At 36.7% G+C, this 70883-nt stretch overlaps 7 protein-coding genes across 10 annotated transcripts; 3 read left to right on the top strand and 4 right to left on the bottom strand.

Moving 5' to 3' along the window:
* The first annotated feature begins 1281 nt into the window (after window positions 1-1281).
* LOC116142920 (CLAVATA3/ESR (CLE)-related protein 3-like) lies at window positions 1282-1596 on the top strand. Its single transcript, XM_031428338.1, has one exon. It carries the CDS (start codon window positions 1282-1284, stop codon window positions 1594-1596), a length of 315 nt encoding a protein of 104 aa, XP_031284198.1.
* Window positions 1597-21686: 20090 nt separating this feature from the next.
* Window positions 21687-23146, bottom strand: LOC116142919. Its single transcript, XM_031428337.1, is given in 3 exon segments — window positions 21687-21981; window positions 21983-22104; window positions 22106-23146. Coding segments are annotated over 3 exon segments (1458 nt in total).
* Window positions 23147-25316: 2170 nt separating this feature from the next.
* On the top strand, window positions 25317-29204 carry LOC116142906 (transcription factor GTE5, chloroplastic-like). 2 transcript variants are annotated; one of them, XM_031428323.1, is made up of 5 exons: window positions 25317-27403; window positions 27500-27545; window positions 27658-27771; window positions 27879-27955; window positions 28906-29204. In XM_031428323.1, exons 1-4 carry the CDS (start codon window positions 25715-25717, stop codon window positions 27926-27928), a joined length of 1899 nt encoding a protein of 632 aa, XP_031284183.1. In that variant the 5' UTR covers window positions 25317-25714; the 3' UTR covers window positions 27929-27955; window positions 28906-29204. The 2 variants fall into 2 exon arrangements, with proteins under 2 accessions (XP_031284183.1, XP_031284182.1); XM_031428322.1 differs by having other exon boundaries at window positions 27655-27771.
* Window positions 29205-29355: 151 nt separating this feature from the next.
* On the bottom strand, window positions 29356-32697 carry LOC116142899 (malate dehydrogenase, mitochondrial). Its single transcript, XM_031428313.1, has 7 exons — window positions 32342-32697; window positions 31390-31563; window positions 31131-31299; window positions 30742-30803; window positions 30480-30601; window positions 29812-29929; window positions 29356-29715 (listed from the first exon to the last, which is right to left on the bottom strand). The coding sequence occupies exons 1-7, from the start codon at window positions 32582-32584 to the stop codon at window positions 29575-29577; spliced, it is 1029 nt and encodes a 342-aa protein (XP_031284173.1). The 5' UTR covers window positions 32585-32697; the 3' UTR covers window positions 29356-29574.
* LOC116142898 (tRNA dimethylallyltransferase 9) lies at window positions 32627-38694 on the bottom strand. 2 transcript variants are annotated; one of them, XR_004130061.1, is made up of 12 exons: window positions 38306-38694; window positions 37590-37643; window positions 37383-37425; window positions 37136-37244; window positions 36556-36754; window positions 35940-36162; window positions 35759-35853; window positions 35085-35179; window positions 34897-34972; window positions 34069-34208; window positions 33668-33987; window positions 32627-32695 (listed from the first exon to the last, which is right to left on the bottom strand). XR_004130061.1 is itself a non-coding variant. In XM_031428311.1 (11 exons), the coding sequence occupies exons 1-11, from the start codon at window positions 38540-38542 to the stop codon at window positions 33924-33926; spliced, it is 1335 nt and encodes a 444-aa protein (XP_031284171.1). In that variant the 5' UTR covers window positions 38543-38694; the 3' UTR covers window positions 33560-33923. The 2 variants fall into 2 exon arrangements, 1 of the variants encoding a protein (XP_031284171.1); XM_031428311.1 differs by lacking the exon at window positions 32627-32695 and having other exon boundaries at window positions 33560-33987.
* A 236-nt stretch (window positions 38695-38930) lies between these two features.
* On the top strand, window positions 38931-41262 carry LOC116142948 (protein trichome birefringence-like 31). The gene is made up of 5 exons (XM_031428364.1): window positions 38931-39398; window positions 39517-39688; window positions 39816-40015; window positions 40416-40562; window positions 40851-41262. The coding sequence occupies exons 1-5, from the start codon at window positions 39025-39027 to the stop codon at window positions 41203-41205; spliced, it is 1248 nt and encodes a 415-aa protein (XP_031284224.1). The 5' UTR covers window positions 38931-39024; the 3' UTR covers window positions 41206-41262.
* A 63-nt stretch (window positions 41263-41325) lies between these two features.
* LOC116142900 lies at window positions 41326-44757 on the bottom strand. 2 transcript variants are annotated; one of them, XM_031428315.1, is made up of 5 exons: window positions 44587-44757; window positions 43497-44457; window positions 43298-43414; window positions 42723-42877; window positions 41326-41807 (listed from the first exon to the last, which is right to left on the bottom strand). In XM_031428315.1, exons 1-5 carry the CDS (start codon window positions 44680-44682, stop codon window positions 41622-41624), a joined length of 1515 nt encoding a protein of 504 aa, XP_031284175.1. In that variant the 5' UTR covers window positions 44683-44757; the 3' UTR covers window positions 41326-41621. The 2 variants fall into 2 exon arrangements, with proteins under 2 accessions (XP_031284175.1, XP_031284174.1); XM_031428314.1 differs by having other exon boundaries at window positions 44596-44757.
* Between the last annotated feature and the right edge of the window lie 26126 nt (window positions 44758-70883).

Raw genomic sequence — 70883 nt, 5'->3', positions numbered from 1 at the left:
ATCTAATCTAATCTAATAATTGACGTACAGTTGAGTTGGAAAATGTTTTTAGCATGAAAAGACCTTTCTCGACGCTAGTTTGGTGTTGGAATGTCTTTTTTTGCATAACACCGGAGTAAGTCTTACAATACCGAAAGCAAAAATAGACCCAAGAGTTAAAAAAGGGTGAAGTCAAATAATTTTGTTATAATTTTAGAAAAATAAAGTCAAATGATATTATAACTCACCAAAAATATATATAAGGGAAAAGTAAATGAGCGAGATCAAATCTAAAGAATATTAAAACTATTACAACTTAGTCAAAACAAAAACAAATAAATAATTTTTTTAGTGGAGCCCCCACTAGTCACTATGTGGGTTAGGTCGAAAAATTGTTCAACAATAAGTAGCGTCAAGATATACCTTTTCTGTATCATACAAGAATAAGTATTTCAACATTAAAAGTATGTGAACTGTTTAACGACGAGTCTTAAGTAACAGATAGACGAAACTTAAGTTACAATTTTCTTTAAATTTACTATTAAACATCGAAGCTAATATGAAGGGAGAATTGAAGATGAACTTTAAATTGAAAACTTTCCACAGAGTTGGTGTCCTCGGGGATTAAGGATTAAGAGAAAGCATGAAGATGTTAATTAAGAGTTGGATTAAGGGATAGAATGAAGATGTTAATTAAGAGTTGGATTAAGGGATAGAATGAAGATGTTAATTAAGAGTTGGATCAAGGGATATACTTTGCTTCATATTTACGTGAACACAGACAAAACAAAAAGGGAAAATATATTGCGGTCGAAATGGGGCCAGTTTAAATATAATCTTAGCTCATTCAAAATGAGAGAGACAGCAAAGAAATAAACATGTGGCAAAATATACAGTTCAGATTCAGACGCCGCCTCCTTTCGATGGCGACCATCTCATTCTCAGTCTTACCTTCTATTAAATTTCAAAATGCTTTTAATCATGATCATCACAATTTAAACCCCAACTGAGAATAGCATTAATTTCAGCAGAGAAACTTATAATAAAGTCGGTTAATTAATCTTAATGTGGTGTTGTCAATCCTAAGCTGATTTGACTGGCTGCAGAAAGGAATGGGAATCGATTGAGCACTAAAGTTAAAATAAAGGTTCAGTGATCCAATTCAGACACTTATTACATTTAATATCAAAAGTGAGATGGACGTTCGAGCTCTATATAAAGCAACTCACTCTTGCTCTCAAATTATACACTTCACATTTATAAGCCAGCTTCTGACTTCTGAGAGCTAGCTTCAGTGCACAAATGGCCTTTAGCTTCAGGTTTTTGTTGTGCCTTTTCTTGGTTTCGGGTCTCTTCTTAACCTGTCTAACTCGTCCTCTTGATAGCGATACAGCATTTTCAGAGAGCCTGAAAGAAGTTTCCAGGACGAGTTTGCTGAAACAGAAGATCATTGAGAGGCATTTTGAATTCCAACAATATTCAAAAGATGAGGGTCGTGTGTTGATGGAGAACGCCAAGGAAATGCTCAAAGATAGTGTAAAAAGACAAGAAATTCTCGGAAAGTTTTTGGATTCCAAGCGAGTGAGTCCTGGAGGCCCTGATCCCCATCACCATTAATAACGTTTTCAAGAAATTCGGAGCCTGTAATTTATACAAAAAAACTTGTATCAGTTTTGCGTCGTTTGTTTGCAGTATAGAGATCGATCATTCTGTTTCGATTCAGTTATGTAACTTTTCTTTTGGTAAATAAATTATATAAAGCATGTTCCAGTTTCGGTAATCCGTAATAAATTATATTAACGAATAATATTCAATGTTGCTTTGCCTAGAATGAATATAATAATATTGTGTCTGGACTTCAAAAGTTTTAACAAGTTTATCCCATCATTTTAAGTTATCCACAAGAACCCATTAACACTTAAGTGGTGGTCCATATATAATTGAAATATTATTAACGAAAAACCTGGAGGATATATATTAATTATAAAGTCCTATTGTATTCTCTGCTCAATGCTCATCCCATTTCTTTAAGACGATGGGGTTTCTCAAGGGACTTACTTGAATTAACAAAAATAAAGAGCAAGCGACCTATTCTCACCCAAGGTTTGCCTTAATGACACTTTTCCACAAAAAAAGTTTCAAAATACCACTTTCTCACCCAAAGTTTATATTCCGATCAATTATCGGCCGATTTCGGCATCTTTGTGATCCCACGTCACCACCATTCTCTTTCCGGATCACATCTTACCAAAACCTCTCAAACCTTGCTCCTGCCAATCTCACAAATCAAGCGATTTGTGTAACGCGCAACTGTCTCTCCTAAGTCAATTTCCGACCAATCCCAACCACCAAAATCCAACCTGCTACCACCAAAAGGCACATTGGCATCTCTTCTTCAAAAACCCCCACAGGCTAGACCATGTTTTCTCTTCGTTAGTCGTTGAATTAGAAAACATATTCTGGATAGTAAACGAAATATAAACTTTGGGTGGGAAAGTGGTATTTTAAAACTTTTTGGGTGGGAAAGTTATTGGGGCAAACCTTGGGTGGGTTTACTCCAAAATAGATTATCAATATTATCTGCATCGACCCTTCAATTCCCATTTTTACATAAATTATGTTGGTGAGATTGCATTGCTCCATTTTTTTTGTTAATTAATCAAGACACCGATTAGTAACAGCAATTTTGTTGTCAGGTGCTTAGTTTTTCTAATAAATGTTCAAGTCAGTTCGAGGAATTAACTGGGTAAATCATAAAAACATACAGAATTAGGTCATCGAATCATGAGAGAGCGGGATTAATTTATCAATTCAATTTCTTTGTTTACAAGAAGTTTAATGTCAAGAAAAAATACCAAAAAAAAAAAAAGAACTAAACGTTTTGACCTCGTAGTCGTCACCTTAAAAAATTCAATGCACTTTCATCGTCTAAGTATATTAATATAATTGATGTTGGAAGGTCATGAAGTGGTAAATGGGTCCTAGAATATGCAGATGGCGACATATTTGCTATTCATTTTTTTTTTTTAATTTAACTGGCAGTCATTTACGGGTGATAAACAATGAGATAAACTTTGTCGAGTAGCTTATGAAATGACTAATATAAAATGGAAAAAAGGGCATTAGTGTGAGAAGCAGCGATGGAGTTTTGTAATGTAATGGATGACCATCATTGAGCAGAGCTACAGAGAAATTAGATTAATGGTGATGAAAGATTAAAGAAGAAGTGGACCTAATGTGGATCCCATTAAAAAAGTTTAGAATCTGCCGAAGTCGGCGCTTAGTCAACCGACCGAAACCAGTTGCCTCTTGCACTTTTCTCTTTTTCCATATCATTTTTTTAACACACTATAGAAAGAAAGGATATCGAGGTTGTTGCCTCCTTTAATTTAATTGCTACTAATATTTTTCAATATCTTTACACTTTATTTCACCTAATTGCATCCATTTTATGCTAGAGGTTCCTATAAACGATAATTATGAGGGTTCACATTCTATATATTAGTTTTAAAATTTTAGAATTTTTTTTTTCATAAACATTTAATATAATTATTGGTGAAATATATAAATTACAAGACAAACATTTAAGATTGTCACATCAGTTTGTAGGAGAAATTTTATATAAAAGTTTTTAAGTGTAATATTACTTTTATGAAAAATGTATGAAGTAATCTAAAATGTTAATAATGGTTGTACATAGAAAACTGGTGTAAATTAAAGAGTTATTTAATTGTAATTATTGGGTGGAAATAATCCCACCCAATGTAGTTAACAATTATATTAATTTAGGTGGGTTAATATAAAACTAAAAGGAAAAGTTAGGTTAATTTATTAAGTTTTTTGAGCTTGTAAGGTGTTAAATATACTCTATGGATTAGTTAAGGTTTGCATAAATTTTTTTGAATACCTTGGTTACAAAAGAAAAAAAAAGTTAGGCTGAATTATTTATAGGTTTTAGTTCTTTCTACAAAAGCAATTGTCTTTCTATCTATTCGGAGTGAGAGTTCGAATAAGCAAACTCTTAATTCTTCTAAATGTGTGAAAGAGAAGATGTTAATCGTGTAAATGAAGATATGAACCTAATTATAGTTCACATTGGCTCTCAAATCTTGATTATATAAACATATTAATTTTGATGTTCTAGATAATCTAAATTGGAATGTGAAGTAATTTGCAGGACTAGAACGTTTAAATTCAAAGGTGGAGGAGATTTGCAGTGTGAATTCCTTAGCTGACCTTACCTTCCAACTGACCTTCAAAGATTCATTAATAATATAGGATCTTAACTACTTAACTTTCCACCTCTCTAATTACAAATTAATCTAATTAGCACGTGGGATTTTAAGCTTTAAATCATCAACTTAATTAGAGAATTAATCATAAAGTTAACCCTTTTTTTTTGGGGGGAAGATCAAAGATCCGAAATAATGAATGTTCATTAATGCCATCGTCAATTTGTACTTAACACAAAATCTTCATCACTATTATTATTATTATTCTTCTGCCCGATTAATACTTCACTTTTTAATCATCTTATTTTTGTTTGTTTTAATTCTAGAGACATCTTGTCGTATAATATCTATCATTGTCTTGTCATCCCTCCTTTTGCCGCAACTTTAAAGAGAATTCACACTTAAACATTAAGAAACAATAATCGATAAGAATACCACTGTTGTGTTTGATTTTTCCATCAAGCTTGGACAGTTGAGGTAATAGCTCAATCTAGAATCAGTCTAATTTAATTGACTATCTAACCTAGCATAAGCTCGTTGAGTTGTAGCTCGACCTAACACAAGCTAGTCGTGACCAATCCTTACAGTTCCATCAAGCTTGGACAGTTGAGGTAATAGCTCGATCTAGAATCAGTCTAATTTAATTGACTATCTGACCTACCATAAGCTCGTTGAGTTGTAGCTCGACCTAACACAAGCTAGTCGTAACCAATCCTTACAGTCTTTCAACTAATTCATAGATAACTTCAGATCCCAAATATCTCAGGAAAGATCATATCGATAACAATCTTTGCACAATCATAACACTCAATCGCAAGAATATCAGAGTTGTATTTCAAATTTAATTGTAATCGCTTTATTTTCACTATTTCTTTTGTACAAACGCTGTATATAATCCACCTTTAACGATGAGAAAGGGGTTAGAAAACATTTCTAGGATTGTCATTGTAAGCATTGATAGCAAATACAATAACAGTGGACTTAAGCTCAAGAGTTCAACTCGCCGAACCACTTTAAAATTTTCTTTGCCATTTACTTTACTGCAATTATTATTTACTCACTGCTTGTTACCCGTAATCACGCACACTTCAATTCCGATCCCGTCAAGGTTGATCAGATCACTCTAGTTGGTGCAAAATCTTGTATCAACATTTTGGCGCTGGAAGGAGGGCCTTCGCCAAAATCTTGGAAATTCTGGCAAACAACCACAACGATTTAATCACTCCAAGCCCATAATGGTGCATACAAGATCGAAAACCACCATCGAAAACCATGAAAATGTGGAGACCATCCACTAGGAGGTGTAACAAGACGCCGTTGGGCGTTGACCACCACTGCCGCCGACTCAACAAACCACGAATAACTAGGGAGTGGGGATGTCAAACCCTGAGAGTGGTTAACTGGTGGAAATGAATAGAATAATGGTTGCACAGGCAGTGCAACAGAATATGGCTGAGCTGGGAAATCAGCAACCAACCACACAAAACCTTGACTAGCCACGCTTCACTGATATCACCCCAACAGGTCAAAATTCGTTGGTGACCAGTCTGGCTCATCGGCACCAAGGGGCGACTGGCACCCTCGACGTCACAAAGCATACTCCGCTCACGAGTGTGAATCTCGTGGGCAAACAAACCCCGAAAGACGACCAAGGAAACAACCAATGGGGGAAAGCGAAAGTAATGGTCACCCACGAGGCGCTTGACCCGATTGGCGGTATCCTTAGTGTCAGCATGCCAGTTTTAACCCACGCTCAATCCTCGCAAGCTCGCGAGATAAGTCATGTGCACCAATTTGGCAATGATCGACATTTTGATTATAACCAACATCGCAAACAACGCACCAACGAGCATGATAACACCTACCAGCCTAGCCATCATGACTCAACTTCGCGCATCAATGTGCATAATGGAGGGGGCTCACAAGCAACAAATTTAAGAACTCACCTGCTTAAGGTAAGGCTGAACAGAGACAACCAAGGCAATCACAACGAAGACTTAGATCAGGTGCAGAAAATGCTCGATAATCTAAGGGCCCGCAAGAACAATACGGCAAAAGAAGTAGTGAGCTCCCTTTCACAGAGGAGGTTCATCAGGCCTTGCTTCCCCAAGGATTCAAGGCGCTAAAAAGTAAGTTTGACGAGAAAGGAGATCCTAGAGACCGTCTCGACACTTTCAATGACCTGATGGAGTTGCACCAGTTTTGTGACTTGGTAAAGTAGTGTTGCTTTGCGGTCACATTGGTAAGAGATGCTAAAAGGTGGTACAAAAGACTCAAGACGAATTCCATTAGTTCTTGGCAACAAGTCTCCTCACTATACTTGTAGCAATTTTAAACGAGGAGACAGTTCATAATGTTGCTCAGTTACTTGAGCAACATTCGTCAGGAAAGAGACGAAACATTGACCTCATATTTAACGAGGTTTCAGAACGAGCAAGCAAAGGTCGCGGATACACCAGAAGAGTCAATCTAGACTTTGTTAATTGCAAGCATCAGGCCATAAACAGAGTTGCGGAAAAAGCTCTAAAGTGAAGATCACGTAAGCTTGACAAAGTTTTATCAAATGGCTTGCAAAATACCAGCGGGTAGGAAGCTCGCTAGAAGCCCTAGCTAGAAGCTCGCCGCAAAGAGCCCCAGATAGGTGACAACGTCGCCCATCGGACAAGCGAAAGGGTCAAGACCGTAATGATAAAGACCGAAACAGGTCTAAAAAAGACAGAGAACAGATAATCGTTAGGACAGTCAACCTTTCTCGCGATATGCAGAATACACCCCCTCACGCAAGGCATAGCCCACATATACGAAGTCTCCCATGAGGCGAATAGATTGGCCGTTCCAGAAAGAATGAGGGGGCTCCAGGTAGAAGAGATCGGAAAAAATATTGTCAATACCACTGGCACATCGGGCGCAATACAAATGAGTGTTAAGCATTAAAGGATGCCATTGAAGACTTGATACGAAGGGGCTACCTAAAGGAGTTTGTTAAGGAGGCACCAGCTCGTGAAAATGCCGACGAGCAAAATAACCAGGTCTAGCAAGCCCCAACTAATGCCAACAATGAAGTCTTGGTAGACATGATCTATGGGGGGGCTCGACATAGCAAGGAGTTTAAGGCATGCTCACGAGCAATATGCTCAAGAGGCCAGAACAGACTCGGTCACAATCGAAGAATGTGAAGAATCCCTTCGCCATAATTATAATGCAGTTGTAATCATAGTCAGAATTGGCAATGCTAGGGTACTAAGGGTGATGGTCGATAATGGAAGTGCAGCGAACATCGTTTTCTTAGGAGCCTTCCAAGAAATGAGGTTCACGGAGAGAAACTTGAGGGCGTGCCCATTGTTGTTCTATGAGTTTACCAAGAACAGCCTGGTCCCCAAAGAAACGATCGACCTTCCCGTGACCTTAGGAGCAGAACCCAAAAATAAGACGGTGACAATAGAATTCTTAATGGTAGACTGCCCGAACACATATAATGTCATCCTTGAAATATCGATCTTAGACGATTTGAACGTAGTCACTTCAGTGTGTTGCCAAGCAATGAGGTTCCTAATTCTTGGGGGAGTCGCAATGATCAGAAGTGTAGAAATGAATCTTGGGAATGTTACAATCGGGCCATCAATGCTGCACTAAAATAACCACTCCCGAGGACAATGGTCATTACAGAATCTTAGTTGCACCCCAAACCTCTTGAGGATACCATAGATCCTCGCATCTATATAGAAAAGCCCGCAGCAAGGTCGACGAAAGAGCTACGAGAAATATTCATTAGTGAGGAAGATCCAACTCGCATACTGAAGGTTCGCAACAGTCTGAGCAAAGAAATTGCTAATAATCTGATAGGGTTTCTGAAGAAAAACCTCAATGTGTTCGCATGGGGGCATGCGGATATGGTGGGGATCAACCCATTGGTAATGTGCCATAGATTGAACATTGATCCACCAACTCGACCAATAAGACAAAAAAAGAGGTCTATGGATGCAGGATGCTCTAAAGCGCTTAAAGATGAAGTTGACAAACTCCTAAACATCAACTTTATCAGATGAGTGAAGTATCCGGATTGGCTCGCCAACCCAGTTTTGGTTAAGAAGTCGAATGGCAAGTGGCAAACTTGCGTCGACTTCACAGATTTAAATAAGGTCTGTCCCAAAGACAGCTTTTTGCTTCCCTAGGTCGACTAATTAGTAAACGTGACAATTGGAAACGTACTACTCAGCTTTACGGATGCATACTCGATATAACAAGATCTCGATGTATCAGCCCGATGAAGAACATACCTCATTTATTACTGATCAAGGAATTTATTGTTACAGGGTTATGCCGTTTGGCCTGAAGAATGCTGAGGCGACCTACCAGCGCTTAGTGACAAGATGTTCACTGACCAAATTGGCAAAACTATTGAGGTGTACATCGACGACATGCTCGTCAAGTCAAAGGTCATCGAAAGCCAAATTGAGCAATTAGGGGAAATGTTTGACATCCTCAGAAAATATAGAATGAAACTCAACCCTCTAAAGTGTGCTTTTGGAGTAAGTTTGGGAAAGTTCTTGGGGTTCCTTGTAAATGAGCGAGGTGTTGAAGCCAACCCAGAAAAGATTCAAGCTCTTTTAGACATGAAAAATCCGACTAGCATAAGGCAAATATAGAGCTTGACAGGGCGCATGGCCGTATTTAACAGGTTCGTTTCCCAAGTCACAGACATGTGCTTACCATTCTTTTAGACCTTGAAGGGGAAAAAGGGTTTCAAGTGGATAGAGGAATACAAGAGAGCCTTCCAGGAACTGAAGAAACATCTGGGACAACCTTCTTTATTATCAAAGCCCATCAAGGGCAAGTCACTACTGTTACATTTATCGGTATCAAAGTCCACCATCAGCGCAACGTTGGTATGCGAAGAAGGGGGAGTGTAGTGGCCGGTGTATTATGTGAGCAAAAGGCTATTCAACACGGAGACAAGATACCCCGAAATGGAGAAGCTCGCCTATCCCTTTGTCATTGCCGCTAGGAAGCTACGGCCTTATTTTTAGGCACACTCCATTCACGTGCTGATAAACATTTCATTGAGGAAATGCAAAAGCTCAAGGCATCGGTCAAATTGATTCAATAGATGATGAAAATGAGTTAGCATGACATTAAGTACATCTCAAGAATGAAAATCAAAGGTTAGACTTTGGTGGCTTTATATCAGAATTCTCTTATCAGCTAGAAGGGGAAATAGTCCCGCCAGGGGCAAGCACCTCAGGGGAAAGCAAACAGTAGAAACCAAAGCTTGATGACCTATGGTAGTGGACTCTGTATGTAGATGGGTTCTCAAATGAGAAGAGGGCAGGAGCAGAGCTTTTACTCAAAAGTCCCGAAGAAAGCCTGGTCAGAGCTGTAGTAAGGTTCAGGTTCGTCGCCTCCAACAATGAAACTGAGTACAAGGCATTACTCGTGGGGATCCGCCTCCCCAAGGAAATGGGGGCAGAGTCCATCAAGATTTACAATGACTTCTAGCTCGTAGTCCACCAGATTACCGAAGAGTATCAGGTGGAGGAGGACAAAATGACATTCTACCTCCAGTTGGTAAAGTTCGAGCTTGAGCAGTTCAGATCCTTCACAGTTCTTCAGATCCCAAGGGAGAGGAATTCGGTAGCTGATGCTCTAGCTCGCCTAGCCTCTACAATGAGCCAAGAGAAAACTGATTTTATACCAGTGAAGTTCTTCACAAGTCCAAGCATCTCTATTCCATGAGAAGGGAGATACAGTTGGATGGACGTAATTATTGCCTATCTAAGGGATGGAGCATTGCTAAAAAAGAGAAATGAAGCCAGAACACTCTGTGAAAAATCAGCTCTATACACGTTTATCAATGACAAGTTGTATAAGCGTAAGTTCAATTCACCACTATTGTGATGTGTTGACCATGAGGATGCAGACTATGTTCTGAGAGAGATCCATGAGGGCATTTGTAAAAACCATGCAGGAGGCAGATCTCTAGCATACAAAGTGTTTCGTCAGGGTTATTATTGGCTAACAGTTTTTGATGACGTAGCAAACTATGTGTGCAGATGCGACAGATGCCAAAGGTTCGCAGATTTTTCGCAAGCTTCGCCCCAAGAGTTAACTACTTTGACAAGCCCCTAGCAGTTCACAATCTAGGGCATCGACATAATAGGCTCTTTGTCTCAAGGAAAGGGGGGCGTTAAATTCATTGTAGTTGCTATGGACTACTTCACCAAATGGGTAGAAGTCGAGCCTTTAACCACCATCACGTTGAACAAGCTGAAGGATTTCATCTACAAAAACATCATTTGTATGTTCAAAATCCCCCACATTATAATAACTGACAACGAAAAATAGTTTAACAGTGAAAACTTTAGATCTTTTTGCGAATGACTTGGTATTAAGAAGAGCTTCACTGCTATTTATCGGCCTCAAGCAAACAGTCAAGTAGAGGCTGTAAACAAAGTCATCAAGCACATCATTAAGAAGAACCTCGATGCCCTGAAGGGAAGATGGATAGAAGAATTGCTCAAGCCTTATGGTCTTATAGAACGACAGCCAGAAGCTTGATAGGAGAAACCCCGTTCTCTTTATCATACGGGTGTGTAGCAATAACCCTGGTTGAATTAGGGATTAGTTCGTTCCGAAGGGAAATTTTTAATGAAGAAACAAACGAAAACCTTCTCCACCTAAGGCTAGACCTAATCGAAGAGTATCGGGCCAAGTCTCAGTTAAGGCTCGCTTCGTATCAACAGCGAGCCAGGTGATACTTTAACACCAAAGTCAAGAATAGAGACTTTGAAGTGGGTGACCTAGTCCTCAGAAAGGGTGTCCAAGGGACTTAAAACCCGAACTTGGGGGCACTTAGGCCCAAATGAGAAGGTCCATTCAGGATCTCTGAAAAGCTCGCGCTAAAAACCTTTCACCTGGAACGCCTCAATGGCGAAGCAATATTGCGAGCCTGGAACATCGAGCATCTGCAAAGGTATTACCAGTAAACAGCTCAGGTTCCACTCATGTTTTGTTTTCTTTTGTTCATTTTTGTAAGGTCGTTTATAGCCAAAATGTTCTATCAATAATAGAGGTATTATTCATAACTTTTCTTTGTTCGCCATTTTTATTTACTTGTTGTTTAGCATTTATCATTCATTGCATCAAAAATTGTGACCTACATAATCGTATCTAAAAAACTCAAAGTCAAGAGTTCGGAAAAAGGTAGCTTATCTCAAATAAGTCATGCCAAAATCCAACTCATTAAGGGTGAAATACCCTAAATCGACAAAGTTACACTTGGAAAAATTCAAGTAAAACACATTGAGGGAAATCGGCCATAAGCCGACGACCAAAACTCGAGATGGACAATTAATCCAAAGTCAGAGTTGTCACATAAGATTTCCTCATATATATTCGAAAGTTCCTCAAGAAACGAGCTATGCATAACTTAGAGCAAATTTGAATTTTTATGATAAGTCAGATTAGGACGATTGAAATGACTCTGCAGAAAAAAAAATTGCTCGACAGAGACATGCAAAAATATTTTCCAGTCATTATAATTCTGATTACAAACTAAAAAAAAAAACAAAAAGGAAGAAAGATACAAAAAATTCTTCTTAAGCAGGCAGAGGAGCAAGGGCATCATCATCGGCTAGACCATGAAGCTTGTCGCCGACTAGGACAGATGGTTCCTCAATATGAGAGTGACGACAACCTCTTCGGGATTGGGAGCTGGCACATCTTTTGAAGCTTTGCCTGAAGGAAGATCGAAAACAACGGGGGTTAGTGTAGCTAGAGGAGTCGGATCCTTGACCTCTTGCTTAAGGGCAGCCTCCTCCTCGCCTTCCTCGACTTCCTCTTGGTCCTTACCATCAGGCTCGGAATCATTTGAGTACACATAGGCCATTCCTTGAGCTTTGATCCTCATCATGTCGACCTCTTTCTAATATTATTGGCACTTCATTGCTGTGCCAAACCCTTCTTAGCCTCGGTCGCTTTGGCTTCAGCCTTTGCCCACGCGGCCTCGTTCGACTTAATTTTATCAAGGAACTTCATTTGCTTGACCCCAAAGGTCGCCATTTCTTCCTTAAGTCGCTCAAGCTCGACCTGTTTGGCTTCTTTCTCCTTCTCTGCTGGGCCCTAACCAAATCATCCTCCTTCACCGTCTCCACCAACTGTCATCCTTGATGAGTGCCCTCCAACATGGCATAACACTTATTGTAGATAAGCCTTTGGGTGGGAGAAGAATCCTTAACACCTGCAAAGGTTCGCGGGGTGACGCCAGGAATTCCTGGCCACTGCGGCCCTGATGCGTATATGATCAGGGAGTTGATCGATTAATGCATCAATCGCAGCTTGAGCTGCCTCATCCATCTTTTTGCCTTCTTGCCGAGATGGGCTGGATTTACTTTCTAAGATAGCGGTAGCTTCACCCGTGGGAACATACTTATTCTAGGCCAAGTCCTTGGCCACATATTTCTTTGGGCAGCTAGCCTGCTCGACGACTTCCTTGCCTAAGCCAACCTGCTGCTTGACCATCTTCTACTTTCCCAAACCCCCTTAAGACTTGGTCAATTTTTTCTTGCCTGAGCCATTGTATTGCTCGAGTGTTTTCTGTTTTCCCGAGCCTCTAGTTGGCTCGAACGCTTTCTTTGCTAGACCCTTTTGGGGCTTGGGGGCACTTTTCCTGCCAACTACCTTCAAGGCAATCGCAAGTTTCTTAGCACTTGGGCCTTCCCCAAGTTCACCCCCGCTTTGCTTCGTGCCAGCAACATCAGTGGCCTGCTTTATCGCCAAAGTAGTCAGAGGTTTCTTGGCAGCCACGGAAGTTACTACATTTTTCTTAAGGCCCTTCGGTTTCTCAGCCTACATTTCTACAAAAAGAGAAGCAAGCAATAAGCGACATATCTACACAAAATGAAGAAGCGCGAGCAAGCGAACACTTACCTTTCTCGAGAATGGTAAGGAATTTGACATTATCCTCGCAAAAGCCGTATGCCTTCAAGTGAGGAAGCGAGATGATCTCGTTAGCGTTGCACTGCCTGTCAGAAAGGTTACTGAAGCGCTGAAGCCTTTGTAAGCTCGTAGCCGAGAGAAAATTCTGCTCAACATTAACTGCAAAGCAAAGAAGTTTAGTTAGTTTAACCATCGAGCTTGAAAACGGTTTTCACACACACTGGGGGTTGAAGTCTTACTAGCTTCCGAAGCAAAAACGCCGGTCTCCCCAGCCTCATAAAAGAAAAACTGAGATTTCCAGTGCGGGACCTTCTTTGAAACGTTGACCAAGCTGTTGAAACGTATCTTCCTCACCTTGGAAAGGTAGTACGTCTGGTCTTGGCCCTTCTTTAATCTATACAAATGAAGGAGCTTCTTAACAGATGGCTCGCCTAACTCGGTAATGATGTATACTATGTACAAACTTATGATTATGACGTATGAGTTTGTAGAAAGTTGGAGAGGGACGATGTCGAATCACCTCAAAATGATATCGATGAAATGGTGAGGGGGAATAGACACCCCACATCTCAAAAGAGTCTCAGAGATCGCCACCCATCCTATGGGGGGATTCTTCCGAAAAAAATTCTTCAGAACCCTCAAGTTGAGTTGAGGCGCACAAGTCTCTTTTATGCACCTAAGATCCTCGACACTAATCGAAGATTGTGGTTCCTTCTGTATCCTATGAACTAGAGACTGCCTTAACTGAGCCAACTCCATAGAAACATGATCGGATGAGCTCGTCACGTCAGGATCAAAGCTCTGTACGATGACCTCTTTGAAAACCTTGAGGATTATGCCCCTAAGGATTGCCGACCCCGTAGGGCAATCGAACATGCGATCAATTGTGTGGCTACTGGACGAAGACATGATGATGCGTTGTTACTACAACATGCAAATATAGCAAGTGCACTAGTCGCATAAAGTAATAAAGTGATGAGTGAGTATCGTTCCCACGAGAATTGGTTGCTAAGCACTAAATTTCCTATTTGTTTTCAAGTTGGAGAAACCGAAAATTGTTTGGATTTATGGGAGAATATAAAACTAAATTGAAAGCAAAAGTACTAAGTGTAAAAACAACTAAATTATGAAAGCAAGATTTAACACAAGAGTAATATCAATGTAAGCAAACGGTTAGGGTTTGACTTCATTCGGACTCTATGGATTAATTCTGTGGATTATGCTACTTTTTCACTCACATGCACGGATTGTAAACCGAATTCCCTAAGTTGTAAAACATACCTTCTCAAGCTATGAATTCCTACTTTTTCCTATTAATCTTCCGCACCCAAGAAATTGAAGATTAACAAATCCAAGTTCATTAGGCTAATGGAATCCTAGATTGATCTCATTATTTCTCAAATCTATCTCTAGCATTCAAAATAACAATGGTGATTATCCAAGAAGCTCAACATAATTCATTTCTCAATCTCATCATGTTCAACAAGTAAAATCAATAAACAATCGAAATAATCACACAATCTATGCAATAGAATATAAAAGTAACAATAATCAATTAATTAATCCATAGAAATCTGAATTACATCAAAACCCTAACCCAAAATGGGTTAGTTCATAACTAAATTAACACAAACAGCAAGAAAAATAGTAAACACAGTAGTCAACATATTGAAATAAAGAGAAAAGAGTAGAGATCTCCCCTAGTTGAAGAATCCACAAGATTAAAGCTCAAATGTTCTCTCCAAATGTAAAAGCTACTCTAAACCAAACGAAAACAAGACGACCCTAGACGAACCTCGACCAAAATGGCAAGGTTTTTCTTATATAGTTCCCCAAAAAACCTAAAACTTTTTCTAAAATAAAATTGTGCGTTTTGGAGAAAACAACACTTCGTAGACTTTGCCGCGGCGAAGAAAGAATTTCGCCGTGGCAACGAACTAAAGTAAATCTCGTGCCTAGCTTCTTTCGCCGTAGCGAAGAATGAACTTCGCTGCGATAAACCTTCCTGGAAAATTCTGAATTTACAGCATTGCCCTCCGCTTGCTTCCTTGCTTGAATCTTCGATCTTCGATGCTTTCCCATGGGAACAAACTTCATAGTGCTTCAACTATGCTTCAGAACTTTCCCAAATTCTGAGATTCACTTGCTTCTGGGTCTAGAAACTCCAATTCGCTCATTATTTGCTAAAAATGCATGTTTCGATCTGAAACATAAAATATATAGAATTAAGTAGCAATTTAGGCATAAACGAACTAAGAAGTATCTAAAATCCGACCAAAAAGCATAAATAAAATAGCATAATCCTCGGATTATCACATGACTACAGCTCGCCTCTAGGTACCTGAAACAAAAGCAAACATGTGTTAGAGCTCGAAAAACTTGACGACTTATCCACACTTTGCTTTCAGTTTAGGCACCATAGATAGCTCACGCCAGATAACAAACGCACGCGACTTACCAAGGATTCCGACGGCTACCATGATAAACCCTTCTTAAACCCGGGACCGTTGGAGACATATTTAAAAACCCTAGTAATGCCCTAAAAGAATCAATGTGGCCACGACAATGGCCATCCCCAGCCGCGAAAATCAAGAAAACAAGTAAAGAAGGGGCAAAGAAACCTTATCTGAACAAGAGAAGAGGATGAACTTGCTAGAAAAGCACCGTGAAGATGAGGAAGCAACGACAAAATGAACAAGAATGTCTGAGAGTTTTTACAATATAAGTAAGCTTTCTGACAAGTTCACCCGCTTTTATAGTGGTTTGCATGGGAGATAAAAGGTTGGGCCGGGGCTTGATCATAGTCGTCGATCTACAATGAATCTTGACTCTTCATTCGTCGAGCAACCTCGACCATTGGACATGGCCATGTGTCAACCATCCGAGAGGGACGATGAACTGTTAGACTGCCACAATCATAATCGACGCCTCAACTCTGCAAATGGATGGCTATAGTTGCCCACGCGTGATGAAAAGTAACTACCAAAGGCTGCCGCATTTAATGCGACATAACTGGGTGAAATTTACACAACTATCATTTCTTTTCAAATTTTGAATTTGTCAAGACTGTCATAGAAGAGAAAAGGTCCAAGTGTGGAGTACGTCGACTGAGCATGAGTCCGACTCTCGAAGCTCGACCAATTCTTCATCCAATGCCCTACCGATAATGTCGAGCTTGATATCAAATCGAGCAATAGTCTTCGAAGCTAAAAAAGGAGCATCAAACATTGGGGGGCAGATGTTGTGTGTGATTTTTCCATCAAGCTCGGAGAGTTGCGAGGTAATAGCTCGATCTAGAATCAGTCCAACTCAATTAACTGTCCAACCCAGCATAAGCTCGTCGAGTTGTAGCTCGACCTAGCACAAGTTAGTCGCGACCAATGCTTGCAGTCTTTCAACCAATTCGCAGATAACTTCAGATCCCGGATATCTCAGGAAGGATTAGATCGACAACACTCTTTACACAATCACAACGCCCAATCGCGAGAATATCAGAGTTGCATTTCAAACTTAATTGTAATCCCTTTATTTTCGCTCTTTCCTTTGTACAAACACTGTATATAAACCCCCTTTAATGATGAGAAAATGGTTAGAAAACATTTCTAGGATTGTGATTGTAAGCTCTCACAGCGAATAAAATAACAGTGGACGTAGGCTCAAGAGTTCAACTCGCCGAACCACTTTAAAAATCTCTTTGCTATTTACTTTACTGCAATTATTATTTACTCACTGCTGGTTACCCGTAATCACGTACACATCAGTTTCGATCCCGTCAAGGTCGATCAGATCACTCTAGTTGATGCAAAATCTTGTATCAACAATCACTATTAATTTTTCTTGTTTTCGAGATTTAAGAAATGAATTTTGAAAATAATATAGGCCGTGTTTGGTTCATTATTCCTGCCCATATTCCCAATCCTATTCTCCAAATAATCTTTGGCACATTAGTCCAGAAATATTACCCAATTTTTTTAATTACTTTTAGACCCCATAAGGTTATTAATTTCATTAAATACCCCCTGAAAAAAAGTTTAAAAAATAACAAAAACACCCTCGTGACCCATACTTGCCAGATTCCGGCAACCACTATCAGTGGTAGCCGGAATCTGCCACAACGGTGAATTACCGATTGGAGTTGGCCAGTAATTCACTGATCTGGCCTTCTCCAACCAGATCCACAGTGGATCTGGTCGGAAAAGGCTAGATCTGACGACCAAAGAAATGGCCGCCATTGACGGTCAACGATGGCTAAGATGACGGTCAAAGATGGCGGTCGTTTTGGCCTTTTTTGGCCGTTGACTGCCATAGCAAGCCATAGATCTGGCCTTTTCCGACTAGATCCGTGGTGGATCTGATCGGAAAAGGCTATAACGACACGTTACAACACAGATCTGATCGATCTGTGTTGTAACGCAATTTTCTGACCAGACTGCAGTTGGTAGGGGTATTTTTGTCATTTTATATGTTGGGGTATTTAATTAAATTAGTAAACCTAGGGGCTTTTTTTTATAAATTTATAAATTTTATCTCGTAATACTACCCTATTCAACTACCCAATATTATTCCAAAAATCCTATCCAAAATAATGAACCAAACGCACCGATAGAGGTTTGCATATAAAAATTATTCATATATTTTATCAAACTATATTCATTGGAAAAATCTTATACGTAGACGCTGGAAAATGTTGTCGTCGTATGTGCACAATACGACAACATCACAATAACATTGTCGTAAATTTCATATCTCGACATACAAGGTGTTGGTATATTGTCGTTCCTTGGGTGCAAGCAAAATGCATAGGAGGAATACTGTTTGTCGTTAGAATTTTGATTTCAATCCAACGTTAGTGTAGTGATTTAATGTCTCGACGTCGCCGGTGTCAGGGCACAGGTATTCCTCTGGCGCATCCATATGTTGGGTACTTCCCAGGCCATTTCGACGTCTGCATAGAGATTAATTTTAATCGTGAACGTTTGCATATCATAAATTCATGCATTACGTTAACCAAACACTTAATCATTGAGTTAGAAATATATAATAATTTTTTTTTTACTAAAAAAAATAAAATAATAGTTGATATGATGATCATTAATCAGAATTCTTTCCCTTTCAAGTTTCATCAGATGGATGTAGTAAAATTGTAAGTATATACAAATCTAATTGCTTAAGTAAAATTATAATTTTTGCTAATACATGGGGCATTTTGTGTGAAGGTCTAGTTTCGGGTTGGTAGTTACAATCTAGCAAGCAACTGGACATGTTTGATAAATTTATTTGAAAAGTCATTTTATAAAGGTTTTAATTAAAAAATAGAATAGGATGATTTTTAAAAATATCAAAAGCTAATTATGTATTTATATAAAAATAATGTTATGCTTACAACTGAGTCATATAACCAGACAAAAAATATAGGATATAATAGTCATTTTACATGAATTTTATAAAAATTTTGTGAGATTGTATGTCTGATTGTATGATTCAATTGTGAACATAGTATTTATCAATTATAAAAAGTACTTTCACAATTAACCTAACTTTTAAAATTGAAAACTAATCGAGGATAGTTATTGTCAACAATGACTGTCAAAAATGATAATTATCATAATATATCCGATGATATTATTAATGAATAATATTATACTGATAGATAGATTTCACAAACCCAACATAAAAATTGATAATTGATTTTTGATAAATTTTTCAGTTTACATTTGAAAAACATTGGTTGAATCTTTTGTCAGTTTATTGCATTTTTTTTTTAAACGGTTATCATACCGACAAAGACACACCGTTGGATAGATCCTCGCGGCGATTAGAAAACTAATTAGAAAACAAGGATACGTGGAGAAGTTTAAAGGGGTGTACCCTCATTTTTGATACGACGGTGATGCTGATGCATATGTAAAAAGGAAGTGTGGGGCAGGACACCACACCATTGATTGTCGGTCGATCTGTCGATGAGAGGTTTGTACACGACTGCATTATGCAAATTTCTTCCATTTAAAGAGCATGTCAACGATATTTAAACCTAACTATTTACATCAGTCAACGATAAGGCTGAGAAACACGTCAGAAAATTGAATCACCTTCAACCCACATGCAAAGATTTATCCAGAAACTGAAGTGGGAATGCCGAATGCATGAATCTGGACCAAATAAATAAATAAATAAATTTATGCATGTTGAAGGCTTTGCTTTTCCGCTGCTAATTATTTTCATCTTGATCATCATTTTCTGCGCAGATTTCATCATCAAATCAAACCAAATCCAATACAGTACTCTATGAACATTTTAGAGCACTCGATCAGAATTTAAATCCCATTTGAGTGCAAGAATTAATGTCATGCAATGATTAATTTATTGACTTATAAAAAAAAAAAAAAAATCGAAGGCGCTCGATTATCCCATAATGTCCTGTGACTTATCTCATTTGAATGTCAATTGTCAATGGATAAGATATGATCATCATGATTTAGAAATTATTAATTTACACATTCAACAATAATTCTTATAAATTTCAACGAAATGATAGATTGTTTGACCACTTTCTTCCCATAAAATCAATCTCTATCATGTTCACATGTGGTTTCTACTATTACTCTATATAAAAAAATGTATACAATTTTTGGTTGTTGAGAGTGTGAAACAAACAGAAGTGTCCACCACAAAAGGCCAAAAATCAGCCAAAGGGAGTAAAGCATTAATTAACATAAAATTTTAAACTTTCCAAAATCCAAGCTATACAGGACAATTCTCAAAATCACGTATGAATTGGAAATATATACATCAGATATCCAATAGCTGAAAAAACTCCTTTGGCTTATGTGAGATTATGTCTTTATGTGTGGTTTTAAATTTTAATTGTATGATGGACACTAGAGAACAAAGGGTGACCAGATTTCAAAACTTAAAAAACACTCCTTTGGCTGTTAGCGCAGACAAAGAGAGGATGGAAATTGTATAACTCTCTCTGAAATGGATGTAGTGCCAAGTGCGATGTGATTTTAAGGTTTTAATGGAGATTGACCCATTAAAGCAGATTCGTTTTGTTTCTAATCAGAGAAGACAAGTATCAAAGTTTATCTGCTTATGCGACGATCCAATATTTCTTGTCCTACATTCATCGCCTCCTACAAAACAACGTCATTTCGATGCTGTTATTCTAGCTATATAAGGAGGTTTCTTCATCTTCTTTATGCTACTACTTTGCGAAATTACTAAGCTTTTTAAGTCTTTTAAGGTACCATCTATGGCGAATTTATCAAAAACTAAAGTGTTTTCAGTTTCCTTAGTTATGTTTCTGGTGCTTGTAGTGATCTCAGAGGCACAAGTTTCTGCTGTTATCCCAGCGGCCTTAGCAGAAAAGATTGATAGCAAACTTATTCTTAGAAAATTAGGATATGATGTATCGAAACTCGAACGGCACGGGAGGAAATTGATGCTTGGTTCTGGAACTCAAAGAGTATCTCCAGGAGGTCCAGATTCACAACATCACTCTCTACCGCCAGCATTGTCCTAGAATACCCAATTCTTTTGTGGATGTTAATTTCAACATAAAATTACCCACATCCCCACACACCCCCACCCCCCACCAAAAAAAAAAAAAAAAAAAATATTCAACATAGAATAAACCAAACACTTAATCATTTGGGTATGCAGAGTTGAGAGAATTACTATATTTTTGTTATCCTACAAGCTAGCTAGCAGTATGATCAAGGCTCATTGATCTTACTTTGTTTTTCCCATCTTGTTTAAATTCTGTTTTGTTTTTCTCCTTTCCTCTCTTTTTTGTTGTATATGTTGTTATTGAGAATAAATGCAGGTCTTGCTAATTTGAATCTGCAATTTCTATCAACTCTGCATACCCAAATGATTAAGTGTTTGGTTAATTTTATGTTGAAATTAACATCCACAAAAGAATTACTATATATTTGTTATCCTACAAGCTAGCTAGCTAGCAGTATCATCTTGGTTCATTGATCTTACTTTGTTTTTCCTATCTTGTTTAAATTCTGTTTTGTTCTTCCTTTCCTCTCTTTTTTGTTGTATATGTTGTTATTAAGAATATATGCAGGTCTTGCTAATTTAAATCTGCAGTGTTTCAATGAAAGATTATCTTTTTGGCCGCTGCTGCTATTTTTCATGTGTTGTTGCATCATAAGAAATATGGCTTCAAAATATTTTAACACTTTAATAGAATAGTACAAGATCACCAATTAATATATATATATGACTAAACTATTTGCATGAACTTCCAGTTGGTTCATTAATTAATATTCACCGTCATATTATATCTTTTTCTGTTGCTTCTGTCTCTCTCACTTATCAGTTTCAGTCTCCAAGCCATAGAGTTACTGTAATTGTCCTCCTCTGACTGATTAAATAAGATCTCATATTAATTATTGATGGCATTTGTAAAATGATAATGTTTCAAGCCAATAGAAAATAGTAATGAGACATTGATCAAGATTGAATATGAAGGACTAACTTTCAGTAGTATATAAAATTTCATACAGTATTCAAGATATAAAAATATTTCTAACAATCTGTGTGAAGAGGGTAGTGACAGTATTTAGTGTTCTTCATGCATGGGAAGAATCTCTCATAAGCTGATGCCATTTTGTTTGCAGTAAACATCGAAAGCGCATGTTCCTTGCAGGCCATGCCTTTCCTCTGCAAAACTTGAGGTCCATCTCTAATTACCATCTCCAATGCCTCAATAAATGACTTCACATTTGATGAAAATGTGTACCCAAGTTGTTCATTCACAACTACTGTCCCAACTATACTCGGATAATTGGGCGTCAAAACAGTTTTGCCGCAATGCATCGCTCATCAAAGTAAGATCAAGCCCTTGAGGCCTAAATGTTGGATTTACAAACACATAAATTGCATTATAAAATTCAGATAGCTCTTGAGGTTCCAATGCACCTAAAACCTTCACATTTTGGCCTAGTTTCTGCATACCTTTTTCCCCATTGACCTGATCCTGCAACAAGTAGATATACACCGGGATTTCGCATGGTTATCAAAGAAAAGTCTTCATAGAGAAGGCGATGTCCTTTGTCCCTAACTAAACGGCCTGCAACTCCCATCACAAGGCTCACATTTTCAGGACCACCATGCTTTTCTCGAAACCTTGCGCCGGGTCAAGGACAAATTCCTTGTCATGAACTCAATTCAGTATATATGGCGTGTACATTACTTGGTGGGAGCTGATATATGGAAACTAGTGCCCTACCTGCGCTATTGCTTGGGCAAATATGTTGTGCATAGCTCGAAAATAATCTAATCTCCTCGATAAGCCTCGGCATTGCTTCTTGAAGCTCTGTCATAGGGCCAGGCAAAATCCCATTTCTGTTTGAGAAAAGTTCTTCCAATAACTTTGAGTGCATAATTTCATACCAAATACCATGCCAAGTGACAGCCACGTTCGGCACCGTTTTTGCACGCTAATGGGGCAGGGAAACACTCTCTGTGTGGACATAATCAAAAGCGCCATTGTTATTAAGCTTGTGGAATATCTCAAACGCCAAAGAACAATTGACAGAACCATGATCGTTTGCCGCAAAGTAGACATGAAGGTTTCCGTCGTGAATGTCATGGTGAAACTTTCTATCTGAAGGCACAGTGAAGACAAGAACTTCTTGTCCCCTGGCAGCAAGAGCATGGTATAAAGTTGAGGCATGGCGGTCCATGCCACCAGGGGCAGCACCAATCGGCCATGTCTTGGAGAAAACCGCAAGCTTCAGCTTTTCAAATGATGGCCCAAAATAAAGTTTGTTCCATGGAAATTTAGCATATCTAAGGTCCCCACTAAAAGGGTTTTCCTCTGTCAAAGAAAACGGTTCCGGGAGATTCCTAAAAGGCGAAATGAAGAGATAAAAGGAGGTAAAGAAGAGGGCTAAAGTGAGAATTGTTGAATATCTGACAGGGAGGAAGTTAGAACAAGAAGAAGAAGAAGAAGAGTTTCTGCAAGATTGATGTTTCACGCCCATTGCTGATTGCTAGTAGTAATCTGAATAGGAAGTGGTTCATTTTTTGATAAGTTATTGAATCTTTGTTTGTGTTAATTTATAAAGACCAAAAAAAAAAAAAAAATGATAATACAGAGGAAGCTTTTATAGAAGATGAAGACAAGACTTGATCCCCTCATACACCAGAAACTTCACTTCGACCAATAAAAGTCCTTTCCGGATCGTTATTAAACGGATTTTAATGATAAACAACAATAATTTATTATTGTAAGAGAAATTCCCCTCAATAACTACACCATTAGTTTTAGTTTCTAAAATAATAATAATAATAATAGTTATTATTATAATAACAACAACAACCAAGGGCGGCGCTAGAATTTTACTTCCGGGGTAAAATAAAATCTAACTTATTTTGAGAAGTAACATATGATCTCTTACATTTGTGAGTAAAATACAATTAGATTTAAGTTTAATATAAATAATATATATTTTAATTAAGTTTAGAAAAAAAATTTAAGTTTACAAGATACACATCTAAACTTTTATATTTATAAAAAAGGTGCATATAAAAAAAATGTAATATGCTATTGTGTTCTTTAAAACTAAAATGAAATTAAGATATAATTTTTAAATATTAGGGAAAGCAAGTATATTTGGAGAAATTAATAAAGCAAGTATGATTTTTTGAGAAAATAACAGATTTTATTGTAATGCAACAAAATACAAAAATTGAGAGATATAAGATGAACTAAATAAATTAAGCTTTGACATTTTACTAATTAAATGAAAATAACATAAACTAGCATTAAACTATGACAATAACTTCTAAATAAATCCAATGAAAATTATATTGGGGTGGCCATGCTGTAACAATAATATTTTTCTTATGACCACATATATCAAATCAACCTTGTAACTTGTAAGAGGGAGCCACTTTGCCACTGATAATAGAGTAAACATACTTTTTCCCTCCTAAATAATGGCTTAATGACACTCTTTCACCCATAGACTTTTAAATTATCATTTTATTATTGAAATTTATATTCTGTTTTTTATTCCAGTATCACCACTGTTCTCTTCCTTGATCATCACTCATCAAAACCTCTCAAACCCTACTTTCGTCGACCTTACCAATCGCTAGCAATCGAGCGCTTAGGGTTTGTGCAACTGTCACTTCCAAGTAATTCCAATTAATCACAACCACCAAAATCCAACCTTCTACCACCAGAAAACTCATCGGCCTCTCTTCTTCAAAAGCCCCAGTAGTCTACATCGAGTTTACTCTCTGTTTGCCATCGAAATATAAATTTAGATAGTAAAATGATATTTTAAAAATCTGGAAGTGGAAAAGTATCATTGAACCATTATTTGGGTGAGAAAAAGTCGTTAACTTGTGACAATAACTAAAACAATCAAAATACGTTAGACTATCGAGTTCACATAATCTAGCATGGTTTGCCATTTTTTAATCAGACCTTTAAATCAAACCGTTTAATATTAGATTATCATGTTTAGTATGATTTAGCATAATTTAAGGCTGTAGGTTAAAAAATCTATTATTTATTGTTTCCTTAAGAATAAAATTTGTAAGTTACTTGATTTTATCATTATATTTATTTGTTAAATAAAATATTTATAATTAAAAATTAAGATTGTTGACTTAATTATATATGTCCAAATCTCTAAAATATAATTAAGAGTCCTTTTGGAAATTTTCTTATAATATTCTAATTAGGGTCATAACTTAAATTTTCGGAAATTCTTTACATAAAAGAGTTAAAAAATAGTTTTTTATTTATTTTTGTTTTGTTTTCCACTCAATAACTTACTACTTTTTATAATTAAAAATTTTATATTTAAAATATATTATAATTAACACAATTGAGCTCTCTATATTATAAAATCATGTTAAATTTTAAAAGTAAACAAAACAAGTTTAACATTAAAAAAAAAAAAAATTAACGGACACTTAACGGCAGTGGGTTTTTCCGTAGACCAATAGACGTTTAGTCGTCCTCCACTAGCCATCCGATGTGACCACTGTCTGTGCCTTTCTTTTTGTATCATTCGCTCTCCAGCGCGTGGCTTCACCTCACTCATTCTCTCCCTCCCTCCTCTCCACTCTACTCGCCGCACTGAACCCTCCCATTCTCTCAGACCCATAACAAAACACCTTTTTTTTTTTTTTTTTTTTTTTGGTTTTTTTTAAAGAAACCCTAAACCCTGATTTTTTTAATTCCATCAAAAAGCCTTACCTTTTCTCTTAAATTCTTCGCTAAAACTTCTTAAACCCTGAAAAAAGCCATTTTCTTTTTCGCCCACTCTTCAAATTAGCTTCTTTCTTCTGTTTTTAGTTCTGTTTTATGAAGGAAACAAACCCTTTATAAAGTTAACATACCCTTTTAGGGTTTTCTTTGGGTCAATCTGTTTTCTTTTTCTACTAAAAAAAGAATTAGGGTTTTTTGTTTGATGATCACATGAATGGCAGATTGGGGTTTTTCTGAAATTTGGTTTTTTGCTCCCTTCACAAGTTGAAAGCTTTTTCTTGGGTTTGTGTAAAGTTAGGGTTTTTGTTTGATAATTACATGAATGGCTTCAGGTCCATTACTTGGTGATGCTGGAGAGAAGCACAAGAAGAAATTATATGGAAGAAAGAACCAAAACAATTCCGACAATCCCAACAATGTCCGTCAATACTATCACCACAACAAGCGCCAGAAATCTTCACAACACCACCTAGCCACTACTGATGACAACTCCTCTCAGCCTCAGACTATTCCTGCAGTATCAGATGATTCCTCAAGCCACAACCTTGAGCAACTGGGTGCTGCTCATAACAGCCGAGAACCCACCAATGCGATTGGAATACCAGGTTATGTTAAGTTTGATAATCTTGTAAAGATTAGTTTGAATTTAAGAAATAGGGATGAGGTTAGGGCACTCAAACGAAAGCTTGCGAGCGAGCTTGATCAAGTGTTGAGTCTAGTGAAGAGGCTTGAAGCTACACAGAGCCAGTTAACTAAAAATGTGAATAGAAATGCAAAGAAAATGAGTTCTGAGATGGGTTCTGTGGAGCCTACAAATCCACGGTCTTTCCGGGGATCAACTGTATCTGTGAGTGAGAATGAGAACAATCTTGGAGTTAATGGTGAAATGGTGGGCAAAGTGAAGAGGGCACCAAAAGTTAATCAGCATAAGAAGAAGTTTGATGCTCTTGTGGGAAGGGAAAAGTCAACCCCAATGGAGAATAAGAAGAAGTCCGATGCTCTTATGAGAAGGGAAAAGTCAACTCCAATGGAGAGTAAGAAGAAGTCGAAATCCAGTGAAATGGGAGGTGGGTTTGTGTTAGATAAGGATTTGAGTAGATTGTTCAAAAATTGTAGTAATTTGTTGGAGAAGTTAATGAAGCATAAGTTTGGTTGGGTGTTTAATAAGCCAGTGGATGTGAAGGGGCTTGGATTACATGATTATTATACGATAATTAAGCATCCTATGGATTTGGGCACGGTGAAGGTTAGGTTGACTAACAAGTTGTACAAGTCACCTAAAGAGTTTGCTGAGGACGTGAGGCTTACCTTTAATAATGCCATCTTGTATAACCCAAAAGGTCAGGATGTGCATGTAATGGCTGAGCAATTGTTGAAGATATTTGAAGAGAAGTGGACAAAAATGGAGTCTGAGTATAATTTCAGTAGGAGGTTGGAAATCGGTAATGATTCAGGTTTGCCAACATCCACTTTAGGGATAACTCCAGTTCCTCTTGCACCAGCTCGTACACCAGCTGCTGCTCCTACTATGCCAGTTCATATTCCTGTTCCTGCTCCTTCTACACCAGTTCATATTCCTGTTCCTTCTCCGTCTCCACAGCCTGCAGAAGCACGTAATTTTGAGAGAGTCGAGTCGATGACAATGCATGTGGATCCAAAGACTATGGTTTCTGCTCATCAAGTTAAGACACCAGTTTCAAATAAGCCTAAAGCTAAGGATCCTGAGATGAGGGATATGACTTATGAGGAGAAGCAGAGACTAAGTTTGAACCTTCAGGATTTGCCTTCAGATAAACTGGACCATGTTGTCCAGATAATTAAGAAGAGGAATCCTGTGCTTTCTCAACAAGATGATGAGATTGAGTTTGACATTGACAGTTTTGATCCTGAAACTCTTTGGGAACTTGATAGATTTGTGAATAATTACAAGAAGAGTTTGAGTGAGAACAAGAGGAAAGCTGAATTTGCTCTTCAGGAAACTGCAGAATCTGACCATAATATTCTGGATACTGTGAGAAATTGAACTATTGATGACTGAATGTTTACCTGTTTTTCTTGCATGACATTTCTTTTTGCTAATCTTCCAGTTTTCTGATTGTATATGCAGAATATGGAACCAATCATTTTAGAGTCACCGAAAGGAACTGAAGCAGGTAAAGTGAACTTACAAGGAATTCTAATGCTTACTTTAGGTACTCTTATTTGATATTGACAAGAACTTGTTCATTATGCACTGACTTACTGAACTGGTTGGATTTTAAGTAGTCAAAAAGATTGTTTCCACATCTCTGCCTGTTCAAGGAGAAAAGCAAGGTGATAATGTGAGTGAATCAAGTAGTTCAGGTGGTTCTAGCAGTGACTCTGGATCGTCCTCAAGTGGTAAATGCTAAATCTTTTGCTTTGCCTACTACAGTATTGATGCATGCAACACTCTTCAAGAGATCGAATTGCCAGTTGATAATTTGTTGTGATGCTTTTATATGTAGACTCTGGCAGTAGTAGTTCGCCTGGACATCGATCAGATGCAGATCATTAAACTAGGAGGTGAATTGATTGAATTAAGGTAGGGGCCATAATCTTTGGTTTTAGTATGCTTTTTATTGGGTTTTTTTCTTTTTTTTTGGTAATGGCAGGTCATGTATAGTATGAGCCACACGACTTTGAATTATTCTTCATTTCATTCCCGAATTACAATCTCTATTTATAGGAAGTTTTCCTGGGTGGCGCTAGAAACCCGCTATACTTTCACTATTCTTCCTATAGTCACTGGCAACTGACATTATCATAATGATTTCTGTGGTCAAAGTTTGTTTCCAATGTAATATTTCGTTAGTATAATATACTGATATCATTTCAATTTAGAGACGATTTTGCCTTTCCTTTAGAAGGTTAATATTTCCCTTTGTTAAAGACGATTAACTTATATAATTCCTCATCTAGAATGAAATTTTTTGTTATTCTGTTTGAGATAGAACATTAGAGAGAACTCCTTGTATGTTTTGAGTAAATTAGTCGCTGCAGTTTCATGCATGTCAGTGCCACTGATTTCAAACCAGCTATCTTCTCCATCACACCACTTCTGCCATGACTCTATTTCCTGCAGGTATACTTTGTTTGGCCAATAGAAATATCTAATATGGAGAATTTTAACTTTCAGAGTTTGTATCAACTCTTTTAATCTGAGAAATAATGACTCAAAGTTTGTAATCGCCCTCATGTAGAAAGAGTTTTAGATCTGAAAATGTAATTCTGTTGTAAGCGTGGTGTGGTCTAAGTACTGTTTCCAGTTCCTAATCAATATTTGCAATTATTTTGTATGAAACAGTATACTAGACTGTCTTAAATGCGGGTTCCCTGTCTTTATATAAGCAATATACATTGTTAATATTAGATTTTCATGTTGGTTTATCCGAGTCGAGTGATAACCTGTTGAGACTTGCCAGTATATTATACCTGTAATATATTAGAGGTACAATGTTTTATATGCTATGCTGATGAGGTTGCATTTTGCAGGTGATAGGAAGATGTTAGATCAAAGTTTGACCTGTGTTAGTGAGATGGTTGTTCTTTTTGGTATATAATGTGGTGTGGAGGAACCACCCCCAAGGTAATCTTCCAGTAGTTGAACAAGTTATTGGAAGTTGAAACTTACCAACATCATTTTTGCTATTATCAGAATTAACTGACACCTGTGGTTCTTTCTGCTACTAGTTTGTAGCATACTGTAATTAAACTTACCCAAATTGCAAGTTACAACTGATGTGAAATTGTTGTGTCAAATTAATGACCTGTTTCCCTTTTTGTTGAGTCAACTCCTATCTGTGGACGGTTTCCTGGTTAATTGACAAATTTTTTTTCCTGCAAGCCACTTCACTGACCTAACCACTAGAGAGAAATGACTGAAACAATCTTGCCACTGTGTATGAAAATAATGATAATCCCACTTAAATTGAGAGAAATGAGTGAAAAAAATATGCGACTTTATAAATGATAATACAACCCACTTAAGTTGTCATAAAATTCACTTTTCAGTAATCTGACATTGGGCATTATTAATGAAATTCTCTGGTTTATGTAAAGCCTACTCCAATTGAAACAGCATAGCCGGTGCCATTGGCAAAAAATACAACACTAATAAATAAGGCAAAATTTGTAATGATCGACATGGGAAGGAAAGACTGATCAGTTGTCATTGGCAAACTTTATTCCCTTCTCAATAGATGATTTGAGTTCGGGCTTCAGTTTCTCCAAGCCCTCCTTTTCAAAGTCGGAGAGGGGACCCAATCCCAGAACTTCTTCGACACCATTCTTGCCAAGCCTCACCTGCAAATAGGAGGGATTTATTAACACAATTATCAACAATATGAAGTTCAGTAGCTAACACTTAATTAACATCGTGGCTAAGCTAAGTTAAAGCACCTTAGAAGCAAAGAATGGGAGCTCAGTGACAGTTGATTGCACAAATGAACATTCCACTACATCTGGAACACCATTAAGTCCTTTCAGGCAAGCATCAGCAAAGAGGGCTCCTGCATAACTGCAAGAAACAAGGGGAAGATTCATCATAAATTGGATTTTAAAGGGAAAAAATCATAAGAACACCACCAAAGCAATAATGTAAAAAAGAAATGAGAAAGTCATCACATACACAACGAACAAGACAACCAGTCACATTTACCAGAAGGTAATACAGGAGAGTTGACAATTGCCATAAAATTCATTTCACAAAGTTTTCCATCCCAAAAATGGTATCTATATTGATTGACCTCTATTAAGGACAAAGACCAATATCTGTGCAAGCATGATTCTGCAGCAGATATGCATTGTCCAAACAAGCATGTATTAGACGTAACCCTAACAGAACAGTTGGAAACACAACTACAAACAGTATAATCCTAGCTTAGTAAAATTAAATACATTATGTAAATGGAAAAATATCCCCTTCCCATTGGTATTAATATTTTATATGGGGCAGCAGAATTTCACCTTGAGAAAAGTAAATCCATATCATTGCAATTATAAAATAGTTAAATAGTGCAAGATAATGTTTGGACAACATGTATATGACAATAACAACCCAGACTTACGCCATTGACAATGTTGCCGAACCCTTTCCAGCTTTGGCTTCCACAACTTCGGTTCCTCCATCTTGTGTTCTCTTAGTAAGGGCCTTAATATCTTCATCTGGCAAATTTGCTTTTGGTGTGGCCTACAATTTTCAAACAAACAATTCAAGATTAGCATAATCTTCAACAAAAGGGGCTATAAGGAAGCAACTTTAACTAGACATCCTCAGACAACACATAAAATTCAATACAACAGAGGATAAGGGCAGGGAGTACGAGGTACCTGAGAAAATAGTGGGAGAATTGTGATGCCAGCATGGCCACCAACAACTGGGACATTAACCTCTGAAAAAAAAATACAAAGACTCAAGTGAATAGAATGATCCGTAACATAAAACAAAATTTCCTACACTGTGAACCTCTCAATCGCTGAGAAGAGGTAGGTCAAATAAATTCAATCAAAGATACAACTTTTAGATTAAAGAACTATAGTAATGATAGATTGAGTATGTTGTGAGCATTTTGATAACATTCCCCTTAAAACCCCAGTAAGAGAAAATATTTTCTTAATAAGAAAAGAGCAAATATACCTTTCATTTGATAATTTAGACAATAAAAAGAGAAAAGAGCATTAAACACTAAGCATTAGCTTCTATTGTAGTTGAGCATAACCTGCAACGTTTACATTAGCCTTTCCAGCATAGAAAGTCTTAGCTCTAACCACATCAAGGGTTGTCACACCGAACAACTTCTTTTCATCATATGTCCCTGCTTTCTTGAAAACCTCAGCTGCAATAGGAACTGTTGAGTTCACAGGGTTGCTAATCATGTTAACGATTGCCTGTAGTCAAATTGCAAACCAAGAATACTAAATACCGGGAAAAATATGCACTTAAAACATAATTAGAGTTGCTGTTAGTGATATACTCACATGAGGACAATACTTGGCAATTGCAGAGCACAGGGACTTGACTATTCCAGCATTAATGTTAAAAAGATCATCACGTGTCATGCCGGGCTTCCTGGGAACACCAGCAGGAATGATGACAACATCTGATCCCTCCAAAGCTTGTCCAAGCTGATCATCACCGACATAACCGGAAACCTAGAGCAAATGCAAAAAACATAGGTTACATTAATAAGGAGAAACACAAAAGAAGCTCACAGTGGGATAAGAAAGAAAAATAAATATATATCAAATACTAATCATTGACTAAATAACTCAAAATATAATTAAAGCATAAAAATTTAATAAGAGACAAACAGCAAATGAGCAGTTTAGGATCTCAAGCTAGTCTTCTTTTGTTCAAACCAGATAGACCAAAAAAAAAAAAAAAAAAAAAAATAGTAAGGAAAATAAAAAGAACTAATAGTTTCAACTCAAAGTAAGAAAGGAGATGGAGGCGACAGATCAGACAGAAGATTTACAAACACTAACAAGTACATGAGCCCAATGGCAAGTAGATTAGTTAAAATGGAGAGTAAGTAGAAACATAAAAACCAAAAATCAATTAGAATAAAACATACACATGAACACATAGAAATATACTTGCAGAAGGAAATGAAAGATAGAATGTTACTAAGAAATATCAAAATACAAACATGCAAGCGTATTAGCCCTAAAAAGGCACCAAGAAAAAGCCCATCAAAACCAAAACAAAACCAACTAGGCTGAACCATAACTAGATTTATCAAAAACATTGAAATTAAACAAAAGCTAAACAATTTGAAGCAAAAACACAATCCATATTAAATCCCCGACCAATTAACCTTTTTCACCACAATTGTAAATGAAACAAAATAAAACCATTCTAGTAGTCAATAAAAAGCATTCCTTTAACACAATACGATCCATTTTCAAAAAAGAGGATATTAAGAAAGACCTCAGATCTGGTGTTGATGTGGCTGACATCAGCAGCAACACCGGGGGTGTTAGCTATATCATAGAGAGCGAGCCTGCAGACAAGAGGGTTGAGCTTCATGAGAAGAGCAAGGGGTTGGCCTATCCCTCCCGCGGCTCCGAGGACGGCAACCTTGCGGTCCGGTACAGATTCGGAGGCGAAGCCACGGGCGGCGGAGGACCTCGCCGCTAGGGTTTTGACCGATCGGAAAAGGGAATATCTCATTTTCGCCTGGGTTTAGTGAAGAGAGTTTTCAGAGGTTTAACGAGGGCTCGTCACTCTCGAGATGTCTGCTGTTGAATTTATAGAGAGTGTCTAAGATTTTGCAACGTATTCCTAGTATGTAAATCAAAAAGATAAAATTAAAAATTCTGATAAAATAGAAAATAATATATAAAAAAGAAATATATTTTTACCAAAATACAATAGAATGATGCTATATAAAGATATTCATGTTACCAAATTTTACTTCAATTTAAGGTTATCGTTTAGAAATTTTCTACAGATTTGTAATGATATGGTTGGTATAATTAAAGAGTCAAATTTTTTTTATTTATATTATAAACTAGACCGAATTTAGAATATAGATTCACAATTTATCTATTTTATAAGAAATATAATTATAAAAAACTGATTTAATTGAAATGTTAGGGTACAATCCTAGATTCTCCCGGCTGATATTAGGGTCTCCAAAATCAGTTGAGGTGCAGTAACTGTCGAACACCGCCGATCATTAAAAAAAAAAAAATACTAAATTCTTAATTTTAGCCTAAGTTATGAAATGAGATTGAGACGCGAAACGATTGCTTTGTTAAAAAGTAAAATTCATATTTTCAAACAATAAAATGTAGCCAAATTCTCTGGAATCTCCATTGACATATTGAGCACATGGAGATGGTTTACTTTCTGGTAATATTCTGCTTCTGCTTCAACCAAAGGCATCTTCACTGTAATTGTTATGGTGCTTTGAGGTAAGTTTACCACTTAAACCATGATCAAAGGATCTGATGAAGCAATGTTATCGGTACTGTAAGACTTAACCCTAGATTTTACATATTTTACTTGTACAAACATAACTTTCCCTCATTTGGGTACTAGTCGTCAGGGAACTGCTTCAAAGTTCTGTTTTCGGATTGACTTGAAATTGAGAGATACAAATTTCACATTACAGATAGAATGTGTACCGGTACGCGTGACCAAAACAATGTCGCTATATGCAATGCAAAACTTTTGAAAGAAAAAGAAAAATGTTTGCAAAATTGAATATGAAAATGGAAGAATAAAAATCTGCTTTTGCAGATTAAATACCTTTACATGTTCAAATTTAACAGCTTTTCTTAGTCCAAGATCAATGGCTTCTAACTCTAAACATAAATGCTCAAATCATGTGGCTGCTGGAGTCCGCAACTTCACTGCATATTGCATCATCAAGGCCCTTGTTATGAACTCAATGATGTTTTAAATATACAAGAGAATACAAAAGCTCAAGTGATCTTCAAAGATATACTTGAATTCGCAATGTCAATATGGATCAGAGTCTAAGTGAAAGAAGAAGTTCATTGGCTTACCCTTGAGTTTTCATTATCCAGTCTAGGACATCAGAACAGTCTTCGCGGCTAATGAAATGCCTTTTATCGAAAAAAAAAAAAAAAAAATTAGCATTTTCACTGCATATACTATGACAAACTCTTCAATAACTTGTACTGTACCTGTTTCTCGGGCGGTAAACCTTCAGTTCAGAAATTTCTCGGCGGCTTGACATGTCTTTTCTCATTTGTAGAGATTCAGGCACAGCCAAAGTTCCAGTTTGATCATGGTATGCATCAATAACGAAGTCAAGCACACTTTCCTGCAAAATTTGTTTCCACATGAATTAGCTGAGGGGCAAAATAATACTTCTAGCAATAGAATCAAAATGGTCATAATATTCCTTATGGGCAAGCTAAATTAACAAACTGATGAAAGCTTTTGGCAACAGTACCCACAGAAAAAACTAATACCAATGAATAAGTAATGCACAAAAAAATTGGCTATGCTCATGCGACAGCAGCAAAGAATGCATAACGATCAAACATAATATGACAACATACTATATCTCTTCATTGCTTACCAGAACGTGTCAATTGCCTCAAATGTGAAATGTGTTACCAGCACTCTAGCAGCTGAGGATGGAACAAATAACATAAAAATGAAAGAATGTCTTGCATGCATGTGTATATGGGTTACATATCATTGAAATGGGAATACATTGAGTTTAACTCTGGAATATGGAGAGATATAATATCCGTCTCAGATTCTACGTGCAGAACAACGTAATTTCATTCTTGAATTGTTTGCATGATGCAGATATGCACACAGTCCTCAAAATGAATGTCAAAGTGCACATATCCATCCCAAAATCTCTACAGATGCTATGGAATTTCATTAAACATATACAGAATAATGTAAAAATGGGTTATGCAGCATTTCAGCACTCAAAGATGAAATGGTCCAGCTAGACGTTGGTTATCAACCTATAAAAGTTTTGAGTCACACACCAGGGGTCTAGAAGCATTAAGCCATTGATATATATGCTCATTACGGAACCATGTCATTTGCCTTTTTGCAAAATTTCTGCAGAACAAATCAATGATTGCTGGAGTCAAATCTATTGGATGAGAACATCATAGACTCCAAAGTAGAAAGATTAAAGAACAAACATTTTCAAAAAGAAGAAATGAGGTACCTTGATGCTTTCTGAAATTCTGATAGAAAAGAATAAAATTCTCCAGTGGAACTTCTACCCCCTTTTCCCCTACATCTTAAAAGATACTCCATTGCCTGAAATTAGTATCAGATAATATATGAATATTAACTTCTTCGGCTGAAAGTTGTAAAGCAAAAAAAAGCGCTGTATAAAACTGAAACTTGGTTACGTCAACTTTATAAAAAAAATTACTAAGAGACAGCTAGCAGAAATTTTTTCGTTAATATATAATCCATAAAAGGAAAGAAAGAGAGACTAAAAATCAGCAATGCAACATAAAATTTAATTTTTAAACTTTTGCTAATATTTAAGTGTATATACAAAATAATCAACATCTATAATTTTTAATATATCAGAAATTCACAAAGAAGTCGGTAGGGATAATGGTCAAAGATATTTAGGACTTAGTTTTCACAAACACATTAAGACAGACCAAAAAAAAAAAAAGGATTTTTTTATTTTATTTTTATGAAAAGGAAGTAACATTGTCTGTGTATTCAATGTTAATACAGTAATGCAATTGGATATATGAGTGGAAAAAATAATTAAATACAACTCTCGTTTTTTACCATAAGGAAAGAAATGGAACAACATCATTTTCTCTTACTATCAGTAGATAAGAACAATACAAGCATTATAAATTAGAGGTATACTTGTCTATAACCAATTGCTCGCGTCGGAGAGTTTGAATTTGGAAGAAGACCCATATCAAGAAGCCATCTGGCCTCAGACAGAATCCCACCCTTTCCTACAATCCAGATAAAACATTATGAATTTGGTTCTTTATTCATGTAACGTTTATTTGAATATCTGATCGTTTTTAGAATGGTATACCTGAAAGCATATCTTCACAACGTAAATCAATTGATCTGTAAAGATCAAGTCTCTGGCTTGAGAGGAAAAAGCAACTGAAGTCATAATCCAGTTCCTTTGGACTTTGTTCGCGCACACCAGCAGAAGAGTTCCTTTCATGAGACTGGACTGTTTCACTAGAATCAGATTGTTCCCTGAAAGAATCGTATGGTATCTGGAAAGCAGATGGAGGAGATCCAGTAGACTGTCATGTCAAAAAAAAAAAAAAAATCAGTAAGTGGCGGCTTCATGAGCTCAGATATGCTTTTACAGTTACCATATTTTGAAGGTAAACAAACTTTCACAGTTCAAAATACAAGCGTTCTATTGTGGAATTCAAATTACTGAACTCCAAGCCAGAAGTAAGGGGAGAAAAAGGATTTTGAGTATAATTGTATACAGTCAATTAATGCTCATGAAAAAGGCCATTCCCTATTCAAATTCACATCCATGATGTAGCTTGTGTTTCCATGCTTGTGTAGCAAATAATTCTCACGAAAAATATTGTCTACTAATCCATTTGACATTCATGATGTTGCTTGTGTTTACAAAAAGAGAATAAGGGGGCATTCTCACAAATATGGCTAAGAACAGCTACCTTGATTATCTCAAGGCTGCGCCGTAAACGATACCAATCATTGGCAGGCAAAGACCGTGCTTTTGGATCTCCTGCTTTGACAACCAACTCCACAGCAGCATCCCAGTCCTCATCTCTTTGTAGATCTGCAAGTTCAGAATACACTTCAGCTGCAATCTCTGGGGAGGCTTTTGGAACATCTGGCTTCCCATATATGAACCTAATATTATCCATGAAAAGATGACAGTGAACATGTTTTTGATTTGTTGCTTTCAGCAAATCAACAAGAAAATACAATCATACCATCCGATACTTTTTGACAGATAAAATCACCCGCACAAAAAAACCCACCACTACATTGACCATTCCCACTTAAATAATATATACATCATTTCCAATTTCCTTTAGGAAAGTCATTTAAACAGTGCCAAGCTCAAGAAAGAACATGCAAACGCCCTTCCTGGTGGCATTAGCTTATAGGAGTCAGGATGTTGCATTCAAGAGAAATCTTGTGCATATAAGCACTCAATTTCACTAAATAAGTGAAAAGACAAAGGAAACAAATTTCAACAATGCTCTAAAAGGATATAAGTAAACATACCATCGCAAATACAGTCCGGTCCCACCCGTAACAATAGGAACACGACCTTTATTGAGAATATCTTTTGTTGTTTGCCTTGCATCTTCAAAGAATTGCCCAACAGAATAGTCTGAAAGGAGATAAAATGATAAACTTTTATATAGAAGAACAGATGTTTCAAATTGCTCCAGCAGAAAAAGCACTAGATCATATTACAAGGCGCTTATAAGATGATTTATTAATCTAAGCTGCTGCAAAGACAACATACCTTCAGATGGGTGCAATATGTCGATAAGATGATGTGGCACTTCCTGCAAGAGATTAAAATGTAATTACAGCTACATACACCAAAAAAACAAAATAAGTTTATCAAGCTTCACTTCCCATATAACAGAATATGGAAACTCATATATACTTCAGCAGATATTTTTATGGTAAAAGTAGGCATTAAACATGAAGTATCTAAGTTAGGCACCTTTCTGTCACTCAAAGATGGCTTTGCAGACCCAACATCAAGGCCTTTATATACCTGCAAACAAGCAAAATTTACTCAACTTACTTAGATAGATGTCAATACTCATTATAACCAATGAGAGAAGGTCCAAGCAATACATGATACCATATGAACCAAACCCATTCAGCACAAAACAACCCATTTTAACATTCCATGTTGATGCTTCACGAAATCTGTAAAACCATGGCTTAGGCCTATGAAAGCAGAAATATTCCCTTCTTCAGAGTTAGAAGTAATGAATTAGATTCAACTAACTGAAAAAAGAATTTGCTTTCAAATATCTTATATACTGGCAAAACCTCTCCATTTGAAAATTTTCAATCTTCTCCTTTTCCATTATAAACTCACTGAAGGCCAGAAAACTCAAAATTACCTACTCAATTAAAATCAAATAGACAAAAATTTACCCACTTTGTATATTGTTAAACTCTTGCCAGCAAAACCTCTAACGAATAAAACGAAGAACTCCATCACCTTTGGTAAGAACTATCATAACAGGGAACACAGAAAAATGAAAGCCAAAAATTTCAACTTCCTTTTTCATTTAGTCTCGTTTTCTTCCCTTACAGCTTCTCATCAATAAAAAAAAGCTTTACCCACTTCATAATTACATAATCATTCTCCATTTTAAACCTCAAAAGACCAAAAAAAAAAAAAAGTGCTACCAACGGGCTGACCTGAACAGAGTCAGCACTGATGATTTCACCATTCAAGCGCTTGGCCAGCTCAAGAGCAAGCCGGCTCTTTCCGGACCCAGTGGGCCCAGATATTACTATGATCTTCTCTTTATTTCTTGAAACGGAGCATGACGTCGCAAAGAGTCGCCGGCGCCTAGTGAATGAACGGAGAAAGGGCTTCTCAGTCAACCGCAAGCCGGATGTACGGATGCCACCACACGCTCCACTCATCAGCATTTCTTGCTTTCTCGTCCTTTGTTTGATTTTTCTTCAGATAAATTGTGGGTAAGGCACCGAGGTTTAAGGTGTATGGTATGGTTTAAGTTTTTAGATAACTTTTGCTATATGTTTTTGGCAAAAGGGGGTCACAGTTATTTGTCACATGGTGAAAAATATCACTGAACATTAGCCCACCAGATTTTTTATTCTCATCCCCACCAGGAATAAACTTTGAAGCCACCAGTTCACAGAGTGATGTGTCACCTCTCTTCAGTTCAAGAAAACAAATTGAACTTGCTTGATAATGAGAGTTTTGAACTGGGTATTTAGATTATAATTTTTATAGTCTACCTAAACTTGAACCCACCAACTGGTTGTTGTTGCATTGAGTACTTTTCAAAAGACTTGAAACTCAAGTTACTCCAATTAGTAACATCTCTTAATGTCTTTGAAATGAGTAACATTCAAACACTTTGATTTTTATTCAACAATTTCAGATAATGACACAGCCATGGCTTGATCGCCGGATTCAATCCCTCTTCCCGGTTGCATTGGTTTCTATTTTAGTAGTTGGAAGTGTGAGATTAGTCCTGGATAACTTGAAGAGCAACCAGAGTCATATTTTTCAGTCATATGGTAAACCGGATCAGGGTTACAAGCAAAGAAAACTTGTGTTTGTTTCTTCTGAAGATCGGTTTGAGAATGGCTGTAATGTTTTTGAAGGTAACTGGGTTTGGGATAATGTGACATATCCTCTTTATACAGAAGAGAGCTGCCCTTACTTGGTTAAACAAACCACTTGCTTAAGAAATGGAAGACCTGATTCATTCTATCAAAATTGGAGGTGGCAGCCCAATGCCTGCAAGCTACCAAGGTAATATTCTTTTAAATCTGTTGCACTCGATGAAATTTACTTTCATTTGCTTTCAAGACAATATTCAAGTTTTATACGTTGTTAAACTCTTATGAATTTGAAATGTTTGTGTTGTCAGGTTTGATCCATTGAAGCTATTGGACATTTTGAGGGGCAAAAGATTGATGTTTATTGGAGATTCAGTGCAGAGAGGGCAGTTTGAATCAATCGTCTGCATGTTACAATCTGTGATTCCTGATGGAAAGAAATCTTTTCTTAGAATTCCTCCTATGAAGATCTTTAAAGCTGAGGTATCTGTATCTTTATAGTTCTCAAAACATTTCAGTTTAATACCATGCATAGGAGGTTATCTTTTTTTAGGAGACAGACTTGCTAATTTACGCAGTTAGTATTCCTCTGAAAATTTTATGTTTTCAGGAGTACAATGCATCAATTGAATATTACTGGGCACCCTTTATTGTGGAGTCCATTTCAGATCATGCGACAAACCATACAGTATCAAAGAGGCTGGTTAGTCTTGACTCTATAGCTAGACATGGGAAGAGCTGGGAAGGAGTTGATGTGTTAGTATTTGAAAGCTATGTGTGGTGGATGTACAAACCAACAATCAATGCTACGTAAGTACCCAGTTCCCTGCATTACCGTCTTAAGAGCTCAAATTCTAGTCAATTTGGTTTGCATGCCTGCAATAGCCAGTTCAGTAGAGCAGCAATATAGCAATGATGATGCAACACTGTTGAATGTCGAATCATTAGCTCAAATTAGGTTTGTACAAGGGAGGTGTCAAAGGGATTATTCATTAACTCTACTTATGAGAGTAAAGTTCAGTTCAGTTGAATCAGATCATTTTCCACCATTGTGATCTGATTATAAACCTGATTTGAATCAAATCTTGCTACTATGTGGGATATTTAAACACCTATTGTGTTCGAACTTTTCCATTTTTGCAAGTTGAGGCTGTCTTTTCGAATCTAACACAAGGTTGTGTCTTCTTTTATATGGTTTTAATATTTCCAGATATGGATCTCCAGATGATATTCAAGAATATAATGTCACCAAGGCGTACAGATTGGCATTAGAAACTTGGGCAAATTGGCTAGATTCCAACATCAACCCTCTCACTCAAAAGGTCTTCTTCATGAGTATGTCTCCAACACATTTGTGGTAAGTGACATAAAAGTTTTCTACAAATATAGGAGATTAGGAAAAATAATGGCACAATATCATTTTGGTAAAAGGAAGCGCATTTTCTATATTCAACCACCATGCGCTGTAACATGAATACAAACTTTTGAAGATGCTTAAATCGCTAAATTTTGAGGATAATTAGAATTCAAAAAGCTTCCAAATCCTTTAAAGAAATGTACAATTACTTTCTTTTGGGCCACATGACCTACGAAAGCCAACTTAAAGTGCTCTCAAATTATAAATGACCTGCATTTTCTGTTGCAGGAGCTGGGAATGGAAGCCTGGAAGTAATGAAAACTGCTTCAACCAGTCGTATCCCATCCAAGGTTCATACTGGGGGACTGGTTCTAGTCTCGCTATCATGGACATAATTCACGATATTTTGCAACAGCTAAAAACCAATGTGACATTTTTGAACACCACTCAGTTGTCCGAGTACCGTAAGGATGCTCATACAACAGTTTATGGAGAACGGAAGGGAAAACTATTGACAAAGGAACAAAGAGCTGATCCAAAAAATTTTGCTGATTGCGTTCACTGGTGTTTACCAGGAGTCCCTGATACATGGAATGAGATCCTGTATGCATATTTGTTGCAGAATCATCAAACCTTTTTGTAACCTTCAGGACCACAACAAATGTGAGCTTCTATAAATCGCAAAAATATACATTTATATGTTGATCCCAAATATTAGAAATAATTTTTTTTTTTTTCATAATAAGAAAAGAAAGCTCTCCAGATTAAATACAACAAAAAAATGACTATAATCAATGTTGGCTGTAGCAAAACCATAAAGACGTGGCATTATATTGCAACTAATCAGGGAAGTGTCATTCCATCTACAAAAAAACAGATAAAATTTGCATAGGTGTCTCATCTTAGAATACCTTTATTGTTTCTTATTTCTATACAGAGGGAACTTGGACCTGCTTATTGACTTTATTCACACTGTGATAAGACAACACACTGATCTGCACGAGCAAGAGGTGACATGAACAGTCTGGTCGCAGCCATCCAGTGAGAAACTTGAATTGTTTACAGGAGTTCCCATTCAGAATCAGATATACCCTTTGAGTCCAAGGTTGGGGTGACCGTCGATGGCAAGAGAGCTTGCAATGTGTCTTGACTAGGTCCAATGTAACTATCTCCAAACCAAATTGCTAGCTGCTCATACTCCTTAGTTAACCTCTTTTTTGAAGCAAAAGCATCCTTGATTCTTTTCTGATAAGATAAATGAAGCAAAAAAGAAAAAAAAAAGATCTATTTAGGCTCAAGTATCTGGATGATAAAATAATTATAAGGAGGGGCAGAAAATTATAAGGTGTTTCATTTATTCTGAGGCATGCTTGCAAAGAATAACTAAGAAATCATTTCATCTGTGAATATTAAAAGGGCGGAAAAAAGAGAGAAAAGGTTTCTCCAGACTTTGTTGAGTTCCAAATTGTTAGAATTTTAGGTGGGCCTAACTCTTCACCCAATAAGGCCTTGTTGAATGGGAGGATTACCCCCTCTTATAACCCAATAGGCTTGAGTGTGCCTAGTCGATGTGGGACTCCAACACTCCCCCTCACGGTCAAGCCCATATATTGGGTCATGCCTGTTATTGGAGGTAGTTGCCTGCTCTAACTCCTCACCCGCTGGTCAAACGCTCAGCTCAACTGAACCTGGACTCTGATACCATGTTAGAATTTTAGGTGGACCTGACTCCTCACTCAATAAGGCCTTGTTAAATGGGAGGATTACCCCCTCTTATAACCCAATAGGCTTGAGCGTGCCTAATCGATGTGGGACTCCAACACAAATGATATTCTTGGTTTCCTTGTAAAAGCGCCATCTCAACATTGAGAAAATAGACCCATGATCTAGATTATGATAATCGCATATTAAATTAACATGCTTAGCTTTTACTTTTGTTTTTTCCAAACGAAATTTTAGCCAAGGATATGGATAGTGGAAAACTATTTTGATACAATGAGAAGAGGATGTTAATATTGCTATTTCTTTGCCAGCCATTGAAATCAAATGATTAAAACTAACAAATCAAGGAATTTTATTTGACTTTTTTCCTGCTGAGATAGGGGGGGACCCCTAACATGTTTTCTCATGCTAAAATTGAGTGAGAGCTAGAGAGAGAACCTTGAACGATCCAAGTTTTTGGGTTCTTTGGGAGACAGCATAAAGTGCGCTACTGTCAACCATGACGCAGCTTTCCTCTAGCTTCACGTTGTCAGACAATTCAACTGTTTCCATCCCAGAATAATCAAAATCATCACTGCAATAATGTGAATATCCTGTAGATGAAGAGAAAAGATTTTTCAAAGAACAACATAACAAGGCCTGAGCAAAAAGTGTAATTTCAGCTTCTTACAATCACAGAAATTTTATTCCATTAGAATCATTACAGTTTAAAGCAACCATGGCTATAATTCTCAAAAAAGGATTTCACCTATAACAATGCCTTAAAGAAAAAAAGATGAAGAAAAGAAAGATGAGTCAGCTCCAGTGAAGAGAACATATATTCAAATGTTCACCACACACAAACACAGATGCCCAGGAAAATAAGAAAGAAAGAAAGGAAGAAAGGACTTCCAAAGTTGAACACACTCTTCATCGTTACCACGAGGATAATCGTCACCACATATGAGAATGAATGCAGAAAAAGACAGACGTATAAAGAAGGGGAGGAAAACAAGAATAGAACTTTGACATACCACTATCTGAAGAGAATGTATGAGCATCAAATTGAGCAGAACCACATAACTCAGCATTACTATTTTGAGATGTCCCGCTAAGTGACAATGTATAATTTGTTCCGGAGACATCTTCCCCTGCCAAAAGACAAGCAAAATGAGAAGTCACGGTAAAAGGAGGGAAAAATACTTCTCTTATAAAAGATTTGAAAATACCAACCGCCTGATTCCAATGACAGGACACTGCAGGATTTGATGAGTCCTGCCTCTGCTGCATTGTCTTTGAGAGATGCAATTAGAGCCAATGTAGAAGATGGGGGGGCCTCAGAACAATCAGACACAGACCAAACCCCATCAACAGGATCATTAAAACACACTGATTGTGTAGCAAAGTTTGCACTTAAATTTTCATAAGAACTGTTAGATCCCGATAATTGTGAATTGGTAGAGGACATCAATCCCGGTTCTGATACTTTTTCGACACAGGATACAACTGAGAAAGCCACCTCAGAAGCAGATGAAGTATTTGAAGCATCAGAAACACTCACCGAGTTATCAGCGAAGTTATCACAAACTGTATCCTTTTCTTGGGCAGATTGGCACTCCACAACACAAACTGAAGTTACAGATGAAACCTCTGTCACAAAGCTGCATTCATTTTTCTCATTGCAATCAGCAAACTCGCAGATCAACGATGCCTTAGAAGAGTCTTTCCCACCAAGAGATATTGACTCCAATACCCTAGATGTAGATGACTTCTCCTTTATAGAATCCTCTTCTTCATTCACATCAAAGATCTCATGTGCTAAAACATCATCAGTTGGTCCGGAATCCAAATCAGACTCTGGCCTTACAGAGGAATCCTCAGAAATTGGAGTAATAAGTTGGTTTCCAAGGTGAAGTCCATTCAATTCATTTCCCATCTGGTTTGTCACTGGATCAACTGCATTGGGCTCCACAGTTGATTGGTTAATGAACACATCTTCCTGATTTTCTTGAATACCTATTATTGACTTCAGATATGTACCAATAGCAGCATTTTTTTTCAGAGCCACTTCTTGAGCTTCATGTTTTACAGTATCCACTAAAGGAGGAAGAAAATCTTGGACGACATCAGAGCAAAACTTTTTCATGCTGTCCCCCACTGTCTGCATTTGGTTTTCAACATATCTAACAGTGTCCTGGCGAAGCAAAGCACTTTAAATTCATGAGTGGAATTGCCAAAGAAAAAAAAATTACATAATACACAAAAGAGAAAAAAAAAAAAAAAAAAAAAACCATCTTAAAAAGGAAAATAATCCTTAAAATACCTGACTCACAATGTTATCCACCTCCTGGCACATTGTTTCAAACTTCTGGGAGATGTTCTTCCCAACCCAGGTTATACTTTTTAGTTTTAAATCCATTACGGGTTTGGGCTTGTACTAGATTTCTGAATCCAATGTCTCAAACAGCATCACTTGTTACCCTAGGATCAGGAAATTGCCTGCCAACAATGAGATGGAATCATATCAAGACTCGCATGAGTTACTATATTAGAAACAGCAATTCTGTGAACCTCAATACCTCAACTTAAATAAGCTGCATAGAGTTGATGAATAATAAAATACACAAAAAAAATTTAACATCTTATATGTGAATGTAATATCAACACATAAAAGCATAAACTCTTAGTACAAAGCAAATTCATAGTTAAAATAGCAAATCCCTTAGTCTAATTTCCTTCTCTCTCCCATATCCTTCATGATCATCTTCCAAAACTGATTAAACCATTTCAATTATGCTTCCTATGACCATGAAACCCTTTAAACTTTCTTTCTTAAGAAGAAACAACCATAATTATTGAGGCGTCTTAAGTTTCACCACAATCCAACAGCACAAAGAGCCACCAACGCAGATGGTAACACAAACCCATCATTGAAAAAACAACGAACCCACATTTAAAAAGAAAAAAAAAAAATATGTAAACCGGTAAACGCATGATCAAGTCATTATTTTTAGAATTCACACTCATAAAAGTTGGAAATTTTTTATTTAAAAAAACTGGCAGTGACTTATAAACCCCACAAACAGAGAAAATAAAACCCAAATTGCATTCAAAAAAGAGAAAGTAGAAGATGAAAGGGTTACCGGAGACCTGGAGCTGCCTCTGAGCGGTGGCGATAATCGGCGTTAAGTTGGCTTAAGTTTTACGATAGAGGGTTGTTCTGGGAAAACGAGGTTTATCAAACAACTGTACAACATACTTTATATTCAAGGGTTTTAGTAATATTTAACCGCAGTTCTGGTATTTTTGGTAATCGTTTTTAAACGACCCCGTTAAATTGATTCGAATAAGTTAATCGACAGATATAAGAGGCACTATTATGGATACAAGATTTTGATAACCTAAATATATAGAATAACTTTTTTAACATCTAATTTTTAGAGATAATAACAATTTCGTCCCTCAGATTTGATCTCAACACCTTTTAATCAGTAGAATTTAATTCCTCTGGTTTGCCAATGACGGGATCAAAACGTTGTTGATAAGGACTAAAACATAAAATTCATTTTCCCCATCTTTTATCATTATGCAATTATTTGGGGTTTTGTTGTTATAGTATGTTTTAAAGCCATATATTAATAGAGTAAACACATATTCCCACATGAGGTTTAGTAAAATCTCAAGTTGATACCTCTGATTGTGTTTATTCAAGTTCTCACATTTAAACTAACACCGTTAGTGGTTATTGAAATTGATCAGAAACGGCGAATGAGGTTGATGAGTGAAGGCATAAGTTTTGTAAAGGAGATTGTGGAGAGTTCAACGGTAGTCTCGAAAGTGATTTTAGACTTCGGAATTGATCGAAAAAAGTCAAAAACCATCGACTTTAACACTATTAACATGAACCTTTCTTTGACCAAATAAAGCATCGACGTACTTTAACGTGCTAACATGCGTTGTACTATACTGAGAAATTAAAAATCTATTAAAATAAAAATAAAAGATGTTACTTTAAGAATCAGAATTTGATATAAATACAACCAGAAATATTAACTTAAACCTGGGTTGGACTATGTCGTTTGCTCTATATTAATATTACCAGGTAAATCAATGAAAATTATGGGGACAGCATTAAAAATTAGAAAGAGGAATTGATTATGAGTGAGACTATTTCAACTTGATTGGCACGTGGTTTAATGTCATCCTGACTCTATACCTTTTCTTATCAATGAGATTTTTTATTTCGGTTTTACCCTTTTATTTTAATAATTGCCTACTTTGCTTTACAGGGCTTACAAGATTTAACCCTTGCGTTGCAGAGAATTACTTGTTAGCACTTTGTGAAAGCAAACGGAATAGTGAATTTTTGCAACTTTTGGAGACTCTGGACATAACAAAGGTTTCCTCACTGGAATATGTGATGAGTATTTTTAAATTCTTGGGGAGCCTAGTGTTGGAGTCCTTTGCAAAGAAGTATCTTTTGGCATTAAAAATATCTGGTATGTACATGTTTTTTTTCATTTTCCATGACCTGGAAACTTCTTATTAAAGCATTTACTAAAGTCTTGTTTGCACAACCTGTAGATATGTTTGGGGAATTCATATCAGAGTGCAGGTACAATTTTGTTGCTAGTGTAAGTGACAAAGTTTCAGGGCAAAAACTAATTGCAGTTGCAAAATAGAAGCGGAATCAGAATCAAGGAGCCTTAAAATAGGGATACTAGATTATCTACGAAAGTTTTACAATACGATCGGTAGAGAACAAGCTATACTTTTCATCATCTATTCATATGCAAATACTAGTGACAACCTTGATTTCTTAAGCAAAGAAGTTATTTGTTTGTTGTACTTTTACACACATTATTTATATTTAATATCACGATCTTCTAAAATTGTTTTATAACTGTATGTATTCTTTTAACATTATGCAATTGTGTAAAACTTTAGTGAGATTCTGGACGATTAACTTTGGGTAATTCATTATGCTATTATTTGTGCTGATGCACCTATGTTGTATCTTTCATATGTATCCTAAACAATTAAGCTATCGGTGCTCGGCAAAATTATAGATTATGGAACAAAGAATGTTTCAAATGTCATCTTTAACTACACCTCTGATATTCCAAATTTAGTGGTGAGCAGCTTCTCATGAATCCTCATGGTAATTTTCGAGAGACTATGATTCTATGAGACACCTTTAAGTTCACATTTAGTTTGTTATTTCATTTTAGAAACTTCATTTTACTTTTACTTCATATAAAACTTAGGAAACTCATGAGCTGATTGGTTCTCTAGAGGGAAGATTAAGTAAAACCCCTTTGGTGTGCTAAATCAAGTAATCTCTAAGTTCTCAAAAGAAATCATATAGCCACGTCTAATTATGGCTTAACTGATTGAAGTTTTATTTTTCATATCTTATCTTATTAAGAACTTCTAATTTGTTTCAGTTTTATCTTATCTTTAAGAATGACTTTGAGCTCCTTTGAACTGTACTAGAACAAAATTAAGTATTTGATTTATCTGATTTCATATTAAAATGCGAAAAAGATTCAAGCTCTAATAGCATGTTGAAGAGAATGAATATAGTGCAAAGGAAGAATTCCGAAAAAATTTGTACTACTTTTTTATTCATGTCTCACTATTATATACATCACAATTTACTCAAGTTACAACTAAGTACACTAATTAGCTGACTAACTAACCGTACAAATGTAATGTAAACTGAACAATAAACTGAACATTATACACTGCTAATAGTTAATGTTACAGGTGTCGGGGTCCTCATGATTAATCCTTCTAGAAATTTAACCAATGTTAACGTTACAGGTGCTGGTGAAGGAGCCTTCTACAAAATTTGACTAAAGTCAATATTCTCTGATTGATTTGGTTTTGGACACAGACTACAAAGTGTAGCAGACCTAGAGAGTGTAATCCGTAAGTGTGCGGCAAGGGCTGATCTTGATTCTCGAGAGTGCCTGAGTGTAGCTGCTTGTTCAGGAATTAGGGATTATGAACAAGAAAGACGGGATAATAACAATAGATCTGGTATAAATAATACTTTGGTTATATAAAATTTTTAAACAATGATTTGATCTTTATCAAAAATAGTTTGGTCTCTTACAAATTTCACTAAATACCCCAATATATAAAAGTTTTATAAAATAACAAAAAAACCCCCCACCGGCAAGTGCCAGATTCCGGCCACCACCGCCGGAATCTGGCCGGAAAGTTGCGTTACGACACAGACCCGTCGGATCGGTGTCGTAACGCGTCGATCTGGCCTTTTCCGGCCAGACCCGTGGCTGATCTGGCCAAAAAAGGCCAGATCTACGGCTAGATCTAGCCGTCGACGCCGCAAAACTCCATCTGCGGCGTCGAAGGCCAGATCTGGCAGTAGATCTGGCCTTTTCCGGCCAGATCAACCACGGATCTGGCCGGAAAAGGCCAGATCTGGCTGCTGTTTCGAAGGCCAGATCTGGCTGCTCTTTCGACGGCCAGATCTTGCCTTTTCCGGCAAGATCAGTGGCGGATCTTGCCGGAAAAGGCAAGATCGGCACGTTACGACACAGATCCGACGGATCTGTGTCGTAATACAGTTTTCCGGCCTGATTCCGGCGATGGTGGCCGGAATCTGGCACTGGTGGTGGTGGGGGTGTTTTTGTCATTTAACAAACATTTTATATATGGGGGTGTTTAATTAAATTAGCAAACCTAGGGAGTTTTTTAGAAATTTTTAAATTTATAAAAAACAAAAATTGAAACTTTGAAGGGCATTTTAGTCTTTTCACTATTAATAAACAAAAATCACTAACAGAATATGACGGAAGGTATCTATTTGTCGTTTCAAAACCTTTTGGGTACCAACTTGTTATTATAGTAAACTTTGGGTATGTACAAGTCGTTCGCCCCTTTTATTTTAATAATTGCCTACTTTGCTTTACAGGGCTTACAAAATTTAGCCCTTGCATTGCAGAGAATTACTTGTTAGCACTTTGTGAAAGCAAACGGAATAAGAATCAAGGAGCCTTAAAATAAGTTGGTAAGTTAGTATGAATCTAGGCATTAAATCCTGAGCTCTTTTTTTACACATTAATGTATTGAATAGGAGAGAGGCATGCCTTGGGTCTTCCGGTTTGGGGCAAGTCATTGGTGTTAATTTTTCTATGGGGCTATTGTCCGTGCCAAAATCTTTACTTTGCTACGGACTCTTGCTTTCCAAATCAGAATTGAGGAATATAAAATAGGGATACTAGATTATCTACTAAAGTTTTACAATACAAACTATAATTCATATGCAAAAACTAGTGACAACCTTGATTTCTTTAAGCAAATAAGTTATTTGTTTATTTGTTTGTTGTACTTTTACACACATTATTGATATTTAATATCACAATCTTCTAAAATTGTTTCATAACTGTATGTATTCTTTTAATATTATGCAATTGTGTAAAGCTTTAATGATATTCTGGATGACTGACTTTCGATAATTCATTATATAATTATTTGTGCTGATGCACCTATGTTGTATCTTTCATATGTATTATAAACAATTAAGCTATTCATGCTTAGCAAAATTACAAATTATGGAACAAAGAATGTCTCAAATGTCATCCTTAGCTACACCTTTGACATTCCAAATTTAATGGTGGGCAACTTCTCATGAATCCTCCTGGTAATTTTCGAGAGACTATGATTCTATGAGACACCGTTAAGTTCATATATAGTTTGTTATTTCATTTTAGAAACTTCATTTTACTTTTACTTCATATAAAACTTAGGAAACTCATGAGCTGATTGGTTTTCTGGAGGGAAGTTAAAGTATAACCCCTTTGATGTGCTAAATCAAGTAATCCCTAAGTTCTCAAAAGAAATCATATCATCATGTCTAATTATGGCTTAACTGATTGAAGTTTTATTTTTCATATCTTATCTTATTAAGAAATTCTAATTTGTTTCAGTTTTATCTTATCGCTAAGTATGATTTTGAGACCTTTGAACTTTACTAGAACAAAATTAAGTGTTTGATTGATCTGATTTCAAATTGAAATGCAGAAAAAATTCAAGCTCTAACACCATGAAAATAGTGCAAGGGAAGAATTGGGAGAAAATTGGTACTACTTTATTCATTTCTTACTATTATATATTACAGTAGTTAACTTATAATTTACTCAAACTAACAACTAACTCTAGTTACAACTAAGCAAACTAATTAACAGACTAACTAACCGTACAAATGTAATGTAAACTGAACGATTAACTGAATATTATATACTGCTAATAGTTAATGTTACAGGTGTCGGGGTCCTCCTCATGATGTATCCTTCTAGAAATTTAACCAATGTTAACGTTACAGGTGCTGGTGAAGAATCCTTCTACAATATTCTCTGATTGGTTTGGTTTTGGACACAGACTACAAAGTGTAGCAGACCTAGAGAGTGTAACCCGTAAGTGTGCGGCAAGGGCTGATCTTGATTCTCGAGAGTGCCTGAGTGTAGCTGCTTGTTCAGGAATTAGGGATTATGAACAAGAAAGACGGGATAATAACAATAGATCTGGTATAAATAATACTTTGGTTATATAAAATTTTTAAACAATGATTTGATCTTTATCAAAAATAGTTTGGTCTCTAAGATTTTATAACGATGAAGATCAAAATGTTATTGACATAAACTAAAATGTTACTAACAAATTTTATAAAATTAAAGTGCTTCTAAAACTAAACTTTTAGGAGATGTTTGATTGGGGGTTATCCTCTTACTAAAATAGTGTCATTTTATATTACTGAGATCACAATATTTAATTGTCTAAGTAATATAAGATTTTAGTAATCTTCTAAAACCAATCGTAATTATTGCTAGTTTAGGTATTTTAAGATTACTTAAAAATCTTAATTTTGATACAATTTTATCCATTATTAATAAAATTTTAAGACATTTATTTTGAAATTAATTTACATGAATATACTATTACAATTTTACCCCTAATTAATTAAGTTTTTTTGAACAATAATACTCTTGTATTTAAAACAAATTGTAGGCCATCCAAACCACTGCCGCCCACCAACCACCATCGACGGTTATCGGCAACCACCACCAACTAACGTCACCAGAATGACGCATGACTGACCGAGTTGGAAACAGCCAGATCTACGCCCATCTGGCCAAAAATGATTAGATCAATGCACGACCGGTCAGATCTGATCGATCGTGCGCTGTTCTGTCAGCTTGGGGTGGGTGGGGGTGATTTTGTTAGAAATTAAATTTTTATGTGATTAAGGTGTTTTAGCAAAATCTAAAATATAGGGGGTTAAAAAAGATGATTATATATATATATATATATATATTTTAATATTTGAAAAGAAGGACAATTTAGTAATTTATATAACATACCTATCAATTCATTCCCCTCAACCAAACATCAATATAACATACCACCAATTTATTCTAACCTAATCAAACACATTTCACTAAACATTCATAGTAATCTTCAAGGTCAATAATGTTTTGCTTACAACTAAGTCATACAACCAGACAAAATTATACAAATTTTATGTAAAATGATTACTCTGTCCTTTGTTTTTTACCTGGTTATATGACTCAGTTGTAAATATACCATTGCTCCTTCAAGGTAATCTATTTTTCCACATTCCTAATAATACAACATTCATTGAACCAAATACACCTGTAAAAACAAAATTATTATTTTCTCAGTTATAATCCATGGAATACTGAATCATATGACACATATATTATCATTTAAATAAGGGATAATTATCGAAATCCCTGTATGTTGGTTGAAAATTATAGAAAGCATAGATGGGGAAAAAAAAAAAAAAAAACATATTACACATAACTCCATTCCATTAGTTTTAACCGTTAACTTTAACCATTAATCAGACATTTGAATTTTTTCTTCCTTCTTCTCTTTTCTCTCTATCTTCGCTTCCTCTGTTTTATTCTTCTTTCCTCTTTTCCTTTCTCCTTATCCCCCGCCTCTGTTTCTCTTTCGTTGGGAGTATTGGTGATTTATTATTGATAGTGTTGGTGATGAAGATCGTCTAGATTGAATGAAAATTTAAAAGAAATTAATTGACTTTATGTAGAAAAGAGTGTGGGGATGAAAAAGAAACTTTTATACATTTAATCAGTTTAGGGTAATTTATCATATTTTGGTAAAGGGTAAAAAGTCATTTTGATAGTTAATAAATTTTTATCAATGGTTATTAACGGAGTGGGGGTTATGTATAATATGTTTCTTTTTCTTTGTGCTATCGGAATTTCGGCAAACATATGAGGGTGCGTTTTGTTCAAGGAATTTTTTTATTGCCGAAAAGGTAGAATTACCAATGAGATAGATTACCTTAAAGATTATGAGAGAATGTTATATCAATATGTTTGGTTAGATTAGTGGGTATAAATAATTAAGATGTTTGATTGGAAAGAATAAAATATTACTGAAACAAGCTTTTACTGAATTGCCCTTTCTTTTTAATATCATTATAATAATAATAGTAATAATATTTTTTAAATTACTTTTAACCCCCTATATTTGAGAATTTAGCTAAAACACCCAACAACAAAGTTTAAATTTTAACAAAATACCCCCAGCCACCCAAGATCACATCCCACCACTACCGGCTGCTAGTGGCAGTCACCAAAATGGCGCACGACCGACAAGATTTAGCCGGCTGTGCTCTGTTTTGGTTGTTTCCGACCATGTCGAAGGTCGAAAATAGCTAGATCGTTGTGGAAATGGCTAGATCCATGACGATCTAGCTGTTTCCAGCCAGATCCAGGCCAATCTGGCTGTTTCCAACTAGATTGAAGGCCAAAAACAGCCAAATTGTCATGGATTTGGCCGGAAATGGCCAAAAAATGGCCAAATCTATTTTGGCCATTTTCGGCCAGATCTAAGACAATTTGGCTATTTTAAGCCTTCGATATGGCCAAAAATAGTCAGATCTGCACACGGCTAGCCAAATCCCGCCAGTCGTGCATTGATCTGGCGACTATTGCAGGTGGCTGGAGTATTTTGTTAACTTTTAAAATTTTTGCGGTTGGGGTGTTTTAGCTAAATTCTCAAATGTGGGCGGTCTAGGGCATTGTTATTTGGTAGACATTGGAGGGCAATTCAGTTGAAAATAGCTCTTATTTAAGGGCAAATTTGGTAAAAAAAAATAAAAGACAACCCTAGTAAAAAAAGATTAACACCCCTGGATAAGGTAATCTAATAACCATCAAAATGACCAATAATATTCATAATTGGGAATGAAACATTCACGTAATCTTATATTATTGTCAAACCAAACAAAAGGATGTTTAGAATCAAAGATAGAATCTGCCCACAACCCTAACCAAACACAGCCTAAGGGTTTTCATAATTATCCCTTTAAATATTCCTAAACTTTACTTCCATTTATTTATTACGATAAGAGAGGTATTGGGTGAGATATTCCTCTATTTTAAAATTTTCAAAAATATTATAAAGATTGGTTAAATTGAGGAATATTCGAAAAATGAAAATTTGAAACAATTTTTTTTTTTTTTTTTAAATACGTAAAATGAAAAGACGTTTGATATACTATATAGAATATAAACTTTATTCCTTTTCTTGTCTTTTCTTTCTAAATTAAACAATCTCGGACAGCTACTTGCCTCGTTCTGTCATATCTTGGGGTTTAAAAACTTGAAATTGTGAAGGAATATTTACCACACAGTCACCTTCCCCTTCACTGCAACTACAAAATTCCTCCGCAACCAGCCGACGCCGAACCCCATCTGCCCACCGAACAGTCCACCACCGCATTTTCCCACCTATCCCACTGCATCTCCCAATTTATTATGTTTTAAGATTCAACACTCATCTTTTATAAATACATTGTTTGTTGCCAATTCTTGGAGCTTGGGAGTTGGGACCGCTTATCCTAAGTAGGCATAAATCTTTTTTTTTTTTCTTATAATTTAATATTAGTATTATTTATTATAAAAATTAATAATATCTTAGCTATAATATTTTCTTAAATATTAAATATATATATATTTTAAAATTATATTATTAAAATATTTAAACTAACTTTGTATACTAATTTAATTTTATATTTAAAATTATAAATATTATATTGAATAATTGTTTATAATATAAAAACAATTACTTATTGAACCAAGATACTGTGAGTTAGGCTCCGTTTGGTTCATTATTGGGTAATTTTTAGAATAATCTTATGAAAAAAGTTAAATTGGGTGGGTATTACGATGTAGAATTTGAAAATTAATAAAAATACCCCCTATATTTGTTTATTTACTAAACACCTCTATAATAAAATATTAAAAGTTAACAAAAACACCTCCAATCCACCATTAAATACAGACAGCTGGCCACCACCGCCAGAGGGTAGCCAGAGTTGCCGTATCGATGTATTGGTAGTGTGCCATTACACCAGATTCTGGCCAGCTTCCAGTAGTAGTGGCCAGAATCTGGTAAATTTGGGTTGTTTGGGTGTTTTTGTCAACTTTTAAATTTTTTTTTGAGAGTTGTTTAGTTAAATTAACAAATTTAGGGGATTAAAGGAAATTAATAAATTTTAGAAAACATTTTAAAAAATAGGTAAAGACAACAACAAAACAAATTTTATGTTAACTTTTTTGAAAAACTAGATAGTTTTCCCTGAACCCAATGAGCCTAATTTTTTGACACGTTTATGAACCATTTATTTTATGTGTCTAATGATGATAAAAGTGTTGAGTTGACATTAAATATAACTACTTTTAACTCTACCGTCACCGTGGGATTAAAAAGATGAATTATCACAAGGAGATTAAAAAAAAAAAAAAAGGTTCATAGTATTTAACCCTTAAAAAAAATTAATATATCTCCCATTCAGTTTCTATATATATTATTATAATTATAATATAAATAATTAAATAATTATTGTAAAATTAAGATGATGAAAATGTTGGGCTTGGGTTTCCTCATGTGGGAGGCCCAAAATCCTAAAGCCCAAAAATAAAGAAAAAAATGAAAATGAAAATGAAAAAAAGGGCAGTAGCTTTGTTCCTTTTTTTTTTTTTTTTTTTTTTTTTTTGAGTGGGTGAATAGGTGAGAAAGAGGGTATGCTCTAGAAACAAATTGTAGAAGAGAGAAAGGTAGCCACACCAGGTTATTCCGGCGATTGATCCAACGTAATCTGTAACAACTCTTTCTACTATCGTATTCATAAAATATATCAATAAAAGAACAAATATTTATCAAATAGTTGGGCCCAAAATTTTCTTTACTTAATAAATACATTCTTTACATAGTAAACATCATTTGTACAAAAGCTCTAAAAAACATGGACATGCAGCTAAGTCTCCCCGCTTGCCGACGTCCATACCGACCTGTCCTCACCTATGTCCTTTACACAAAGAAACAACGGTAAGCACAAAGATGCTCCAGTAAGTAAAACTTCTACTCTATAATCCCTGTGCATTCCTCATCAATTCTTTTCGTACTCTTGTCACTTTCTCTAATTCTAGTTCTCACTATTCTTTTCTTTTTTCTATTCTCATCACCCATGGAGAATATCATAACCATGCAGGCACAGACATTAAAGCATAACAATGCATTTTCTTTCTTTTCTTTTCTTTCTATTTCTTTTCTTATCTTATTCTCTGCCGTCTTGGTCGATGCATGGATTCAGAACCCTTGTCATGTGAGTGTACTTTCTTTCCGTGTACATCTCTCATCTGCATGTATTCTCATGGCTATACAAATTCTTTTTTCTCATTGTCATTCCGCTCTCTCATGGCGGAGACCCCGCTCTCTCTGGCGGTTCACATGCGGTAACTCTACACTCACGGGTTCCCCCACGCACAACCTATTTTATTTCTTTTCTGTAGCACTTAATATTCATTTAATTTTCTAGTGCCAATTCTTTCTTTCTCTTTATTCTAAGAGATTGATTCTTTTCTTACCTCTATTCTTAGAGGGTTCTTCTCATTTCTCATATTTCTTTCTCATGTGATTACTCAATTAAACATATGCATAAGGATGGCTCATGCCTAAAAATCTTTCTTATATGCATTCATGAAATGCAAATATGCTATGTTTGCATAAAGTAAGGTTCTCTACTTCTACTTATATGCTTTCTTTTAGCATTTCATCAAAAAATATGTGTGCAAACATAAACTCTATTTCTTATCATACTCTTTCTTACCCCTCCAAAATTGGAGTTCAACTCTTTAAATCATCACACATCCTGCAAAGAAAACACACTTCAAATATTCCTCTCAATTCTTCTCATTCTCTCCATTCTTCTAACACCAAAATTATCAACACATCCACCCTACTCATGGTGGGAATTCCTTCATATACAAACATTGAACTCATTCATGAATTCATCACTCCATTTCAACATAAAAAATTCAACATTAATCATATATAAATTTCTACACATCATTCAATCATGCAAATCACAACTTAGGTGGGTTACTTACCTAGGCTCAAGGAGAAACCTTAAGCTCTCTACTCTTGATGGCTTGATATTTCTCTTAAACTTCATACAAACTCAATAAGGATCCTACCTTTCACAATAAAACTTCACATCTACAGTAAGGATTCTTACCTTTAAGGGTTTAGGATCAACTTGTATCAATTTCTAGTCAAAAGCTCTTCAAAGATCCTTGGAAAATTGGATGAAAATTTGAGAGAAGTGAAGGATGAAAGAGGCGGTGGAGAAGGAATCAATGAAAGGGTTTCTAAGCTAACCCTTAATATCTCATATTTTCTCACCTTCCCACTATACCCTTGCTCCTCTCTTTGAAATTCCACCTAAGACCTTTCATTCTTTGCAAAAAACATCCCACATTCAAACTATTCTCCATGTAATTTCCTTGCATTTCACTCTCCACTTTTCCTGCTAATTAGGGGTAGCAATGGTCATTGAGTCTCAAAAGGAAAAATTCTCTAACTCTCAAGGGAAAATTTCAGCCGATCTCTGCGCCGCGGTGAAGCTATTTCTTCCGCCCCGGTGAAAACCCACAGCACTACACAGGGGTTGTAAGCACTTCATCGCCGCGGCGAAGATTCTTCTTCACACCCGGCGAAGGCTGTAACATCAAGATTTCGCCAAGTCTTACAATTTTTCAGGGCAACCACTCAACCAAACCAATACACCCTTCAACCAAGGGTAAACCAACAATTTACAACATACGACCCAAATGAGATATCAATAAACATTCAAGCCATTTTCAAATCTTAACTACGTACCTCAAGTGGGGCGTTACAAAAATCTTGCACCGTTTTTGCTCAAATTTCAAAGCGGTTTGTTGACCGACACATCTTCACATTCAACAATCAGTTTTTGTGATAAGCCTTTTTTTTTTTTTTTTTAATGGAGGTTGCCCTCTAGAAACACAATCAAATCAATGAGTTGAGTTGCAGAATTTTTCAGTCCATCTATCCTTCTTCAACTTGACAATCGGAAGGTCATCTCTAGTCTGATCAACCTAATTTTTGGTCAAAACGTAAAGGATGTGTGGCTCTTCAATCTGGATAGTTGGTTTTTGATTTTAACGGTTGAGTTTGGAGTTATACATCCTAAATTTTGGGTGCTTTGCTGACATATTTGCTCAAGGTTTTGCTCCTCACAGATTCATTCAAGTAGGAAATATTTTGTTAATACATTATTTCTTTTCAAAGTGGTATCAGAGCGAGGTTGTAGATTGTTTGAATGATGGAGGCAAATTTGAGTAAAATAGTTTGTTTGAAAGGAACAAATTATCATAAGTGGAGAGGGAAAATGAAAGATCTTCTATTTTTGAAAAGACTACACTTGCCGATATTTGCTTTGGAAAAACCTAATTCTAAAAGTGACAAAGAACGGGAGTTTGAGCACGAAGAAGTGTGTGGGTACATTAGGCAATGGGTAGAGGACAATGTTGTGAATCATATTGCTAATGAGACTCGTGCTAGGACTTTGTGGTACAAACTTGAGACCTTGTATGCTTAAAAAACAGGAAATAACAAATTGTTTTTGCTTAAACAAGCTATGAATTTGAGATACAAGGAAGGGAGTTCTATTTTGGATCACTTGAATGAATTCCAAAGCTGCTTTGATCAATTGTCTAGTATGGGTGTAAAGTTTGATGAGGATATTCGAGTCAGTTATGGGGGAACATGGTTATAAGAAGACTACTTCTGATCATTGTGTATTTGTGCAAAAATTTTCTAATGACAATTTTATTATTTCATTGCTCTATGTTGATGACATGTTGATAGTTGGCAAGAATTCTTTTAAGATTGATGATTTGAAGAAGCAATTGAGTAAGTCATTTGCTATGAAGGATTTAGGGCCAACAAAGCAAATTCTTGGCATTCGAATTTGTTGAGATTGAAAGGAGAAGAAATTGTATATGTCATAGGAGCAGTATATTGAAAAAGTGCTTGAAAGGTTCAACATGGGTAAGGCCAAAGCAGTGAGTTCTCATTTAGCTACTCATTTCAAGCTAAGTGCAAAGCAAAGTCCATCTACAGATATTCAGAAACAGGAAATGGAAAGAGCCCCTTATGCTTCAGCTGTAGGAAGCTTGATGTATGCAATGATGTGTACGAGACCAGATATAGCTTATGCAGCTGGGGCTGTTAGCAGATTTCTGTCAAATTTAGGGAAAGAGCATTAGGATGCAGTGAAGTGGATTATGAGGTATCTAGAGGCACTTCCAAGTTAAAACTTTGTTTTGGAAGTGATAAACTAGTTTTGGTTGGCTCCACAGATACTGACATGGTCAAAGACATGGATTCTTGTAAGTCTACTTCTGGTTACCTAATTACTTCTGCTGGTGGAGTTGTTTCTTAGTAGTTGAGATTGCAAAAGTGTGTTGCACTTTCTATGACAGAAGCAAAATTTATTGCTATAACAGAAGCTTGTAAGGAGTTGCTATGGATGAAGAAGTTCATGAGAGAGATTGGTTTTAAAGAACAACGGTATGTTTTGTTTTGTGACAACCAAAGTGCTATTCATCTTGTGAAGAATTCTACATTTCATTCGAGATCTAAGCATATTGATATAAGGTATCATTGGATAAGGGATACTCTTCACGATGACCTATTTGAACTTGAGAAGATCCATATAGATGACAATGGCTCGAATACGTTGACAAAGGCTTTAGAAAGGGAGAAGCTTGAAGTTTGTCAAGCTATTGTCGGTATGGTCCATTTCCCCACATAGTTGGGAAAGGGGGGAGATTTGTTAGGCTTGGGTTTCCCTCATGTGGAGGATGACCCAAAATCCTAAAGCCCAAAACTAAAAGAAAAAAAAAAATGAAAATGAAAAAAAAGGGCAGCAGGTTTGTTTGTTTTTTGAGTGGGTGAATAGTGTGAGAAAGAGGGTATGCTTATAGAAACAAAATCTGAAGAAGTGAGAAAGAGGCAGCCACACCAGGTTATTCCGGTGACGATCCAACGGTGAATCTTGCTCCATTTTTGCTCAAATTTCATAGCGTTGTTTTTTACAGCAAGATCTTCACATCCAACAGTCAGCTTCATGATAGCCATTTTTTTGTGGAGTTTTGCCGCTAGAAAGACAGCTAAATCAAAGAGTTGAGTTGCAGAATTTTTCAGTTCGTCTATCCTTCTTCAGCCTGACGATCGGAAGGTGATCTCTAGTCTGATCAATCTGATTTTTGGTCAGAACGCAGAGGACTTGTGGCTCTTCAATATGGACGGTTAGTTTTTTATTTTAACGGCTGAGTTTGGAGTTATACAACCTGCCCCGTTGTGAGACAACTGATCGGGTTATGTAAGTAAACTTTGCAAGCTGAAGAAAAATTAAATTGACAAATAATGATTTTATTGATTGAAAAAAGTGAATATAAGAATTTTTGGTCTGTTCTTTTATAAATTTTGTGTATTAGTATTCTGTATTTTTTAAAATATTGAAAATGATTAGCAAAAGTAAGAATGAAAAATGTGTTGGTATGTTTGTCAGTATCTGAAAAGATGTAAACTAAAAATGTGTTCGGTAGTTTATCTGAAATGCAAAGAAAAAAAAAAATTAATTTGAAATGAAATTTTTTATTTTAAGGAGGGAAAAAAATGAAAAAAAAAAGATTTTTTTATTAAAAAAGAAGCTTTCTCTCTCAGCCCACCCGTTTCTCCGTTTCCAGCAGATAGAATTTTACAAAATGGCATGCCAAAACGAATTTTACAAAATGGTAAATAAATAAAATTCTATGCCAAAAAGTGAAAACAAAGGCAAAAAAGGGTAACCGAACATACCTTTATAATTTTTCAATGTTTATTTTACTTTACTAATTTGGTTTTGTTTTTATTTATTTTTAATTATATTCTAGGAATACCAAGATGTATTGGGCTTATCTTTACTTGTTGCATTAGTTTTCCTAAATATTTTAGGATTAAAATTTGGGAAATGATTTTTAGCCTGAGCTTAATTACAATCTCTTTTAAATGTATTTTTGTTTCGACAAGTTAAACCTTAATGATATATTTCTAAACACACTCATTCTTTATTTTATATTTTAATTTTAATTTTTAACCTTTAATTCTTACATAAAACCTAAATTTAATTTTTTTTAAATCATTGATTTTTTTTTTATTTCAAATAATTCTTTGTTTGATGAAAGTTATGGAAAAAGTAATCACACAACGGAATGAATCTGATATAAAGAAGAAAAAGGAAGTTTCAAATTTGAAATTGGAAAAAGGGGATATAAACAAAAAACCTAATTAAGAAATTGGGGAAAATGTGATGTAAACAAGAACCCTTATAAAGTTTGAAATGAGGGGAAGTATTGTAAACAAACACCCTAATTAAGTTTGAAAAGGGATGCAAATAAAAACCATAATTGGACCTAAATACGCAGCTATTTTCGATGTTAAATAAGATTTAAATAGCCTTTTTCTTAAAATATAATAGAGGTGTATTTAGTATCCTCTTAAAACTTTTACCCTCCCAACTCTAAATATATTGGGCTCAGTGGCTTGGGGTTATATTGGGTAGGCGGATGTACTCAGGGAGAAGGGTAGTGTTTTTTCTATTTATTATTATTATTATTATTATTTGTGATTGTGGGTGTCCGATTAAAACTATTGATCAAATAAGAGTTTTAATTATTATTCATATTAGCAATCGAAGAAAGACTCAAATTTAAATCCTCTTGAGTAATAAATTTGAAAGTTCATATCAAACCACTTGACCACGTAGGAGTAGTTTAGAAGGATAAAGTTAGTTTAAGAAAAAAAAAAAAAGAAAAAAAAAAGAAATGGTGAATATACGTCTTCATCTGTACATTTTGCATTGAGCAGAGCTCGTTAGTGTTGTTTCATCTCAAGTTAGACGGTATATAATTTTGTTGTTTGATAAGAATAATAATTTAGTCTAATTGCGCCTTGGTGGTGTGAGCTTTACTAATCCAAATAAAAGGGGTAGAATATAAGTCTTTATCAGTACATTTTGTATTAATAATCATTTATTCATGAGTCATATGCAATTACATCTTTGCCTTTAGATCTCAATGGAAAACAAACGGGCAAAAGGTTTTGAAGGTGTCGATCGTTAGTTCACCAGCCAAGCATTGCCGCCTGACGTGGTGGCCGGACTTCACTGCCTAACTTCGCTACCTATTTCACTAGTCACCACTTGCTTCCACCAAATCCATTCCTACCATTATTCAGGACAACCATTGCAACCAGCCAATCATTGTTGCATTCTAGTTTTTCTTGCCGTTTGTTGGTAAATCTCCCAAGGTTTGTGGTCTTTTATTGTCAATAGGCCATTAGCCATATGAATTTTTGATTATGCTCCTGCAAACATAGAGGTGATAGAAGAAGGTCAAAATGTGACAGAAGAAATATCAAAATTCTGCAGTTTTGATAACATGAAACATTTTTAGAGGTGAGATGGTAGAGTCAATGAAGGGATTAAAACTAAAGTCTTCTTTAGGAAAGGGATGGCGGGAGATCATACAAATTATTTAAAAGTCCTCAATGTCAGAGCGCCTACTGAAGATACATTGGAAGAGAAATTGGGTGGATGTGGATCTGGTTTTACATTAAAAAAAAACATTATTTAGTGATATATTAAAAAAATCCCTCTTAATTAATCTAAAAAACATATATATATATATATTGTTGATACAGAAATCTGCATCAACTAGAGTGATCCGATTGACCTTAGCGGGATCGAAACTGATGTGTGCGTGATTACGGATAATTAGCGATGAGTGAGTGAAGAATATAAAAAGTAAAGAACAAAGAGATTTTTAAAGTGGTTCGACGAGGTAAACTCTAGAGCCTACGTCCACTGTTCTTGTATTTGCTGTGAGAGCTTACAATAAGAATTCTATAAAAATTTCGTAACCCCTTTTCCATCATTGGAGGGGGTTTATATACAATGTTTATACAAAAGAAAGAGCAAAAATAAAGGGATTACAATTGATCTAAAATGCAACTCCGATATTCTCGTGATTGGGCGATGTGATTGCGCAAGGATTGCTGTCGATTTGATCGTTCCCATAATATCTAGGATCTGGAGCAATCTGTGAATTGGTTGAACGATTGCACGGATTGTTCACGACTAGCTTGTGCTGGGTCGAGCTAAATCTCGACAAGCTTATGTTGGGTCGGACAATCGTTGTAGTCGAGCTGATTTTGGGTCGAGCTACATCCTCGCAGTAGCCTGAGCTTGGTGAAAAAATCACACACAACATCTGCCCTCTAGTGTTCAATGCTCGTTTCAGGCTTTGAAGACTATTGCTCGATTCGATACCAAGCTCAACATTATCAACAGGTCACCAGATGCAGGTTCGATCGAGCTTCGAGGGTCGACCTTGTGCCTGGTCGAGATACTTCACACTTGGATTTTTATTTCCTGCGATACTTGACAGACTCAGAATATGAAAAATTAGGGCAGTTATATAAATTCAATGTAGTCATGACGCATTAAATGCGGTAACCTTTGGCAGTCACATTTCGTCGCGCATGGGAGACTATAGTTGTCCACGTGCGGCAACGGTTATCATTACAGCAGTCTGACGGTTTGTTACTCGTTGTGGATGGACGACACGTGGCCATGTCTGAGGGCTAAGATTGTTTGACAAACGAAGGGTCGAGATTCACTGTAGATTGATGGTCACGATTGAACCCCGCCCTTTTTTCTCCCATGCAAAACACTATAAAAGCTGGCAATGTCATAAAAAACTCATTCAACTTACGAGAATTCTCTGACGTCTTCGTTCATTCTGTCGCTGCTTCATCGTCATCACAGTGCTCTTTTCGACGAGTTCTTCAACTGCTCTCATTTCGGTAAGGCTTTTTTTCCTTCTCTTTATTTATTTTTCCAATTTTCGCATCAAAGTGTGGCCACTGTTATGGCCACATTGAGTTTTCTAGGGCTTTAGTAGGGTTTTTTGATGTGTCTCCGACGGTCTTGGGTTTAAGGAGGGTTTATTGCGGTGGCCCTTGGAATCTTGGGTAGGTCATGTGCGTTCGTCGTGTGGGGCGAGCTATCTTGGGTGCCTGAACTGAAAGCAAGTGTGGATACGTCGCCGAGTTTTTTGAGCTCTAACACATGTTCGCTTTTGTTTCAAGTACCTAGAGGCGAGCTATAATTATGTCTTCTTCTAGCAGTCACACGGTTGATCGCATGTTTGACTCACCTGCAGGCTCGGCAGTCCTTGGGGACATAATCCCTAAGGTCTCCGAGGAACTCGTCACAAGGAGTTCGGACCCCGATGAGGTGGGCTCGTCCAATCGCGTCTCGGTGTAGTTGGCTTACCGCAAGCGATCTCCAGTTCATAGGTTGCGAAGAGAACCACAATCCTCGATTACAATCGGGGATCTAGAGTGCATAAGAGCGGTTTATGCGCCTTAGCTTAATTTGATGGTTCTAGGGGCTATTCTCGGAAGAATCCCTCACCCGGTTGGGTGGCGATCTCTGAGACCCTCCTAAGATGCGGGGTATCCATTCCCTCTCATTATTTTATTGATAGCATTCTGAGGTGGTTTGACATCATTCCTCTCCAACTGTCCATGAACTCATACGTCATAATCATGGGTTTGTACATTGCGTACATGATCGCTGAATTGGGCGAGCCATTTGTCGAGGAGTTTGTCCACCTGTACAGGCTCAAAAAAGGGCAAGACCAAACGTACTACCTTTCCAAGGCGAGGATGGTACGTTTCAACGAGCTGGTCAATGTCCTGAAGAAGGTCCCGCATTGGGACTCCCAATCTTTCTTCTATGAAGCCCGAGAGACCCGCGTTTTCGCTTCGAAAGTGAGTAAGACTTTGACTTCTCGTGAGTGCGAGGGTCGCTTTCAAGCTTTGTGTTTTAGCTAATTGAGTTGTTTTGTTTTGCAGTTAACCTCGAGCAGAACTATCTTCCTGCCGTGAGCTTGTAGAGGCTTCAGTGTTTCAGCAACCTTCCCGACGGTCAGCGTAACGTTAACGAGATCCTCATGCTTCCTTACCTGAGGGCATATGGCTTCTGTCAAGATGATGCCAATTTTTTCGCCATTCTTGAAAAAGGTTAAGTTATCATTTGCTCACTCTTATTTCCCCGCGCGGATAGGTTGCTTACTGTTTGCTTTTTTTTTTGCAGAAATGTGGGCCGAGAAACCAAAGGGCCTCAAGAAAAAGGCGGCGGTAGTTTCCGCGATTGCCAAGAAAGCATCAACTGTTTTGGCGACGATGCAACCCATCGACCTTGCTGGCACAAAGTGCAACAGAGGAGAACTTGGGGAAAGCCCAAGTGTGAAGAAGCCCATGACTGCCTCGAAGGGAGTTGGCAGGAAAGGTATCTCTGAACCCCAAAAGGGTTGGTAAAGAAAATGCTCGAGCTAACTGGGGGCTCAGGAAAATAGAAGAGACCTAAGCAGCATGATGGCTTGGGCAAGAAGAAATCATCCAAGCCTTTGGCAGGCTTGGGAAAGCAGAAAGTGGCTAAGCAACAAGTTGGCTCGGGCAAAGAGGTCACTGTGCAGGCTGGTGGCCAAAAAAAGACTATGGCCAAGAAGAAATCCGCTTCTGCGGGTGAGATTGTTGTTGTCGAGGGAAGTAAGTCCAGCTCGTCTTGGCGGGGAGACAAGAAGACAGACGAAGTAGCTCAAGCTATGGTTGATGAGCTAATCGACCAACTCCCCGACCACATCAGTGTTAGGGTCGCGACGGCCAGGGATGGCGTCACCCTACGAACATTCATGGTCGTTAGGGATACTGCTCCCACCGAGATGTTAGCCTTGCTGTGCAACTATGCGGCAGAGGTACTAATAGTTCGCCTTTCGTTTCTTTTATTCACATGCTATCATTACTTCTTCCTTACTTTCCATCTTATCTTTTTTTTAGGCTGCCATGGTGAGCAAACTTCTCTATAATGAGTGCTATCCCACCTTGGAGGGCACTCATAAAGGGTAGCAACTGGCAGAGACGGTGAAAGAAGATGCTCTGGCCAGGGCTGAGGTTGCGAAGAAAGAGAAGGAAGTTAAGCAGGCTAAGCTCGAGCGGCTTAGGGAGGAAGTGGAGACCTTCGGGGTCAAGGAAATGGAGTTCCTTGACAAGCTCAAAGCGACTAAGGTCGCACGAGCTAAGGTTGAAGCCGAGGCAACTTAGGCTGAGAAGAATTTAGTACAACAATGAGGTGCCAGCAACAAACTAAATTTTGAGACCCCTCGAGTCAAACTTCTGGCCAATGCTGCCAGCGAGCTTTCTACCCACTGGTGTTTTGCAATCATTTGGTAAAATTTGGCCAAGCTCACGTGATCTTCACTTTGGAGCTCTTTCCAAACTCTGTGTTCAGCTTGATCCCTACAATTAGCAAAGTTCGGATGGACTTTTCGGGTGCATTCGAAACTTTTGCTTGCTCATTCTGGAACCTCGTTAAATACGAGGTCAATGTTTCATCTCTCTTCTGACGAATGTTACTCAAGTCGCTGAGCGACATTGTGAGCTGTCTTCTCACTTGAAATTGTTGTAAGTACAGCAAGGAGAATTGTTGCCAGGCCTTGAGCCTCTTATATCACCTCTTGGCATCCTATACCAGTGTGACTGCGAAGCATCAACATTTCGCCAAGTCACAGACCTAGTGTAGCTCTAATGCCTTGAATCCTTGTGGAAGCGGAGCCTGGCGAACTTCCTCAGTAAAAGGGTAACTAGAGGTGGAAAATTTGGGCCGGGTTAGGCGGGTCAACCCTAACCCGGCCCGTAAAAATGCGGGTTAAACCCAGACTGCCAAGATGGCGGTCCGGGTTGACCCTAACCCGACAGCAACCCCCGAGCGGGCCGAGTTGCACAATGGTAACTCGCAACCCGGTGGGTTACTGTTTTGTCTCTTTTGCAAGAGACCCGACAACTCGCCGGGTTGGCTGTTGCAACCTGGTGGGTCGGGTCGGGTTAACCCACCGGGTTGCAACAGCCAACCCGGCAGGTTGGCCGAAAAAAAATAAAAAATAATAAAAAATTTTATTTTATTTTACAAATTACCCTTTTATCCTTGAAATATAGCCGTTGGAGGGGTCTATTTCGTCATTTTTCTTTCCCATTTTTTCCTATAAATTGGCCCTAAACTCTCACATTTTTCTCACAACTCAAATTCTCTCATTCTCTCATATTCTCTAATCTCTAATCTCTCAATTATTCATTTATTAGTTTTTGCAATTTGCTCATATTTTAATTTTTATTAGTTTTTGTAATTTTTAATTCATATTTCCAATTTTCCAAATTCCAAATTCCAATTTCCAAATTCCAATTCTCTTTCTTTAATTTTTATTTCTTCTACATCAATTTTTTTTTTCAACTACAATGGATAGATATTTCTCTCCCATCAATTACAATGATGACGGAAACTACTATCCTAGTCCTAGTCTCGCTGATTTTACCAACATAAATGCAGGAGGAGATTCAAATAGTCCCGCTTTCCCATTCTCAAAATCCGATACACCTCAAATTATGCCCCCGATTCCAACAGCTCCCGGTGGTTCTAGAAGTCGTCCTCGTAATCGTCGTGCTCGTCCAACTTCATCTCAATCTGAGGCGGGATCATCAACTGCCGTCGGAAGCGAAGACAGACACACATCAGATGTTTGGGCGCATTTCGACAAGTTTTACGAGACAGAAAATGACGTTCAAGTCAAGAAAGCGAGATGCAAATACTGTGGAAATATTTATAAAGCTGATTCAGGTAATGGTACTAGTACTTTAAAAAGTCATGCTAATAAACATATTAATCAACATGGAAATAGAGAAAGCAATCAAACTCAAGTAACTAATATGGGTACTAATTGGCATTATAGTTCTGATGTATATAGGGAACAATTAGCTTTATATATTGCTGCAACTGATCAACCTATTAATATGGCTGAAGATAAATATTTTGAAAGATTTGTTCAAAATTCATTTTTTCCAGGATTTAAAAGTTATTCTAAAACTTCAGCTAGAAATGATTTAATAAAATTGTTTAAAAAAATGAAATTAGAATTAAAAAATAAAATACATACTTGTCATGTTAGTGTGGCTCTAACTGCCGATATTTGGAGTGGTAGAGCTAAACAAGATTATATTTGTGTGACTAGTCATTATTTTGATAATGAATGTAAATTAAATAAATCTTTATTAGGATTTAGATTAATGGATGTTGATCATAGTGGTGAACAAATTTATAATAAAATTGTTGAAGTTTTAGAAGATTATGATATTGTTAGTAAAGTGATAAGTTTAACTTTAGATAATGCAAGTTCTAATAGTAAAGCTATAGATTATTTTCAAAGTAATTATCCTTTATATAACAATTTGAAGTTTTTTCACCAACGTTGTGCATGCCATGTTATTAATTTAATTGTGAAAAGTGGTATGAAAACAATTAAAGAAAATATTAATAGAATTAGAGATTGTTTAGCTTGGATTACTAGTAGTAATAAAAGAAATGCTGAATTTCAAGACGCTTGTATAAAATCAAATATGTCTCTTAAAACTTTTGCATTAGACATGCCTGTTAGATGGAATAGTACTTATTTAATGCTTGATTCATGTTTACCTTATGCTAATATAATTAGTTATTTTGTAGCAAATAATAGAGGTCCTCATTATTTGGTAGAAAATGATTGGCAAATAGCTAAAGTATTTCATTCTTTTCTTAAAACTTTTTACCAATCCACTTTACAACTTTCTGGTGTGTATTATCCTACTAGTCCATTGGTAATACATACAATTATAAAAATTTCCGAGTTATTTATAAAAAACAAAGACAATGTAATTTTAAATGCACCAATAAAGGCAATGGAAATTTTTTTTTTAAAATATTGGGAACCCATTCCTTTTCTTTATTGTTTAGGTGCTATATTTGATCCTAGAATTAAATTAGCAGGTTTAGAAAATGGTTTTGACAATTTATGTGAAAATTTACAAACCGAAGTATATGCCAATCAAATAGGAGAGGTAAAAAATACACTTTTCGAAGTATATTTCCAGTATGAAAACAGGTATGGGAACCCGCAAAGAGGCGAAACATCCAGGGAAGCTGCATCAGAAGAAACAAATGAAGACTTCTACTCTTGGGGTGCACTGAATAGGCCGAAGAGGACCCGAATCCGAAGCACAGCCTCCTCTTCAGAAGCTCCACCAACAACAACAACTAATGTACTGTCTTCCATGCAGTCGCAGAGTAATGAGCTTCAACAATATTTGGTAACCCCTGAAATGTTACCAGTAGATCCACAACAGAGAGCCAACATTGATCTCTTAGACTATTGGAGAGCCAGAAAATGTATTTTTCCGGTATTATCAAGACTTGCCTTGGATGTTTTCGCTGTTCCTGTCTCAACCGTCTCATCCGAACAAACATTTAGTGCAAGTGGAAGAATTTTAAATGAAAGGAGGACTAAACTTTCACCACAAATGATTGAAGTCCTCACATGTCTTCGAGATTGGGAACGGTCGCGCCATCAAGGTCAATACGAGGTTGTCGACGATACTTTAATAGAATCATTTCAATTTTGTAATATAGATGATACGGATGAGGGAGGTCCTAGTGAACCCCAAAATTAGTTGTTTTGTAAATTGTAACTTGTAAATTAATTGTCAATTATTGCACTCTTTTTTCCTTACCAAGTTTTTGTCCTATTGGGTTTTTCTTGGTGAGGTTTTTAACGAGGTAATAATTATTGTAATTTCTTATTTTATTTTTTAATAAATGAATAAATTTAATTATTCTTATATTACAATTTTAATGTATTAAAATTGAATTAATATTTGGAATGTTAACAAAAAAAAAAAAATTAATTTAATTTAATTATTGATATTTGAAAAGAAATTAACAATTAACTAAAAACAATTACATTTATAAATTGTTAGTTATTCATTTGAAAAGTTAATTAAACATTTAAACTTAAATAAAATAAAACAAAACAAAACAAAATCAAAAAAAAAAAAATCAAAAAGCGGGTTAACCCGGCCCAACTCGTGCCTAACCCGGAGGGTTAGGGTTGGCGGTCCGAGTTGGGCCAGCCAATTCTCTAATATTGGCGGGCCTAACCCGGCCCGCCAATGTCACTGGGCGGGTCAGGACCAACCCGCCATTTGCAGTAACGGGCCCGCGGCGGGTCGGGCTGGTTGCTTTTCCACCTTTAGGGGGAACTTACTATTTCTTCAGCCATTCCGTTCTAGCGGGCTTTTAGATCATCGAGCATTTTCTGCACGCGATCTATGTCTTCATTGTAGTTGTCGTAGCTGGCTCTATTCAGCCTTACTTTGAGCAAATGAGTTCGCAAGTCTGTCGCTTGCGAAGCCCCTCCAGTATGTGTGTTGATGCGCAAAGTTGAGTCATGATAGCTAGGCTGATAAGTGCTATCATGCTTGTCAATACATTGCTCACAACTTTGGTTATAATCGGAACGACGATCATTGCCAGATTGGTACATATGACTCGTCTCGCAAGCTTGTGAGGATCGATCTTGTCTTGGGCATGGGTTAATACCGAAACGCTGACGTTGGGGATACCGTCGAGCGTCTCGGGGGTGATTGTTGCCTTCACTTTCCCCTAGTGGTTGCTTCCGTAGCCGCCTTCTGGGGTTAGTTTGCCCGTGGGACTCAAGCTCGTGAGCAGAATGCAGTTTGTGATGTCGGGGGTATCGGTCGCCTCTTGGCGCCGATGAACCAGACTGGCCACCTGTATAATTCATACCTGTTGAGGTGGCATTGGTGAAGCGTGGCTAGTTGAGGTTCTAGGCAGTTGGTTACTGATTCCTCAGCTCAGCCACGTTTTGTTGCATCACCTGTGCAACCATTGTTTTGATCATCTTCACTAGCTGACCATTCTCGGGGTTTGACGTCCCTGCCCCCTAGTTATTCGTGACGTGCTGAGTTGGTGGCATAGGTGGTCAGCGTCCAGTGGCATCCTATTGCACCTCCTGGTGGGTGGTTTCCACATTTTCAAGGTTTCCGGTGGTGGTCTTTGATATAGTGTGCACCATTGTGGGCCTGGATTGGGTAGGTTGCTGTGACTGATACGGAGGCCCTTCTTCTAATGCCAAAATGTTGATACAGAAATCTGCACCAACTAGAGTGATCTGATCGACCTTGGCGGGATCGAAACTAGTGTGTGCGTGATTACAGATAATCAACGATGAGTGAGTG

Source organism: Pistacia vera, unplaced genomic scaffold, assembly GCF_008641045.1.
Source record: "Pistacia vera cultivar Batoury unplaced genomic scaffold, PisVer_v2 Contig421, whole genome shotgun sequence".
Classification (NCBI taxonomy): domain Eukaryota; kingdom Viridiplantae; phylum Streptophyta; class Magnoliopsida; order Sapindales; family Anacardiaceae; genus Pistacia; species Pistacia vera.
The sequence above is the reverse complement of the archived record's forward strand: the minus strand, read 5'-3'. Positions and strand labels throughout refer to the sequence as shown.

Coding starts and splice junctions, on each gene's coding strand:
- LOC116142920 (XM_031428338.1), top strand. CDS start 1,282: ATGGCCTTTAGCTTCAGGTTTTTGTTGTGCCTTTTCTTGGTTTCGGGT.
- LOC116142906 (XM_031428322.1), top strand. CDS start 25,715: ATGGCTTCAGGTCCATTACTTGGTGATGCTGGAGAGAAGCACAAGAAG. Junction 27,404..27,499: donor ACCATAATATTCTGGATACT/GTGAGAAATTGA, acceptor TTGTATATGCAG/AATATGGAACCAATCATTTT. Junction 27,546..27,654: donor ACCGAAAGGAACTGAAGCAG/GTAAAGTGAACT, acceptor TTGGATTTTAAG/TAGTCAAAAAGATTGTTTCC.
- LOC116142899 (XM_031428313.1), bottom strand. CDS start 32,584: ATGAGATATTCCCTTTTCCGATCGGTCAAAACCCTAGCGGCGAGGTCC. Junction 30,804..31,130: donor GGCTAATGTAAACGTTGCAG/GTTATGCTCAAC, acceptor TTTTTTTTTCAG/AGGTTAATGTCCCAGTTGTT. Junction 30,602..30,741: donor TTCTCCCACTATTTTCTCAG/GTACCTCGTACT, acceptor TGAAAATTGTAG/GCCACACCAAAAGCAAATTT.
- LOC116142898 (XM_031428311.1), bottom strand. CDS start 38,542: ATGCTGATGAGTGGAGCGTGTGGTGGCATCCGTACATCCGGCTTGCGG. Junction 36,163..36,555: donor GCAGCCTTGAGATAATCAAG/GTAGCTGTTCTT, acceptor TTGACATGACAG/TCTACTGGATCTCCTCCATC. Junction 34,973..35,084: donor GAATTTCAGAAAGCATCAAG/GTACCTCATTTC, acceptor TTTGTTCTGCAG/AAATTTTGCAAAAAGGCAAA.
- LOC116142948 (XM_031428364.1), top strand. CDS start 39,025: ATGACACAGCCATGGCTTGATCGCCGGATTCAATCCCTCTTCCCGGTT. Junction 39,689..39,815: donor TGAAGATCTTTAAAGCTGAG/GTATCTGTATCT, acceptor TTATGTTTTCAG/GAGTACAATGCATCAATTGA. Junction 40,016..40,415: donor AAACCAACAATCAATGCTAC/GTAAGTACCCAG, acceptor TAATATTTCCAG/ATATGGATCTCCAGATGATA.
- LOC116142900 (XM_031428315.1), bottom strand. CDS start 44,682: ATGGATTTAAAACTAAAAAGTATAACCTGGGTTGGGAAGAACATCTCC. Junction 43,415..43,496: donor CCTGTCATTGGAATCAGGCG/GTTGGTATTTTC, acceptor GTCTTTTGGCAG/GGGAAGATGTCTCCGGAACA. Junction 42,878..43,297: donor TACATTCTCTTCAGATAGTG/GTATGTCAAAGT, acceptor CTTCATCTACAG/GATATTCACATTATTGCAGT.